Source organism: Nelumbo nucifera, chromosome 1 (assembly GCF_055504915.1).
Source record: "Nelumbo nucifera cultivar China Antique chromosome 1, China Antique-T2T, whole genome shotgun sequence".
Lineage (NCBI taxonomy): Eukaryota > Viridiplantae > Streptophyta > Magnoliopsida > Proteales > Nelumbonaceae > Nelumbo > Nelumbo nucifera.
Window position 1 is genome coordinate 197,032,284 of NC_142649.1, and position 72,089 is coordinate 197,104,372.

General features: G+C 37.7%; 2 protein-coding genes across 2 annotated transcripts; one reads left to right on the forward strand and one right to left on the reverse strand.

The window, feature by feature from the left end:
• The first annotated feature begins 18,085 nt into the window (after nucleotides 1-18,085).
• Nucleotides 18,086-35,260, forward strand: LOC104602301 (adenine phosphoribosyltransferase 4-like). The gene is made up of 6 exons (XM_010265923.3): nucleotides 18,086-18,694; nucleotides 18,928-19,038; nucleotides 21,363-21,455; nucleotides 24,905-25,054; nucleotides 28,729-28,787; nucleotides 34,958-35,260. Exons 1-6 carry the CDS (start codon nucleotides 18,613-18,615, stop codon nucleotides 35,009-35,011), a joined length of 549 nt encoding a protein of 182 aa, XP_010264225.1. The 5' UTR covers nucleotides 18,086-18,612; the 3' UTR covers nucleotides 35,012-35,260.
• Nucleotides 35,261-40,081: 4,821 nt separating this feature from the next.
• Nucleotides 40,082-41,589, reverse strand: LOC104602302 (uncharacterized). The gene has a single exon (XM_010265924.3). It carries the CDS (start codon nucleotides 41,422-41,424, stop codon nucleotides 40,543-40,545), a length of 882 nt encoding a protein of 293 aa, XP_010264226.1. The 5' UTR covers nucleotides 41,425-41,589; the 3' UTR covers nucleotides 40,082-40,542.
• Between the last annotated feature and the right edge of the window lie 30,500 nt (nucleotides 41,590-72,089).

Here is a 72,089-nt window from a genome sequence, read left to right on the forward strand (position 1 = left end):
AAGAATCGATCACAATTCAAGGGATACTATACACATTAAAGGTGGGAGTTTGGAATAATATATTCAAAAAACCAAAGAGAATCTGAAGAGGAACAAATCCTAAATTTTCCTTTATTTTTTTAACTCATCCCTGTGTCAGGGCGTTATTTTTGTTTTTATTTTTATTTTTTGAAGTTTGGTCGCACCCAATCTATCCAGGACCCGACCCAATTGATGGTACCATAATGGAGATCAAATCAACCCCCATAAGATTGTCCCCCACAATGTCGCACAGTGTACATTCCCGCCATGTATTGAGAACATCTCCTTATATTGACATCATTATTTCTTGTATTATGATCGAAAGATGTTCCCAATACATGACAGAAATGTACTGTGAGACCTTGTGGGGGTTGATTTAAACTCACCATATATAATGAGCATGACGCACCAAAGCAACCAAGACTTTTGACACCCATTTCATGTACAAGCAACTGTAGGCTCCCTCCAAAAACAAATTTTAGCTGTCTGTATGACCTTTTAAGTGGGGCAAGAGGGTGAGTTATCCTTTATCCCCCTCCACTGCAATTGTGCAAAATTCTGTGGGCTCAACATTTCTGTAGCAATAACCTACGATCTAAAGCTAATAATTATTACACACGTCACAAGAATTAGCAGTTTGGCACCTTTACGGTCCAAATTCCAAAATAATCCAACAGAAGCAAAAATTTTAATACTTGACCAACTTCCCCTTCAAAATCCCATAAATAAATGGGGCTTTATTGGAAAGTCCATTTCCAGCATATATAATTGAATTGATCACTCTCTCTTTTTCTATCTATCTATCTAGATATATATGAAGTAGTGGTTTTGGGAAGAGGAGCACGCAAGGGTCTATTTGATGTGCTATTCCCATTTGTAAATGAATTAAGGGCCCCTTTCGTTTATGGGAATAGAAGTCTGGAGTAAGAATCAGAGTGCTAATTGTTTGGGGGAAAATCTATGATGTGGAAACGATGTTGTATTGAAAGAGTTTTGACCAATCAAAATCCACCCATGAATTTTGAGAAATAAGACCTTATTGACTATCATGTTTATGATTCTAGTTGATTGATCAGTCATTTTTCAGATATCATATCTTTTCCATATCATAGTCGAACCCGTTGTTTAATTGGGCGGATCATTCTAATTCCAATTCCAACTGTGAACCAAACAAACCCTAAGAACCATAAAGAAAACCTAATTCAGTGATCTCTACATATATAAATTGTTTGTTGGATCATACATAGTTAACTTTTTTATTTTATATAACTTATTTTGTTATATATTTAACTTGAGAATAGTGATTTTTTTAAAGATAATACTGTAGATGTAGATACAAAAATGCCAATCCACGTAAGTTTTGTAATCATTTCATTGCTTACATTTTTATTAGTTTTTCCCTAACAACACCAATTATAAAAAAAAAATGGTTTGCCGCTACTGTCAAGAGGAAGGGTTGAATGCACAATGTCGAACAGTGTATTCCAGTGAATCTGAGAAGATGAAGAAGAAAGAAAGAAAGAAAAAAAAAAGAATACAGAGGAAAGAAGAAGGAAGAGATCAGAATGATAGGAAGGTCGGAGATGGGGGTTTGCAGCGGCAGTTCTCTCTCTCACTCCCCTGTGTTCCCACCACTGCCACTGTTGCTGCAACTTGCAGATGTGGTGGTTGGGTGAGTAATAATATTAAAATAATTATAATTATAATTATAATTATAATTATAATTGTAATTATTATTAATTATAAATTATTTTACTAATTATTAATTATTTTAGTATTTTTATTAAACATTAATTATTTTTTTAATATTAATTATTAATTTATTATTTTTATTTGTATTTTTTAATATTATTTTGTGATTGAAAAATATTTTTATGAGATAATGTAAATTTAACTCGACATTTCCAAATAGTATGTTCTAGGGGTAAAATAGTAAAGTCAATAAATTTCAGATGGTAAAAGGTTGATCCAATACAAACAAACTTATGAATTCAGAGCCTCTAAAAAGTAAAAAAACACCTTGCTTCTTTTAAAATTTCAGATAAAAAATACCTTTTTAACTTTTCAGATCTGAAATTTTAGATTTATCAAACGCCACCTTAATTAAATTTGAAAGAGTAAACATTATTTATGAAATCTCTTTTTATTTAAGAGAATGTTATTGAATCAAATCATGACAAAGACATTGTTGAAAAAGAGATATATTTTCTCAGATGAAATGAAACATTTGATGTATGTAATATATGAGAAGGATTTCTCATTCCTTAGGAAAAAAAAATGTGTAACCATGAAATATAGATTAGTAATTAAAAACAATTGACCTATTGTTAGAATCTTTTCATATGGAAAAAGTGTTTGATTGTCTAAATTCAACAACTTGGGATTATTAATAGGGTTTTCTTCACATGACACATTATTTTACACAAACTCCCTGTAAAGTTGTAATCATATCGGTGGTGGATATATATTGATAGGTGAATTAATATGTTGCACAGGGAAAACCTTATTGGCATCCTAGGCTAGGCTATGGAACATGCATAACCAAAATTATCTCTTTTAGTTCTTCTGATGAAGCTTTGGTCCCCACTGGGGTTTAGGTGTAATACATCAGATCTAATCAGAGACGAGTTATTGATAGGGTGCATGCATGTGGGTTGTAGGGGCTGATGATCAATAACATAAAATCTGTCTATGCATGTATTTGATGTCACGATCGACCTCATGCCAAAACCCATCAGACTTAAGTATGAACAATCATAGGCCTATTCAGACCTTGTGATAAAATTTAATTAATTACAATGGAACATAAGGATCGAACACTAAACCACTTGAGAAATAGACTCTAATACTAATGTCAAAAGAAAAACCATACAACCTAAAAGTTTAAGCTCTTAAGTGAAGTCCCTGAATGTGGTTTTTATTCTCTAACATTTGAACCCGCTCTTCCTCTGGATGAAGGGTACCAATGGACCATAACTCAGGTATGTAATCTAAAAGATCCTAGAAGAAGTTATCAAGTTACCAATAAATTAAATTTGTTTATTAGCATTCTTTATGCTTCCATGATGATGAATGATAATAAAAATGATACCAGTGAGACAAAGATGAGAAAAAGGAAAAGAGAGTAAAGCCCCATTTGGCATCCATCCAGAGAATCATTTTAGAATCGGTCCGTTTCTTGATAGAACCTCATCCAAAATGAGTGATTCTGCGCAGGAAAATTTTTCACTTCTTAAGTGCCCTTTATTTTATGAACATGTATGCCCATGTTCCATGTTAGAACATGGTCATTCACATCATTTCGCTGAAACGATACCAAGTTAACAAAAAGCCCTAATCGAGCATTTTGGGCTCTTCTTTTCCAATGTCTCTAGTATTCCAAGTTCAAGCACACCACCGATCAATCGTTCATTGAGGCAATGTGATTATTCCATTTTTTAACAAATTTCTTATACTTTTCACTTCTTTATCATTTTCTATAATTTCTTCTTCCTTTGTTGGATATTCCATTTATTGTTTTATTTTACAAGTCTAGGCTCTGGTATTCCATTTCTTTTACAAGAACTAAATTGAACTCGATGATCTATAACTGAACTTTAGTATTCCATTTCATTTGAAAACGATAAATGGAAGCATATATAGATTTTGGTTTTCATTTGAAAACTGAAAAATAGAATGGGTTTTTGTCAAAAGTTTTTTCAAGCAAATATATAACTTTTACTATTGTTCCATGTTATTTTCTCTCTCTCACTGTTTTATGTTCAATAGGGAAATTTTCACTCTAGTACCCTAAACTTTGGGGGTAGTGTCAAGTTAGTACTCAAACTTTCAAACGTGTCACTTCAGTACCTAAACTTTCAAAATGTGTCAATTTTGTCCCTATCGTTAACCGACCATCAGTTATTTGTTGAAAGTACCAAAACTGCCCTTCAAAAGAAGACATTGTTCATTGTCTTCTACCTTGAGACTGAACCGGTTGAGGTGTTTGAGATTCTGCTGGACTGGGTACAACTCATGAGATTAACCTTGAAAGGAAACCTCGATTTCTTGTCATCTGAATCCAACATAACTTCTCATCTGAGGAAGAACCCACTATCTTCCTCAAAAGCAACTTTAGCAAGAACAATGATACAACCTATCAAAACTATACTTCTAATAGGTTTTGTACTCACTTGAGTCTAGCAAACTCTAACTTGTTGCCCTTGGCCAAGAGATCATCAAGCTCAATCTCAAATGTAATAAATCCAAAACCACAAGAACGACTAGTAGCATGGTCTCACATGATTTGATGCTCCTTGACCTCTCTAAACTTTGCAAAGAAATCTTTGAACTCATCTGTCCCATTAATCAAAATGAAAATAAGATTTATGCTTGGATCATAAACAAGACAGTCAACAAGCCCACATAGATTGGCTAATCATTACAAGTGCCTAGTGTATTTTGTCGAGTTAAGTACTCTGCAACCCAATGCAGAATTCTGAATGACAGCCCCCCATAGTCTACTAGTAGCCCCCCCTATAAACCACATCCTGCCCGTGAAATTGGCATCAATTCACAATTAGGATTCATCCCCCTGTATGGTGGGGCTACAAAATTCTGACCTGGACTGATCAGTCATTCTCCCTATTTTGTCACCTGCTAGATGCCAAACCTAAATTGAGCTTCCAAACTTGTATTAGATAGATATTATATTTTATATATTTATGCTACTACATGCATATAAGCAATATTATAATCCAACTACAGCTTTTAACAAACTATAACTTGTAACAAAACCAGGGCAAGAAATTTAGGCCCTTTGGCACAAAATCCTTACCGTTTGGCTACTTGGGACCTTAGTTGTGGGACAAGTACTTTTACAATCTACAAATTGAGAAAATCTTTGTTTCGTTGAACACCATAGTAGTAAGAGAGAGGCCTAGGGTTATCGGACCAATTGAAACATTCGACAATTTCTTTAATCTCAAAACACTTTAAAGAACAGGAAAAAAGCAATAAATCGGGATTTCCTTTCAAGGTTAATCTCATGAGTTGTACCCGGTCCAAAATCTCAAACACCTTAATCAGTTCAGTCTCAAGGTAGAAGATAATGAACAATGTCTTCTTCTGAAGGGTAGTTTTGACATTTTCAATAGATAACTGGCGGTCAGTTAATAGTAGGGACCAACTTGACACTTTGAAAACACGCTTGAAAATTCTAGTACTAGCTTGACACGACCCCTAAGTTCAGGATACTAAAGTGGAATTTTCCCTTCAATATATAACTTTTTTCCAACCATCGATGCTTCCTTTTAGGTGAAATAGTTGTAGGATTGTTATTATTTTGGTTATTTTTATATCGATAGATTCATTTCCTTAGCTCTTCTTCTACTCAAATTATTCTCCCCTCTTTTTAGACAAACAACCTACTGGAACGACATCTCCATTCTTGCAATGTCCTACCATGCTACCAAAATCAGGTAAAGATTTGTTCTCAGAATGGTAACATGCGTGCATGCTTTTGAGAGGCCAACTTGGTAGTCGATTGGCTAGCGAGCTTCAGCCACAATAATTGTATAAAGAAACAAGAACTGAGAAAAATATAAGGAAATAAGGAAACAGGGACTGAGAGAATATAAGGAACTGATACCTTGTGATTCGGCCTTGGTATCTATTTATATACAATGACTATGAATCAGGATTATAGTGAACTAAAAGAAGATAGACTTTGATTACAACAAGGAGATTAATTGAACGAGATAAGTTGATAAGCTTTGTCATGGATGAACTCCAACACATCATGGACTCTACATGTTATCTTATCACGCTCCCTAGCGAACTGTCTGCCAGAACATGAAGCTTAAGTTTGGACCACTGAAAACTCGTCCCTCTTAAAGGTTTAGTAAACACATATGCTACTTGATCTCCCGAGGATACAAACTACACTTGAATCTTCTTATTGAGTACCAAATCCTGTAGGAAATGGAAGTCCACTTCTACATGTCGTGTTCTAGCATGAAAAATGGGATTAGATGCCAAAACTGTTGCTCCAATGTTGTCACACCAAATTATTGGTGCTTGAGATAATCAAATTCCAAAATCATCGAGAAGTGCTCTTAACCATAGGATTTCAATGGTTGTGTTGGCACATGCTCAAAATTCTGATTCAGTACTTGAGAGTGCAACAGTGGCTTATTTCTTGGAGCTCCAAGCTATTAGATTGTGGCCTAGGAATATTGCATATCCCCCTGTGGATCTTCTATCATCTGGACACCCGGCCCAATCAACATCTGAGAATGCTTGTATGGATAGTGAACCTGAGTTGGAGGAAAAGTGCAGCCCATGATTGATAGTACCTTCCAAGTAGCACAATATGCGCTTTACTACAGCCCAATGTTTGGTTGTTGGAGTGTGAAGGAATTGACACACCCTATTGACTGTGAAGGCTATGTCAGGCCTAGTGATGGTCATGTATTGTAGAGCCCCAACAATACTATGATACTTAGTAGGATCCTTTAAAGTCGTGCCACAAACTTTAGAAAGCTTGTTGTTCACTGCCATCAAAGAGGAGATAGGCTTGGCATGAATCATGTGAGCCCTTTGTAGCAGATTTAGTACATAATTTCTTTGTGAGAGGAGTAGCCCAGATTTCTGCTAAATAAATTTCATGCCTAAGAATTAACGAGCTGGTCCCAAGCCCTTCAATGAGAAAGCAGTAGCAAGATTGGAGACAACTCTATTAATGGCTTGAGGCACATTTCCAGTTATGAGTATGTCATCTACATATATGAGTATGTAGATCCAAATCCCAACCTTAGAGTAGACAAACAACGAGGGATCTGATTTCAAGCTTTGAAAACCAATGGTAAGCAAGTGGGAAGTAAGGCGAGTATACCAGGCTCGTAGTGCTTGTCGAAGCCCATACAATGCTTTGTCAAGTTTGCACACATGAGAGGGGTATCGGGAGTGTTCAAAGCCCTTGGGCTGCTGAACATATATTTCCTCTTCAATGTACCCATTTAAAAATTCATTATCAAAGTCTAATTGGCAAATACATCAATGTTGAGAGATGGCAAGTGCAAGCAATGTGCAAATGGTCACTTGTTTTGCGATCGGGCTGAATGTATCACAAAAGTTCACTCCTGGAACTTGAGAAAAACCTTGGGCCACCAAACGGGCCTTATAGCGCTCCACTGACCCATCAGATTTATTCTTTATTTTAAAGACCCATTTTGTTCCTATAATGTTCATGTTGGGCTTTCTGGGCACTAAGGTCCATGTGTTATTCTTTACTAGAGCCATGTACTCTTTTTCCAATGCTTCACGCCAATGAGAGTATTTTGAGGCTTCCAAAAAAGTAGTGGGCTCAATAGAATTAGAATTCAACTATGTAACTAGAGCATTTGATAATAGGTACCTGACTTCAGTGCTGGCCCATCTTGGTAATGTACCGTCCATCGACCTTGTCACCATATGATGTGAGTGGTTGTGGCTGGGTGGTGGAACAGGTTTAGTTGTATCTAGTAAATCCTGTACAAGCCGTGTGCGCCGAGGTGGTGTAGGTGATTCAGTAGGTGTGCAATGAGATACATGTGATGTAGATGATTCAATGGAGGTGCCATTTACACCAATGGGCCCATCATTGTCTACATTATTGCTTGTACTAGTCATACTACGATTGTTGGTGCTGAATAATTCATTAGTATGATGCAAAGGTTGCAGATCTGGAACAACTTCAGCGGTATGACCCAAGCGTGAGTGAGAGATGCGCAAAGGTCCTTGAATAAAGGTACACCGCGTTCATTGGAGGAGGTGGATAGGGCATTATTAGTAATACTAGGAAATGTTGCTTCATTAAACCCGACATGTCTACAGATGTATTCATGCCCTATGAAAGAATGATAGCATCTATAGCCCTTGTGTTTGTCACTATACCCCAAGAAAATGCACCTCACAGAATGGTAGCTGAACTTATTTACATTATGTGGTTGAAGAAAAGGATAACAAGCACACCCAAAGATCTTCAACATTCTATAATCTAAAATCATGCCGAAAAGTTTCTCATACGGTGATTTTCCATCAAGCACTAGACTTGGAAGTCTGTTAATCAAGAATGTAGCTGTGACAACTGCATCAGCCCAAAAACTAAAGGGAAGAGATGAGGTGGACAGTAGAGACAATGTGGACTCTATAATATATCGATGCTTCCTTTCGACGGTGCCATTTTGCTCATGGGTGTGAGGGCAAGCAAGTTTATGATTAATTCCACACTTGTCAAGCAGTTTAGAAAGTCTTCTATATTCTCCTCCACAATCTAACTGAAAGTTTTTAATTTTTGCATCAAACATGACTTCAACATGTCTTTTGAAATTGACAAAAGTATCATAAACTTCTGATTTATTGTGCATGGGAAAAATCCAAGAAAATCTACTAAAATCATCAACAAACACTACATAATATTTGAAACCCTTTTGAGACTCAATTGGAGTCGACCCCCAAACATCTGAGAAAACCAACTCCAAAGGTCTTTTGGACTTAGAATTAGCTAGAGACAATGACAACCTGTGACTTTTTCCTAGCTAACAGGACTCACATACTGCTTGATGCCTAAACTGACCAACATAAGGTAAACCTGAAGGGATGGGAGATCCATCATATGGATGGCCGAACCCTACAGGAAAGTTGGGCAAAATTTCAAAAATGTCTTTCTCTCCCATCAAGGAATCTTATTCCCTAATTTAGAAAATTGTATTTTCAAGGTTCGTTCTTGAATCAAAACCGGACCAGATCTGAAACCAAAAGGGAAGTAAGGGATATACCTGATACGAAGTAACAGTAACTCCCAACGTAAGTGCTCACGCCCATGGAGAAGACCAAAACCCGTCCCCACTAAACATGACAGTGTATGGTGAAACAAGATCAGTAGGATGGTTTTTCAGCAAGAATCGAGCAAGGGCTGGTGAGCACGACTTTACATTGTTTCTTCTAGCAAGAAACAATATCAAGAACCTTTCTTGATCAATTCCACAGGTGAAAATCGAACTGCGTAGGTGCGGCAAAAATAAGGGAGAATTCTACAAGTTGCTGAGTGTCTATAACTGAAGAATTCACCCCTATTTATAGCCTTCTTTGGATCAGCCTCCTAATCCAATTAGGAGAAAGTTTCTTTATCCAAATTTGATATTTGGATCTGGACTCTAAATGGATAAGACTTATCTTATCCTTCAGCTAATCCTAATCAGGTTATAAATCAGATATCCCCCATTTTTAATTAACTAACTTAAGCCTAGTTTGAAATGGGCTTTAGGCCCATTAAGTCATATTACTCACTTACCCTTTAATATGCTGGCTAACTTGGCTCTCTTTGTATGGCGTGGGACCTTAACATCGACCTACACATCAGCCACATGGGTTTAGCCTAGCCTCTGTTACAAGGCCTGACCGAATTCATTATAGAACACAATGAACCCCTGATTCCGTCACCATGGACTCTTAATGGGCCCAGCATTTACACTAAATGGTCCTTGGGTCCAATCACCTTATGAAAACCCAAGGATTGTGGGCAGATGCAAAATTAGCACATCAGGTATTACCCTCAATGATTTTACACTTAACCTCTCAACCCTTAATGATCAAACACTGCCCGACAAGAGAGGGCATCTCCTCGGATACAGGGTACAATGTTGCACTCTCTACTCACATGGATCCCGGGAACTAAAACCTTTTGCAAACAATTTGAAACCATAATATATATATATATATATATATATATATATATATATATAATATATATATATATATATATATTGCAAAAACAAATTTCCAATCATATTTGAAATCCATTGTCGACAATTTAGGTTTCCGTCAGAGAGAGTGTATTCCCTGATCATTCACTTTGTCTAACAAATGGGTTGATCCTGTCACTATGATCACCCACTCAAGTGAATTCTCGAACTGTCCCAACATACCCAGGTTTTAACCCCCCCCCCCCCCTCTAAGGATCTCATTGATTGGTATATCAAAAACAACCCAATCCAACACCTAGTGTAGTACCATAATCGAGTCTAGGGGTCAGGTGTAACATTTCAGTTTTTCCCATCTATCTCCAAAGTCTAAGGCAATCATAGAATTTGGTTAGGTTCAAGGTTTCAAGAAAACCCACACTGCATATACCTCAAGTCTCACCCTAGTAGTTGAGACAATGCACCCCAACCAACTTGACGGCACATCAGTGTCAGCCTTGGCAGGATAAATCTCCCCAGATCTATCCAACGATTGTGAAAATTCTAAACTAACACGAATCTCATAAGTATTTATTTTAAATGTATTACACAAAAACACACCAAACCACATGAATCAATTATGCACTTTATTCGTTTACAATAAATGACATAATGTACATCAATTTGATTGGAGCTAAGGGCATACACTGACTAACAAAACCATACTTAGATAAGACTTGCCTCACCACCTGAAGAGTTGGATGTCTAAGTCGTCAATGCCAGTCATCAACTGAAACTTTTTCACCAACCAACGCTATAGGAGACTTATTTGGAGTAGAACTTGGGAAGCAATATAAATCATCTCTATTGGGTCATCGTAGAACTGTTCTCCCCTTGTAGTCCTTCAAAAGAAAGTAATTTCGTTGAAACTCAAAGAACAAATCATTGTCTTTTGTGAATTTGCTCACAGACAACAGACTTTTGGTAATAGCTGGAACATGAAGCATATCATTTAAATGAAAATGAGAATTAGAAGTAGATAGTGTAGATGTTCCAATATGAGCCGTTTGCAAACCTAACCCATTATCAACTCTGACTTGATCATTGCCGCTGTACTCTGACCGATTCTAGATGTTGTCAGCATTTGGGGTCATGTGATGAATTGCACCAGTATCCAGGTACCACATTGGGTCAAAGGTAGATGATATTCCACTCTAAAATGCAACAGGATCATATTCATCATTGTTGTAGGAATAGTCAAACCTACGTCTGCACTTAGCAACGATGTGGCCAGGTTTGTTGCACAACTGACAGACTATATTGAACGTCCCTCTTCCATGGCCACAATTGTTGAAAGACTGATTGAAACCCCGTCCTTTTCCACGGCTTCGTCCATTTCCGAAGTTGTTAGCATAATTGCAGTTCCGTTGAGAGCCTTGACTTTTGCCTTTGCAACTTGCTACATTGGTTGTAGGTGGAGTGGGATATGTGGTATTACTGCCAAATTGTTCAAGAAATGTTTCATGGTTCAATAAGATTCCAAGTATTGGAAGTTGTGGCAGCCCACTGGAATTATCAACCGTTGAACTTCTCTGATTTGACGCAAGAGAAGAATCTCCGGATGAGGCCATGAGGACGCAGGCTCTAATACCAAGATAAAAAAAGAACTAAGGAAATAGGGACTGCGAGAATATAAGGAACCGATACTTTGTGATTCGGCCCTGATATCTATTTATATACAATGACTTATGAGTTATGAATCAGGATTAGAACTACAAGAAGATAGACTTTGATTACAACAAGGAGATTAACTGGATGAGATAAGCCGATAAGCTCTGTCAAGGATGAATTCCAACACGTCATGGACTCTACGTGTTATCTTATCATACCCTTCCCTTGAATCCCAATTTTTTATTTTTCTCTCCTTTGCGGATATATGGGGTGTCTCTACCCCTTGTGGTCTGTAACTTTTCCCCTCCCTATCAAAAGCAAAAAGATTTGTTTTACTCCAATTTCTTCTTTCAATTATTATAATTTTTTGTCTAAAATGACTTATTATATAAACAGAGATAATGATTAGTTACAATAGAGAGAATGATTCATTCTAAAAACAGAGGATGCTTATTCTTTCTTGTCTGAAATGGTTTGTTCTAAAAATAGAGAGAATGGTTATTCTTCTTTCATTTTAAAATCGTTATTATTGTCTGAAATGGTTTATTCATCTTTCAATCCGTGGTAGCGGGTCATTATTGGCAATTTCGAATAGTTGTATTTCAATTATATTGTGTACTTGCAAAACAACAGTGGATTGAAATTGGATCACTCTTAATTGGATGAAATTGGAGTTCAAATTCAGAAAAATAGATAGAGCTTATAGTCCTAGCTATCTGGAGTGTTGCTAAGAATTAAATGGAGAGAATGCCAAAGCATCTTTCTCTGGTAAAAGTTGCAGAAGTGAAAACAATATTTCAGATATAAAATTCATTTAAAGAATTGATTTAAGGAAATAAGGTGATGCTAAACATGATTCTGATTCTAAGTTATAAGGATCAAAATTTCGTCATGTATCAGCCGATACATATCATATCGGAGCCTTTTTGATATGCCCCTATAGGAGGGTGTTTGAGGTCAGCAAATGGTTCAAGGTGTAAACCAGCCTTAAATTGACCCTTCTTAACCAGTTTCAAAAAAAAAAAAGAAGAAAACATGAAAAAACAGTACCAATACAGGCCAATATTTTGAACATTTTCTAAGAAATAAGAATCGAATGGTTGTACCAAATACATATCTAGATTTTCTAGATGAGAATTTTCATAGTCCATCCTTTTCTAGATGAATTTCGAAAATACTCAAAATTAATGCCAAACGGAGATAAAAGAATATTTGGGACGGAATAGTCTAGCATTCAAATCACTATACAAATTACAAATTTATAATCAGAAATCCATATCTTTAACTCACAAGCCCCAACAAAAATCTTGATGAAATCCAGAAATATCTCGTGTCAAAATCTTATATTGAATTTATCATTACTTTGTGTTTAAATGTTAGGCGGGTGCCGTGTTGCATTAATTAATTAATTAATGTTCCCTAAACAAGTAATATGAGAAACCCTCAATGCCACCCCTTCACATGGGGAGGTGGTCTTTCTGTCGTTAAAATTACATCACAATATGCTTAAACACTCAAATTAATGACCACCTCGTTTTGTTTGTTATGCCATCAGTTGCAATGTGCATTGAAAATGGTGAACCCGAAAAAGACTGAAGACAGAATTGAGTCATAGAGAAAGGAAGATTCATTGAGGGAAAGAGGAGGACCTTTTGAGGATGCCCACAAAATATTTTCTCAAGAGATTCGAAAGCAACTTACCTTCTTCGAGATGGAGATGGGTACTATTTATTGTGAATACCACTGATCTCTAAATCTAAAATTAGTTAAAGAAAATGTCACTTTTATTATAAAGCTACTCATGAAATCGACCTGCTTGCTTTGTACTCACATTGAGTGTGGGTTCCCCCAATTGATGATGGGTAGATAGAGGAATTAAACTTTAAAGGGAAATTGTCCAAAACCCACCATCTTATGAATTCTCTTAAATTCACCAGGAAATCCCATATCAGTGAGTTTTATTTTTCAAAACTCACCTTCCATTAGTGCACTGTTAATATTTCTTAACATAAATGGCCATGTCAGCATAAATAACACTTTTTATGATCAAATTACCCTTGAATGGCGAGTTAGGGGTAGGGTTAGATTGAAATTCTCTCTCTCTCTCTCTCTCTCTCTCTCTCTCTCTCAGATCTTGAAGGTAATCACTGCATCACCCTCTCTCTTGCTCAGATCTTGCTGTCACCATAGCACCTTCTCTCTCGTTCTTGAAGGTAGCCGCAACGCCCTCTTCAAATCTTGTTGCTGCCGTTGCACCTTCTCTCTTGCTTAGATCTTGAAGATAGCCACTGCACCACCCTCTCTCTATCTCTTGTTTGAAGGCCGCTACCACACATCTATTGTTTGAAGATTTGAAAGAATACGATCATAAATTTTAAAGATTTTTGATGTTTTGAAACATTTGCAATGTATTCTTTTGAATCTAGAATATAAATCCCCATTGAGAGTTCTACAAATTAATGCAAAAAATATTTTTGTAATTATTTATCTGATTGTCTGAAGGATTTTTTGAAAATTTGTTGCAACAATCTTTAGATTCCATGTCTAATTTTTGTTTATTTTTTGAAAAAAATTATCATTTTATTAGTTTGTTGGTAGTTTTTTATTTTTTCTAAAATATATAATTAAAAAATCGTTTTCTTTTAATTTTTGCTTTTTTAGTTGATATTTTTAAATTCTGATCATTTTATGTATTTTTGTGTAGGCTTTTATTATCATTTTGAAAATTTTATCACTTTCTTGTATTTTTTTACAATTTTCACTTTTTTTTCTGTAATATATAATTTTTGAATTTTTATCATTTTATGTATATTTGCAATTTCTGTTTTTATCCAATCTTTATATTTTTTGAGTTTCTTTTGTCTTTTTCAGTTTTCAATTTTCTTGTTTTTTTTGCATTTTTAGTGTTTTGTTATAATTTTCAATGTTTTCTTTGTCTAATTTCTGTTTTTTACATTTTTTTTATTTTCTACAATCGATAAATTTTTCTGTATTTTTTGTTATTTATTTTCAATCTCTGTGTTTTTCTATAATTTTAGGTGTTTTTCTACAATTTTTATTTTCTGCTTTGTTTTCAATTTCTATATATTTTTTTGTAATTTCTGTATTTTTATGTATTTTATATTTGAAAATAATTTTTGAACATTTTCCTTTTTTTCATGTTTTTGTAGTTAAAATATTAAAATATATAAGTATATATTTTCTATTTTTCTATGAAGGGTAAAATGATAAGATGATGAATTTAAGAGAATTCATAAAAAGTGTGGTGAATTTAAGAGACCACTGCTGACAACCACCTTAAATGCTTAAAACCCATTTGCTCATCCTTACCAAGTTTTGTAATTATCCCCATAAAATGAAAATCAGAGATGACTCAGAGAAATTACTAAATTCCAAAAGTCATACCAATTTGTGAATTTTTTAAACGAATATAACCTCCAAGTTGGGTTTTGCAATATTATGGCGTATCCACATTTCATTCACGGTTTGGATATATATAGTTTTTTGTAATTGAGCAATTATTAATTATTATAAAGAAAAGAAGAAAGATTTTTTTTTCTTTTTTACGCATGAATAAAAGAAAGGTTAGTAGTTTCAAATGAAAATCGAGTTCATGTCCCACAAGGGAAAAAACGGCACCCTACCGACGCTGTTCCTTGTGTCCATGAAATAATTCCTTTGTGGAATTATTCGACCTAAATGCCTCTAGGCTGTGCCTTTGTTGAGATTAAGCAAATAACAAAGAGCTTACATCTCACGTTAAAAGAAAAAGAAAAAAAAAAAAAGGTTGATCAAATTATTGTATTTGTTCTTACTGTGTATGATGCTGTGGGAAACCCTAAAAAAGGGTCACCCCATCAGAAATGAGGAAAAGAAAAATTTCAATGACGCAAGACTTCCTTTTTGAATGAATTGCACAAATTAGTTGGTGTATTTGAAAAACCAAAAGGAATTCCTTTGATATTCAGTTTTAGTGGTCATAGTTTCCCTAAGGCTGAACCTAGCCAGGTAGCTAGCTGTCCACCCTTTTGTGAGTGGCAACCTAAGGCCCTCCTGTGTTTGCCACTGCAAATTATAAATCCTTTGTGTCATAACATGATTTCTACAGGGAGCTTCACTTGTTTTGTCCCTCTCCCCACCTTCCCTTTAGCCTTTACAAGCCACAAGATCTTCAACCAGCTCGATTTTGGCACCCATCCAGACATGATTGATGGTCATTTGTTTTTAGATGTCTGGACAAAGATAGCATCATATTGCACATGTACAAGGCGATAAAAGACACAGTAGGATCCACATTTTACATGGTTACCTCCGAGTCCGATTAGGGGTGTTAATGGACTTCTTTTTGGGCTTGGCACTGTTCAAATCAAAATCGATTTAGATAGATTGGATGGACCAGATATATTGAATTTGACCGGTGCAGACTTAATTGGTCCAAAGTATTTATTAGATTGGATTGGACCTGGTCTTATATTGGGTTAAGTTGGATTCAACCAATATCTAGTCCATCAAAAGAAGATAAGAATACAAGTGTCAATGGCCCAGGTTTGGATTGGAACCAATCTAAATTAAAACAAATTTGAACAGATTGAGTGGTCCAGACATTGAATTGGATTGATCCAAAATGGTCCAGAATATTCATCGGACTATATTGAACCTGGTCCATTTGCAATGGATCCATATTGGATCCGATTGGATTGAATCATATCTGGTCCAACTGACACCCCTACCTCATAGTGTCTTCAAATGGTTTTTGAGCTCCAACCATTTGCAGTTATCACTTTTTAAAAGCCTTCTTGCTATTAAGATGAAGATCTAAGAGACATGAAAAAAGATAAATCTCTTTGATATTTTTTGTTGGATCCCCATATTTTCGGACTTAAATTGATTTATATTTCTAATGATTTAGGCAATGTTTGGAAGTGTGTTTATCTCGAGGATGGATTGTTCCGGTCCACGCCATGGGGTGAACATGTTGTTCTTTGGGTGTGGATGGGATCGGTCCACGCTATATCGTGGACTGGCCCTTTTCACACCCCAGAATATCAGCAATACTAATTTATCGTGGAAGGGGTCGGTCCACAATCAATTTTTTAATATTGTGCATCATATGCATCCTCCCAAACCCCTACAACATTTTATTGTTGAACATTACCTAGCATTCTCCATCGTCGAAGCTCTCCTCTGCCGTTGTACTCCGCCACAAAAAGAAGTTTCCTCCACCAAAGCTCTTCTTTGGGCATTCTCCACAACTAGTACAAGAACCAATGGATTATTAATTTTCATAAATAATTTGATGTTATGCTTATCTTGCAATAATTTGTTATTTCATTTGTTTAAATATTATTTTTCTATTTTTATCAATAAATAATAATTTTTAAAATTATTTTATTACCATTTTGTTGAAATTAATAGTTTTTTAGTTAATATTCAATTGCCAAAACTTTTTTTTTTCAATTTGTTTATCATATAAATTATAAAAAATAAATGACTATGCAAATTATTTCATAAACTATATATGAGATACATGGAATAAAAAACTATGGTGTGGACTAATCAACACCTGGCCTATAGAACATCATTATGGGTGTTTGTCAATAGATATATATTGCGATATGATATAAATTGGTCCTTACTACAGAGTATGGTGTGAATTAATCCATATCCACCAATTTTTCATTCACACTATAAAATACACCCTTAATATATAAGATAAGATGGCCTTTCAGTGTGGGCTTTCATTGATAAGGTCAGTTACTCTTGACTTACCACTCCTTTGATGGATACTATAATATGTAATACTTAAAAAAATATTTATGTTTTTATTCCAAAGTTTCAAAAACAAGAAAAAAAAACTACAAGGCTTTTAATTATCTCACTCTCACTCATTGGCTGGAACGAGAGCGCTATCACCAAGTAGTATTGCATGGCACGAGCAGACTGGCATGTTTATGACTCATGGCTGCTCCATTGCTACGAGGTAAAAGAAGTCTTCCCAAGAATACTAATATGAGTTCTCAAATTTTCTGTGGTGATACTGCTAGTGATAGATAATTAATTGATAAACCCTTGATCATGATGAGTTCATGACCCCCACTATCGTGGTCGTGGCCCCCCTAAGCTGCGATCCTACGAACCGAGCCAGGAGTCACCAACCAGTTGATACTTGATAGTGTACTAAGCTGCGATCCCAGCCCAGGGGCCAGGTCTCCCCCGAGACCGACCCTGGTGTACTAGCGTTTAGGGTTACTTGGTCCATGAGAGCGCTCCTATGATGGCCGGCCTAAACCAAGCGCGGGAGCCAGGAGTGCATGTTTGGGCTTGGGCCGGTGAATGTGAGTGAGTACTCAGTCATGTAGCGCGCCAAAACCGTAAACTCCAAAAGTTGGGTAATACGAGAAGACGACAAACGAACAAACAAACAAGTATGGAGATTGGAGGATGATTAAAAGGTAAGATTAATTAAATTTAAAACCCCATAATACCTCAAAAATAAAAACATTAAAAATCCCATTTAATAAATAAATATGCTTTGAGTTGAGAATTGAGATAATCTCTTTGGTTCTTGTTGGGTCTTTTTAAAGAATAAAATCCACATTGGATTGTACACCAAATCAAAACCACCCTGGCCCCGCCCATGTCCTTATTTTATTTATGGAGTTTATTATAGGCCCTTGGATTTAGAGATCCGATGGTGCTGAGTCTTATCGTCCACCACTTGTTACACTGCATTTGTAACGGCCCAACCCTGCTCTCTCTCTCTCTCTCTCTCTCAAAACAAATACAGCACCACAAACAAAACACCATTTTTACAGAGGAGAGAGAGAGAGAGAGAGAGAGTGAGTGAGAGAGAGTGAGACAGAGAGAGAGAGAGAGAAAGAGAGCAGAGCAGAGCAGAGCAGAGCACCTCTGTGAATTCGTCTCTTTGGATCCTCTACTTCTCGAGACGATTTTTTCTGTGTCTTTCTGTCTCTCTACATCTTTCTTCTCTCTTTCTCTCTCTCGTGCAGCGAGCCCTTACCAAACACTTCTTATAAATACCCCTTACTTTCTCTCTACTTCTCCTCCTTCCTACGTTTTTTGTTCTAATCTCTCTCTCTCTCTCTTGCTTTGGTCTCGGAGATATTCTGTTGTTCGGTATCTTTTTAACTGAGACACAAGAGAGAGTGTGTGAGAGAGAAGGAAGGAGCTCTTGCTGCTTTTCTCTGTTGCATCTACAATGTCGGCTTGCAAGGACGAAGATCCACGTATTAGTAACATCAAAACTAGAATTCGAGTCGTTCCCAATTTCCCCAAATCAGGTTTCCCACACTTTTTTCATTTCGTTTTCCTTCTGATGATCATCCATGAATTTCAATCGGAGACTTCATCAGATTTCTCTTCGTTCCGATTTTGCTCTTCGCCTTCTTCCTTCTTATTACTTTCTTGCTTGTTTCTTTTATTCAGAGTGAATGGTGGAACGAAGACTTTGTCTTTCTCTTACCAGCTATTTCATGTGTTCTATTTCTTGTTCATTAATGGCAGTAAATGGCAGGGATTATGTTTCAAGACATTACGACTTTGCTACTTGATCCTAAGGCGTTCAAAGACACGGTCGATTTGTTCGTTGAGCGATACAAAGGGAAAAATATTTCGGTAGTAGCAGGTAAAAAGATCGTCTTGTTTTTCCCTTCTCTCTGAATTTTTTAAGTGTATAATTATATACATTGGGTAGTTGGATTTGATCAGTGAATGCTTGGTGGTTTTGCTTTAACGCTTAAAAGTTGTTCCTTTTTTTTTTCTTTGATTAATGTTTTCAAAGGTTGGTGGGTCCGTGTATCGGAGGAAGTATGTCGAGAAACAGAAAATGCTTTCTTTTTTAATCACCGCGATTGCAGAAGTTTCTGCTTGTCTTTTAGAGTGCTTTTTGTGGTTTCTTTTCAATAACTTTTGGGCAGTGAGTATAGCATTGAGTGGTCGTGTTTGATTATCAGTTCTGTTAGTGGGCAGTGTTATCGAGTATTTCTGATGCCTCATAATACTCTCTGTGGAACTGTTTTCCTATATTGTTTCCATGTTTGATGGTCGGTGGTGGATGTCCACCACAAATTTAGTGGACCCACTAGATGTAAATTTCCAAGGGAATTTTTTTTTATTATTTTTGTCTCCACTCAGTTTGGATTTGTCACTGTGCACCGTTGGATGACTTGGTTCACAGATTCATTTCTTTTATTTCTTTGTTGTCCTTTCTTTTAGATCGCTATTTTGATTCTACTGCTGCTTGCAGTGAAGATTTGTTTCTAATATTATCAATTTATCATTCAAGGTTTCAAAGATCTATACTGTAATTGAATACAATAGGGTGCTTTCTATAATCAATTATGTGATAGACTTGATTGGATCAACCTACTGAACATTAGATGTTATAGAATAAACAAACTCTGAAAGAACTTTTAATCACAATGCATGGCTACTTGATGGAAGAGTGCTTTTGCAACTTTTTACAATTATTAAAATCCCCTTGCCCGTTTGGGTGATGATGGTAAAATTGTTTGCTCAATTGATAGTGAAGAACATGGTTCTGCAGTGAAAAAAAGATAGAGAAGACCACGGTTTTGCTTTAATAATGACTAAAAATGTTAAGCATTAAATTCATTAATAACTGAAATACTGAAGGAGATATCACATGTCTAGGAATGTTTGGGCAAATGGAATTGATGAAGACTAAAGTGCAGTAATTGGTGCGCCCATGCAAGAATAAAACTATAAAGCTACATTTTAAGAAAAAAATGTTGTATGTTGGTGATAATCTTTACCCTGTTATAGGTCCTTTATGATGGAGTTTCCTTTTTTTTTTCTTTTTTTTTTCTACTCTGAAATTTTTCATCAACTGGAAATCTCTATCAATGAAGTTACACTATGTCCTGAGATTGTTTCTCACAGAGTGGAAGCATTATGATTCTGTACCAATAAAAAAATCAACATGATTTTGGCAAATCTTTTGTATGTACGGAATAAGATATCTGGTTCATTGGGGTATGCATCTAGTTGGCTAGTTATTTGGAGTTTTTGTATTTTGTTGTGACATTCATGAATGGTTGCAATGTCAGCCTTGATTGCATTAGCATTTTCTAGTTTGATGGGGAAGAGTGCTGTTTTTACATATTTCTTTTATTTATGAAAAACATAATTATGTAAATCACTTTTATTTATTTGGGAAAGAAAAGGAGATAGTGGCTCATTGTTGCATTTTTTTTTTTCTGAAGCGTATGCTGATCTTAAGTTTTTCTTACAATTTGCTTGTTGTTTTCTAATATTATTGTTGGTCTTCTCACTGTAGTTCTGCAGTGCCACCAAGCATGAAGCTGCTTGTTGTTTTACCATTCACTACTTTCATTTTTTTGTTGGAAACGGTAACATTCATTAATGAAACATTTAAAGGAGTACACTGTCACCACCCAAACAAGGGTGTTGACCCGAAGAGATTTATTTCAAGACTACAAAACAGCCGAAAACAAATTGTCCCTGCAGGTTCCTTGCTTTGCCAAAGTATCAGTTAATCCATTTTCTGATCTCCTTGTCCATCTAATTACCACTTTCGTTTTTTGACCCTATTATTGATTAAAAGTGATGTCAAACAATTTCTCTTTTCTTTTCCCACTACTCCCAAGACCACAGATGATTGGGACAAACATTGAATAAGGGTATTTTCCCACTACCCTCACTATTTTGGTTTGTTAATTCATTTTTGAGTTTTTAATTTCTTTAATGCTTAATGGATTCATAAAGCGGTCAAATGTCTAATCTATATGCTTTATGCATTTCTCTTATGCTGGTCTGTTGCCTACTTGACATTAGTTGTGTTGTTGTATTATGGAGTGTGTTTTCATTTTTCCTGGATCATTATCAATATTATATGTTTAAAGTTGATTTCTGACTTTGTGAAGAATTTCATATTCTTAAGTTATGAGTCTTCTTTTGTTTTTCCAGGGATTGAAGCTCGGGGGTTTATATTTGGTCCTCCCATTGCATTGGCAATTGGGGCAAAGTTTGTTCCCTTGAGAAAACCAAGAAAGTTACCTGGTAGGCTTCATTCTTCATTTGCAATTCTAATTTGTTTATATCTGTGTGTCTATTGCATGCATGCATTTGCCTGTGCAATTTTGTTATCCTACCATTACAAGGCTATATTTTTCAAAGATAAAGTTGATCTTTCTAAGCCATATGGGGTTCTTCTTTAGTCAGGGCACCCTTGTCTAGTTAAGTGGAGGGGTTTAGTTGCGAAATGGTTTGATGAACTTGGAAATATGCCCAGAGAGGTACTACATGCTTCATTGCAGATGCTATGTGGAGGTTCCACTCCAGTATCTATCTTGAATCTTGATTGGTTCAGTTCATGCATCTATGTGACTTCACTTCATCAACCCACCTATTGTGCTATTCCCTTCATCAGCTATGCACCTTCATTGTGTTAGATGTTGCTTTTTGAATGAAGTGTTAAAGGTTTTAATATGTGGACTGTTGAGCTGTATTGCAAAGAGTTGTTGGGCAAACTTAAGCTATTTAGCAAAGAGATGGAGATGCACCTCTATCCAAGCTTCTTTTTGTAGATTTCTGTTCCAAGGGAACTGCTTTGCACAAGGAAAGATAAATTTCACGTATTCCATTCATAATATTTCTTTCTTTTGTATAGCTTTCTGATGGTAGTGTCGTGAGGATTTGTTTTTCTTTATTTCATACTGTTTGTCATTTATTTTTGTTGTGAGTGTCCTTTTTTTCTTTTAAATTCATTTGTTTTGTAAATTAAGGGGTTACATACTAATATCATTTAATAGCCATGGATGGTTTATAACCAAGGTCCAAAGTATCAAGATGCACGATACAAAAAAATACACGTTTTCAGGCATTGATACTCACCCCTATATTTATTATTTTTTGACCATTTGAAAATAAGTGTAATATGACAGTTACCATACAAATAATGAAACATACATACCTTATGTATTTGGAGTATTGGCGGGTTAAAAAACCAATACATATTGGTTGATATGCACTGACACATTGTGATATTTTGAACCTTGCTTATAACCAGTGTTGCATGGATTTTCATTTTCCTAAATGGATGATGTGTCTGCTGGACGTGCGACAGGTTCCAATACTCAGGATTCTTGAGGGGAACTTATATGTAATATTTTCTTTTTATATATTTGCTTATTGACATAAATGAATGATTAATGTATAAGATGAATGCCATTTTTCATATTAAATGCTACACAGTATGAAAGACAACATTTTAGACCCTAGTTTTGTAGGTATATAATGTTAGAATTCAAAGCATATCAACTATTCTAATTGTATATACTTTTCAGACATATCCATGAGTCTATTCTTTCTTGTTGCCGAGTCAGACACTCAGACTCAATGGACATTTATTGGACTCTGATTCCCATGTATGCATCCATGATCCATGCAACACTGTTCATATATCTATCTTTGACTAAAACATCTGGTTTGCTATACTCTTTGTTGATGTTGTTTATTTAGACAACCATGTAGAGGATAACCTCTAAATATATTCTGTTTATATGCATTATTACTTTTTGTTCCTAACATATATCCTATGGTATCCTTATTAGACTCTGCTCAAGGCCGACTTTTTCTTTGTTAGAATGTTGAATTAATCCACTCCTTTTCTTTCCTTTTCTGGATGTGATGGCATTGGTTGTAGTAGCACCAAATAACTGATGCCTGCTATTCTTCAATTACCAAAAATTGCTGTAGAGCAAAACTGGAAATTCATTTTTAATATGCCATTTTTTGGTTGAAAGGTCACACACCTAACCTTGAAACAATAAATAGTACATCTGCAAACAATGAGGAAAAACTATGTAAATCAATACAAACATCACAGTTTGCATCTCTTGTGATTGCATACCTTTTCTGGATTCTAGACATTGAATTTACTTTATTGCTAGGTTCTTTCTGTTTTATTTCCTTTTCTTTCTTTCTTTCTTTTTTCTATTGTTAACTGTTTGAAATAGGAGGAAAGGAGCTATAAAGGAAAACTACGAAGTGTATCTAATGTACAGTCAGAAGCTATACAAAGAGAAAAAACCTCTCAAAAAGCAAATGGAAATTGCCATGGCTCCTCAGTCATCTTCTCTCAAAGTATCTCCTGAGTCCTGATCAATATGCTTGGTCAGGAATGTCTCTAAAAGATTTTTCGACAACCAACAAATTAATTACCAATTAGCCCTTAAAAATCTTCAACTTGGTGGATGATTTTCCTATAAATATTCTTGTGTTTTTCTCCCTCAATATTGTCCAAATTTTTACTAATGATGGTAGTACCAGAAAGCCTGCCTCTCTTGGATAAACCCTTCACTTTTTACCCAGTCAACATTTTTTTTTGATAATTCTACCCAGTCAACATTTCAACCATCTATTTGGGACAGCTCCAATTGTAGCTTGTAAGTTTACAAATATATGCAAAAAGGTCTGACTTCTGAGCAAAGGGACAGTTGAAAAACATATTGTTAGCTGTCTCCATCTAACAAGTACAAAATATGCATGTTGTTGATGGAATATCCATGCATTTCTTGGTTAATTTATCTCTTGTGAGGTGAGGTACATATGGATGGATGCAGTCCAGACCATGAAAGATGGTCTTGAGGAAAAGAACACACTTTCACTGCACCTGGACAACAAATCAGCCAGAAAATTGATCTATCCCATGCAGATGAATCTTGGAAAAGAATTGAACCTTGTGATAATGAAGGTTAGGCTCAAAATGCCTTCTCCCAATCAAATCTCTTTGCTGTCAGTAATAGCAGCAGGCAGCCGACCATTTCCAAGACTGATAAAAAGGAAAAATAAGGTGGGTGGTAAAATATGATGAGGAAAATTTTTCCCCAAAACCAATAATGTTCCAATAATTTGAGCCAGACCAGATTCCTTTGAACAGAAAATATATCATGGATCAAATGCACAATTTCTTGTAAAGTTAGTCTGGAGAGGAATCTATGGTCAAGTAACATTTTAACTGATTTTCTAATTTCTACTAATTTTCCAGAATAAAACCCAGAAAATATTCACATTCATTTGATAAGTAAGAAACTTGTATGAAAAATCTCCATATATGAAGTAGATTTCTTTGGATTCAAAGGTGGGTGCCTGGTATTACTGATATCACTGGCAGTGACGAAGAAACTCCTTAAGGTTTCAGACTGATATTCTGGCACTCAGTTGATTTATTGGTAGTCATTTCCTAATTTGTTTGTGTATAGTCTGAGGAGAGGAGAATGTTTCTTGATTGAGACTACAACCCCCATAATGGCCCTGTACAAGACATAACTGAATTTTTTTTATATTTGTTACACAAAAACCCAGTTATACACCGATAACTTGATAAAATCTAAAACTTGGTACAAGTTGGAAAAAGTTTGCCTTGACTTGGTTCCATTCTTTCAGAATTATTGCAATGTGTAGTTGCTTATGCTCTCGTTGAATCCACAAGTTGTGTATATGTGTAGGTGAGGTTATTTCGGAAGAGTATGTCTTGGAATATGGAACAGATTGTCTTGAAATGCACATCGGAGCAGTTGAACCTGGTGACTGTGCTTTGGTAGTTGATGATTTGATAGCAACTGGAGGTACACTTTGTGCGGCAATGAAGTTACTTGGTAAGCTGTTATCAATAAAATTTTGTCAGCAGCTTTTTTTTTGAAAGGAATGCGGAATTTTGTGGTGTTACTATTAGCTCGTATACATATTTTTGTTGATAAAGCAAACTTATCTAGGGCCGGTTGATAAAAGGCAAGGTTGTTGGATAGCCTTGCTTCAACATCCAGCAAAGTATGCTCTGTATATGGGTAAAATCCAAATAGCAGTCGCTATTTTTCTTCTAGTAGCAATGAACTACCAGAAAATAACAAAGAGAAAGGAAATCATATGTTTCTCCAACATTGATTCCAAGAGGAGAAAAAAGGAGCAGGTATACAGAATAAAAATAATTTGTTCCTTCTTTTTTTTTCTGTAAAGATTTACGTGTTTATATTAGACCTCAAAGCTTTAACTAAAATATGTAAAAAAGCTTTGACTAGAATAGAAATTTGGCAATTACTAAAACTGCACCTGACTCCTAAATCTTAATTAGAATCCCTTAAACTCATAAGAATAGAAACCCAGAAAATAGAAATTCAACAAATTAGTAGTTGACTCAAAAAGAAAATCGTTTTACTACTAACTATAGACCTAAAAAATATAAAACTCCCTAAAGAAAATAACATTTGATAACCAATCAGAAAAAAAACCTAACATATGGTTTTAAAACATACATCTAGAGACTACCAATTTAGAAGCTTTCAGCATCCAGAGCCATTCAATCTTTTTTTTTTGATGAATAAGAGCCATTCAATCTTCCTTTTATAAATTTTAATAACTTTTGGGATACTGTAATATCTCCAGAAATTGTTGTCCTCTATCATAGTTTTCAAAGTGTCTAGGTGAATTTAGACATGGCCCATGACACAGTTCCACAGGCTGAGCCTTGGGCCAGGCCAAGCCATGAGAGGTATATTTTAAAAAAATGAAAATTTTAAAATAAATTAACAAAAAAGATAAAATTTTGAAATTAAAAAATGAAATTGTTTCTTCTTTTATATGCAGAATAAAAGAACTTGTATATATGAGCTAGGTTGGGCTGTTCAGCAGGCTGTGCTGTGCTATGTCATGGACCCGTGCCAGCACTGCCTGCGTTGTCATGCCAGCCCGTTGGCATGAAAACCCAAGCCTGGCACGACCCATTACCTCTGTGTCATGCCTGGCACGGCCCGTGTGCTGTCATGCTGGGCCCTGGGTGGGTGGCACAACCCGATTTACAGCTCTATAGGCGATTTTGGGCAATACTGGGGCACCTAGTAGCTTAGTTGCCTAGGTGATAAGAATTTTATAATATAAAGAACCAACTTTTTGCTAATTCCCTAGTTTTATATACCAATCAGCATGTATGTTAATTGAAAAACTAGCAATTCTCTTTATTAAGAACATTAAATTTCCTCTAAAATTGTGGCAAATCATCACAACTAAAAGATCAAAATCTTTTACATATATTAATTTCATTATTTTAAAAAATAATACTGCTATAATAAGTATTTAATAGAGTAATTTCATATTAATTAGTATCTAAAGAAAGTTATTAACTTCATATGATAAATATTCAAAATGGAAAGTATAATAGAAGAAAAAACAACGATGGAATTTCTGTTTTATTTAATTATAGAGAGAACAGCAAAAAAAAACCTCTTTATGCTTCTATTCTTTCTTTCTTTCTCTCTCCTCAAAACCCTTTTTGATCTTTTAAATTTCAATAGCAAAACATTAAAACAAAGTATAACATACATATTAATAAGATACAGCAATATACATGATATTATACAAGTCACTATGCCTAGTCATTTTTGTGACCTAGGCGGGTGCTTAGTAGCCTAAGCGGGCACCTAGTAGCCTAGAAGGGCGCCTAGTTGCTAGCGTTTGGGCAAGGTGCCCAACCAAGGGCGCCTGGTCGCCTAGATGATGCCTTCACAACTGTGTCCTCTATTATTGCTTTAGAAGGCTGAACTACATCTTTTTATGGGGCCCATGTTGTCTGTGAGGCAAAGAAATCCAAGAGTTGCATGAATTGTCTTCTAGTATTCCTTGCTGCATAATTATAACTGTTCTTTGCACTTATAAATAAAACTATTCTTTACACTTTCAATAATGAGTAGTTAAAACTAATTATTAATATATTGATAAAAAACTTAACTTTAATATTTTATTTGATATAATTGGTGAAATATGAAATTGAGCTTGAAATCTAAGTTCATATTGGTCAACATAACAATGTATTGTTAGATTAGTACTACGGAAGAAGCATGGTTCAAAGTATATGTTAGAGAATAAAAAACCTATTCAGGGACCTCACCTAAATGCCTAATAACTTAAGCTTGTAGATTGAATGATTCCTTGACATGGTATAGAGCTTGTTTGGCAAAGTGATCTATTGTTCGATCTTTGCAGCTCCGTTATAATTTATTAAATTTTAGCACAAGGTATGGGTGGGTTTGTGCTTGTCAACGCTTGAAGCCCAATAGACTTTCACATGAGGGGGTGTGTTAGAGAATAAAAACCAATTCAGGGACTTCATCTAACAGCTTAAACTTTTAGGTTGAACGGTTCATGGTAGGTTTTTTGTTCTATAACAGTATCAATGCATTTGATATGCAAAAATTGCATATTGGGTGTTTTGAAATGAAAAATATACCTGGATCAAAAATTAATGTGGGTCCAAGTATTGAATCAGGACATCTCTAGGAGGGGTATTAACCTTTAAAAGTGGTCAGATGTCCTCCTGATTCCCTGTGTTTAGTATCAGAGACCAAAAGATAACAGTACAATATGCTCAATAGAGGGCGTATTGTACCGATATTTGGAACTTTGAAAAGCTTAATTCATTACTCCAATTTCTTTTTTTCTTTGATTTCTAGGTTCCAAACTTCTATAATGGATGGTGATTATTAAGTGCGTAGTGATTTTTTTATCAACAACAGAACTTTCATTAATGGAATAAGGTCAAATTACAAAGGAAACAGTGGGGAGAAAAAATCTCTTAACTCTCCCCAAGAAAAAAACAAGAACACAAATTACAACATAGCCCAGAACATTTGTTCCCTTCCCACCCCTTGTTTTGCTGGAGTATCCATAAAGACATTTGCACTAAGTGTGTAGTGATTGGAGGATACTATACTTTGTATCCCCATATGGAATCCCCAATCTATATCTAATCTAAGCTAACTGAAGTTCCTACCTAGTCATTTACTCTAGTCATCTCATCATGTACAATGCCTGAATCCATATGATCCAAGAGATGCACATATTGTGACAAGTCTTTTTCTACCTCGTCCTCACAACTAGAAGTGCAAACTACAAATGGTGGTGGTGGTTGTGGTGGTGCTGCTGCTGCTGTAGCATTCCTGAAAGAATTCCAAACCCTGCAAAGTTTCTATTGAAATTTGCAAATATTATGTTCTTAGACAGCCTATGTTTTACTTGGATTATGATCTTCTTTGTATTCATTGTGTAATTTTTTTCATAATTTTGATTTTTGAGATGTTTTTCTCATTTGTTTATTTTTTACAATTGTTTGCCTGAACCTAATTATCAAAAATAAAAAAATGTTTGGCTGAATCATCAATTTGGTCAAGCATACTCTCCCTGCTATTGCCTTTATGTTCTGCCTCTTTTCTGTGATTGATTTATCTATTCTATTGTGCTATAACTGGAAGCTAATACTTTGTTGAAATTTACTGTTTTGCAGAACGTGTTGGGGCTGAAGTGGTTGAATGTGCATGTGTAATTGAATTACCAGATCTTAAGGTCATTACATCATGTACTTTTTCTTTTTCTCATTGCATTCTCATGTTCATTTCATTCTATATATAGGATCTATTCATACATTTGCATTCTTGAGGATATTATAAAGATACCTAGTACAATGCATTCTTACTTTTAGTGTGGCAGAAATGCATATGCATAGACGAGAGGAAAAACTAGAAAGGTTAGGGTCAAAAATAAAATGAGAGATAGTAGACTAAGATGGTTTGGCCCAAGGTTTTAAAAACTAGACCGGACATGGAACCGTTTTGGCCACCAGTTCCCAGGTCAAATGGGTCCGACCATCCAGTCTGAATGGATGGCCCGTTCTGATTTAAAAAATAAATATGTAAAATAAAAATGGCCAAAAACCGTTGTCTGGATCAATGGATCAATGGTTTGACCGCCTGGGTCAGCAGGTTGCTAACCAAGTCAACGGCTTTTGGCCCAGGAATAGTTTTCTGGTGAAACGGAACCAGTTGCCTTAGCTGTTCCTAGGTCACCGGTCTGGTTTTCAAAACCATGGTTTGGCCATGTGCATGGACAACTACCTACAACACCTGTGAGAAGAAGCAACCTGTTACAAGTTGACAACGGATATGCTTATAAAAAAAGAAAAAATATTACCAGTGGACATGGCATTAAACAGAATGGAATGGTGAAACAAGATTCATGTAGCCAACTCTATATAGTTGGAACAAGGATTAGATGATGATGTCCCTTGGCCAGAGAACCAATCATGGACTAGCTGCTCTAACTTTGCATATTGGAAAAGGGGGGGGGGATATGCCAAATATCAGCATGATCAGAGAATTTCTGTGTTCCACTGAAAGTTTTCTTGAACATCTAGATAAGTATAATTTTATGATTATATTTTAAGTTCATTGTTGTTCTAGTTAATCTCTATGATGGGTCTAGTCCTAGGCAGAGGTCGACCACGAGTATGAGGAAATTTAATCACTTTGTGGATGCTTACGAACTTAAAGAGATCCCATTTGTCACATACTTGTTTTACTTGGTCCAATCTCCAAGTGAATCCGATTTGCTCTAAGTTGGACAAATTCTTATTTTCAAATGACTGGGAAGAACATTGAAGGAATTTGAATTCTAGAGCACTTCCAAGGTTGATATCCAACCATTGGCCTATTATAATTTGTAAGGAGGAGGTGAGAAATGTAGGTTCTGCTTCTTTTAGATTTGAAAACATGTGGTTAGGACACCCAGGATTCATTAAGAAAGTCAAAGAATGGTGGTTAGAGAGCAATCCAATAGTGGAATGGAGTGGAATGCGGTTTCACAAAAAGCTCCAATATCTGAAAGTTAGAATCAAGGATTGGAATATCTTAGAGTTTGGGAGATTGGAGGAAAGGAAGTAAATTGTGACTGCACAAATTGAGGTCCTGAATAGCAAGGGAGGGGTTGTCTTACAGAAGAGGATAAGGCGCAAAGATGGAAATTGGGAAAACAATTAGAGGACTATCTTCTTTAGGAGGAAATAAGTTAGAGACAAAAGTCAAGGTGTAAGTGGCTGAAAGAGGGGGGTAGGAATACCAAGTTTCTACTTACTGTGGCAAGTGGAAGAAGGAGAAGGAATTATATATCAAGTTTGGAGATTGAAGGGGCAACAATTTCCAATCAAAGAGAAATTGCAGGGGCCTTTGTGGATCATTTTAGGTCTAATTTTAGAAGACCCCTTGAGGGGTTGGAATGGCCAACATTGCAACTAGAGGATAGGGAATGGTTGGAAAGGAAATTCGACTTAGAAGAGATAAAGGAGGTAGTGTTCTCTATGGATAGATCAAAGGCACCAGGCCCATATGGTTTTACGATGGTTTTTTATCAAAGATTATTGGGAGATATTAAAAGATGACCTAAGGCTGGTTTTTTATGAATTCCATTCTAGAGGAGTGATTAACCCTTGGCTAAATTCCACATTCATTGCCTTGGTTCCCAAGAAAAGAAATGCAAATCACCCAAGGGACTGTAGGCTGATCAGCCTAGTTAACAACCTTTATAAGATCATCACCAAGGTGCTGTCCATTAGAATTAGGAAGGTGCTCCTAATAATCATAGCAAACAATCAAGGAGTTTTGTGAAGGGGGAGGTAGATAATAGATCAGATACTTATAGCAACTGAGAGTTAGGAGGATTTCAAGAGATCCAAGAAAAAAGGGGTGGTTTGCAAATTGGATTTGGAAAAAGCTTATGACTTGGTTTATTGGTTTTTCCTACTGGAGGTGATGACCAACTTTGGGTTTGGAGATAATTGGTGCAAGTGGGTGATGGGTTGCATCAGGAACTACCATTACTCCATATTGGTGAACGAGACAGTGGTAGACTTCTTTCCAACTTAGAGAGGGATTAGACAAGGAGATCCCCTTTCCCCTTTCTTATTTACTTTGGTTGCAGAAGTTTTGGGGAGATTAATTTCTAGAGCAGATTCTAGGGATTTAATAAGAGGTTGGAGAGTTGGAAGGGAAAATGTACCACTGACACTTGCAATTTGCAAATGACACTTGTGAAGGAGGGGATCTCAATAGGATCAGAAACCTGAAGCTCACTATACAACTCTTTGAGCAAATGTCAAACCTTAAAACTGAATTTTGAAAAGAGTTGTATAGTTGGAGTTAATATGGGGGAGGGGGAGGTGTCTGAGTGTGCAATATCTAATTGGCCCTTAAACTACCTTGGTTTGCCATTGGAAGATAATCCTCAGAAATTTGAGTTTTGGGTTTCGGTTGTGGAGAGGTTTGAAAAGAGACTTGCGACTTGGAAGAAGAATTATTTGTCTTGGGGGCAGAATCACTTTAATTAGGTCTACATTAGCGAGCCTTCATGTCTACTTTTTGTAAGTCTTTAAGATTCCGGTTAGGGTGGCTAGCATATTGGAAAAACTAATGAGAGACTTTCTCTGGGAGCCAGGGGAGGAGAAGGACCATAGAGTTAGGTGGGAGATGGTGTGTAGGAGCAAGAGGGAAGGAGGTTTAGGTATTGGGAACATAAGGAATAAGAACTTGGCACTACTAGGGAAATGGATGTGGATATTCTCATTGGAGAAAGAAAAGCTTTGGGTGAAGATAATGGGTATTAGTCATGGGGTTGCAAACAATGGATGGGATTCTGGGATTTTGGCAAGGATTGCAAGAGCATCTCCCTAGAAAGCTATTCAAGCTATTTTGCCCTTGTTCTCTCCATGGATCAGGTATGACTTGCACTCAGACAACCTCATTAATTTTTGGGAACATGTTTGGGTTGGAGATTCTTTAAAAGACCAATTCCCGAGTCTTTTTGCTCTCTCCTTACTTAAAAATGAACTGGTTTCTTCCTTCCTTGTACCTTCTAACTCAGCTTCTGGGTTCGGATGGAACTTGGGTTTGAGAAGAGAAATCAAGGACACAGAGTTAGACTGTATTTTATCCTTGTTATCCATTCTTGAAGGGGTCTTCCTAGAGCCAACAAAGGTAGATAATATAATTTGGACACTCACTCTCTCGAGTCTTTCACTTGTGCTTTTTTCTTTAAAGCCCTAATACAACCTTCTTCTATTGGATTGTCCTTCCCTGTTAAAGAGGTGCGGTGTCATCCTATTACCTCCAAAGGTTGGGAGTTTCTGTTGGGAAGCCTTTCTGGAAAGAGTTAATTCAGGAAATTTACTTCAAAGAAAAAGACCCAATAGTTGTTTGTCTCCCCACTAGTGTGCCCTCTGTAAAGCTGATGGTGAGTTCGGATATCATTTACTAATTTCCTGTCAGTTTATTAAAGTCATTTGGAATGGTTTACTTCTTTGCTTGGGTGTAGGTGGACCCCCCCCCCTGAATGGGCAAAGCTTATTCACTTCCATGCCCAACTCAGTGATTTAAAGGGAATATTTTAGGGTAGGCACCTCACCCAGGTCCTAGGCACACTCCTAGTGCGCCTAGGCGTGCACCTTTTGAAAATTTGATGCCTTTTTCCTTTTTTGAGTCTAGCGGCTGGGCCCCGGACCCCCATGCCACGCCCCTCGAGGCTAACCCAAACAAGTCTATGTTAGGGTCTTAAATTCTTAGTTTTCACACAAAAAATAATGATTTTATAGTTTTAATTGCTTTTAAGAAGATATTTTATTAGGATGAATGAATGGACAACATTACGAAATAGGGGCTTCTCGAAGCTTCGATTAGGCTTGCCTCGAGGGGCGTGGCACAAAGGCAGCTCATAGTATTGTGGGTTTTATATGCTTGAAAATGTTTTATATGTTTGATTTCATTTTAAAATTCTCATTTGAATATGCTTTACATATTATGTTTATGTATTTTAATTTTAAATAATAGGTTTTTTAAAACATAAGTTTATATTTTTATTAATATTATGTTTTATAATTTTTTGATTTTTTTTTGCATTTTTTGAATTTTTTTGGCATTTATTTTGAAAATTTTGACATTTTTTTTGATTTTTTAGCTTTTCTTTTTTTTTTTAAATTGTGCATCTTGCCTCAAAAGCCTCAGGTGCAAAATGGCCCTTGCGCCTTTCGCTTTTAAAACATTGGCCCAACTGGCCAATAAAAGGGGCTAAAGATTATGTGGAGATGTATTAGGGCTGCAGTTTGTTGGACTGTTTGGGAAATATTCACGGTTTTTTTCAGAAAAGGATAGGAGCTTGGAAGTAATTTTGGAGGGGCCAATAAAAAGGACTAAGATTATGTGGAGATGTATTAGGCTGCAGTTTGTTGGACTGTTTGGGAAATATTCACGGTTTTTTTCAGAAAAGGATGGGAGCTTGGAAGTAATTTTGGAGGGGCCAATAAAAAGGACTAAGATTATGTGGAGATGTATTAGGGCTGCAGTTTGTTGGACTGTGGGAAATATTCACGGTTTTTTTCAGAAAAGGAGAGGAGCTTGGAAGTAATTTTGGAGGGGCCAATAAAAAGGACTAAGATTATGTGGAGATGTATTAGGGCTGCAGTTTGTTGGACTGTTTGGGAGGAGAGAAATTCACAGATTTTTTCAGAAAAGGAGAGAAGCTTGGAAGTAATTTTGGAAGTCATCCATATTAGGGTGATACATTGGTTGAAAACTTTGGCCCTGTTTGCAGAATTCCCAGTTGATGAGTTGCTAAGAAACTGGAAGGAGATTGCAAGATTAGAAGGAGATTCTAAAGTTGTGGTGAACTGGCTAAAAGAGGATAACTCTAGGCCCTGGAATTACAACAACGAAAAGAGGAAATTTAAGTGGCTGACTAAGGACATTGAAATTAAATGAATGGGTAAAAAGAAGTGCAAACTCATTGGCAGATGGTCTAGCTAGGCAATGGGTGAACAGAAACTCTATTTTTTGGACTGTGTTGTAATTGCTTTACTTTTGGTGTTCACTGGTTGTATTCGGGAGTTAAAATTGTTTAGCTCCCTTGCTTTGTAATTTTCATAATCTTAATACAATTCACTGTTATCGATAAAAAAAAAATCTCTATGATGGGTCTCAATCATCCAGATCTGTGTTGGGTTGCACGTTTTTCTGTGCAAAATAAATGCTGGCCCAGTGGCCCTCTGTCCGAAGATAAACTTTCTTGCTTCAAACTAATATTCCTTTCATTTATCAAAAAAAAAAAAAAATTCCTTTCACAAGGGAGGTCTGCTGTTAGTATGACTGGTTCTTTTGGTCCAATTTAGTTTGTCCACAGTCAATGGTGGGTCCTTGTTATGATCTGCAACTCGTGACAGAGAAATCTCTCTGTTGATCCAGCATGCTGCAAATATCTGAATCTGATAATTCTTGTTATTTGTTGATAAATGATGCGATTAATTATTGTTCATTAGAAAGTAAATTTATTGTCAGTGCACCATGCATTTTGGTGGTTCCAAGTTCAACTAAAGGTGATGAATCATGGCGTCTTGGGATAATTGGACCCAGAAATGCCATGGCTTCAGTTAGAAAATTTATGCCGACTGAATTTTGTTTTTTTCCCCTCTGAATTATTAATGTTTTGGTTGACAATTGCTAAAACAACTGTTACTCTGAAGTGTTTGTCACTGATCTCAGGAAACATAGCCAAGGTTAATTTTGACAAAAACATCCCCTAGTTGACCATCATAAGATGGGTGATGGGTCTACCACTATTATCTCTTGATATGTTTGCATGTTATCTGGTAAAAGCATAAATGCTTCTAATCATGAATGTTGGGTTTTATGCTTGTGCAGGGTCGTGAGCGCTTGAACGGTAAGCCATTATACATACTAGTGGAATCCCACTAATGGAGGCAATATCATTTGCTTCTCTGTTGCAGCTGCGGTGTTGGTGATGTGTACATTAGAGTGGTATTCTTGGTGGTTCCGTTGTATGGAATCCATTACTAGCTGTAGTTTTGATTGTGATTTTTCATGTAGCTCCTCTTTCTCCTTTTGGATCTTTTTATCGTCTTCTTCAATTTTCATTATTGAGAAACGGTGGACAAATAGGAGCATTCACAATTCGCTATGGGAAGTGCAGTATCAATTGCGCAATCAGCTTTGCTGTGGGTTTGACTCAAGGTTGTACTTGTCAAATTACCTTACCTTATCAGTTGGTTGTTGCCAAATGCCAAGCAAGCTCCATCATCATATGAATTTTCGCCTGTGGTTGGGCTCTTGACCTGTTTATGCATTTTCATGTTCTCCTTACTGTTTCGTTATGGTGAGAGCATGCAGTGGCAATTGGGGTCGAGCAAATCGATGAGAATATCCATTTATAATTTGATAAAATCATAAAATAACTGCTCTGCTGGCTTCCTGTGTGGAGTAACGAAATCGTTGGATTTGTATGGCGGGTCTGAATTCAGAGTTCCCACTTCCCACTTCCCACTACTGTGAGTGGGACTAGGTGCTGCTTTCTTGTTGTAACTAACGGTTGGTCAGGTGGGCCCAACTCAAAACCTTACAAAAAGTTATGGAGTGACGTAAATCTTAACCAGGTTATTCGATCGATAAGACTCTAGAATCCTAGGTGATGACTGATGACTGAGAGCCAGCAGCACTTGGTGGGTTCCACATAAATGGCTCTTTGGTCGAATTTAACAAAGTTTTCACGAGCTTTGACAGGCTGAAGATCATTGAGTTTGAGGCTGCAGGCTGGGCTAGAGTCAGTCCTGGCATGGGCAATCATCATGATATGGACAAAAGACCAAATGGAGGCCCAGCGCCCAAGAGGAGTTGGAACATCTCGAATGAGTGCTGATCAGAATTGCTTCAACTACATCGAGAAACCTGGTCTGAGTGTCATCATGGTGGCAGAGCTTCAAGATCCTTTTGAAAGCGATATCATGGTGTCCGAACTCCAAGCACGACATGGGTCCTCGTTAAATCCGATGCATTGCCGCTGAGGAGAGAGAGCCCCAGTTGTTTGGTTGTTCCTACTGGGATGTTGTCTTTTTATGAAAACGATTTGAGTTTCTTCGTGCAGTTCTACATACAACCAAGAGCAGAATGAACTAAAGACAGCCTGAATTTTAGGGGAAAAATAGGAAGAAAATAATGCTCATCCATTCATTTAAAGGGAAAAACTTGGCGGAACATTTAGTAAGAAAATTTCCATTAGCACAAGGAAAATTGGTCAAATATTTTCTCTGGTTAAATAGAGTCAAATAATAGCTTGGTCTTTAAAGCAGGCCACCTTATTAAATTAAAAAGAAAAGTTTAAATGCGGCGGTTTACTCAGAAAAGGAAAAGATAATAATATCCCTACACCTTAGATCAGTGTCCACAAGGTGAGGACCAATATTTCATGGGTTCCAAAGTGAAAAAAAAAAAAAAATCCCAAAGGCAGCCTCTAAGTCTGAGATGCAATATAGGTGCAGGTTCTATTTCAAATCGTTCAGATTGCCTACTTTATAAAATATATGCAAGTAAATTTGAAAAAAAAAAGTATGACATGAAGAATACAGCTGTTTTTTTTTTTCTCTGGTTTGATGATCAACAAAAACTGCCGATATAAATAAATAACGCCTTCTTAGTTTCTTCTGAGAACAAGGAAATTCTCCAGATCACACCTCTCATCTTCCCCAGTGAAAATAATTATGAAAATTAAGCAGAAAGGTAAGCTTTCCTTTCCCCATAAATTAAGAGATACTATATTGTAGTCATTCCTTTTCTCAAATCTTGAAAACAAGTTTTCTTTCCCATCTCTAGCTACAATAAGGTATTGGAATTGGACTCACTATTCTCATTCCTTGGACTGAAGGTAACTATCTCATCATCACTGTGGACTCTCTTTCTCTCTCTCATGCCATACAAAATCATTGTCATGTTCAAGCCTTCTGAGCATCTCACTAACAACATCCATGTCTTCTTGATTCCTTTTTATACACAAAGGCATGGAGACAATTTGGAGCATACTTTTAAAGTTTGAACTTCAAATTGGTCTCTGATCTGGCCTTGGATCTACCAGGATTTATCTTGGCTCGAGTGACAGTATACAAGACTGGGGATTTGACCAAACCATGAATGGTTTCTGCTTTTATTCTTCCTTGTTTTCTTTTTTCTGTAAATAGAAATTCTCTTTTCCCTTTTTGGGTGGTGGACGGCAAAAATAGATTGGTCTGGAAACAATATAAAATGGTTCTCGTTGGTGGGAATGGCAACAGGGAGGGGATCATATTCCCCATCCCTAATCCCTGTCAGGAATAAAAGTTGTCCTCCATCTCCGATTTCCAATGGGGACGGGTTTCCTGTGGGGACCCAAATCTCCAGTTTTTTTTAGATAATAGTATTTTTTAAAGAATAAATTTATCTAAAATAAATAAAAATTTTAAAATATAAATAATGCTTTAAATATATTTTATATATAAATAATATCATATATATACATATAATTGAGGTTGAGGTAGGGTAGGGACCTCATTCCCCATCCCTGACCTCGACCCCAATAGGGGATTCTTATTAATCTCCGTACTCATCCCACTCTGTCAAAACAATCTCCATTCTTGACCCTATCATGTCGAAGAAACTGGAAATGGAGAAAATTGCATGAGTAATGGCCATTATTGAAGTTTGTGTGATAAAACAAGTAGTAGGAGTAGCTACAGTAAAATGATGGAGCCCCTTTTGGGGGCCTTCTCCTTCCTTCTGGAGTCTAGTCTAATTATCACAGTGTCTCCCCATTTACTTTCAGTGTCTTCAATGCAGTTATAGATGGATGGATGGATGGCTTTGTGCAATATCCAGGGGACTGATGGAAAACTCCAACGTGGACAATATAGAATATATTTTGTCTTTGACTTGTTTGTTATCGTACGCAAGTCAAAATGTATGGAAAAGTCCTATGCATCTTCATGCCAAAGATTACATACCGGATTGGTGTCTCAGAGGGTTCATGATGATACAAATTACAAAGTACAATTATTTGTACAAAGTTGATCTTTAATTTGAATTTTGAATACAATCGACCCCTTGCTATTGCTATTGGGTTCATCTCATCTCTCTCTCTCTAATAGACACAAGGTATTGAAATGCTTCACATTTGTTCCCTCTGACCTACAGCATTTTCATGGCTTACCAACACATTCATTCATCATGATCCTTGAATTGGTCTCCTTTATTAGGGCTATATATGGTCACTCTCAATTAATCCAACGGTTGTAATGAAGTGATAGGTGGGCCAGCGAGTATCATAATACTAGTCCATTTCATAAAACCAGACCCAAATGTACAAGTGGCAATTAATGAGAGAATGCCCTAGTCCCTAATCACATTCAATTACACACCCAAACTAGTCTTTAGTCCTTGCGTGAATCATGGCATACGGTAGTACCTTCCTCACATCTCCGCCCCACAAATACACGCGAAATCCGAATTGATATGACACTAGTTGAAAGCCGAAAGTAGAAAAGTAAAAATGTTGAAACACCCGTTGCTGTTATCACCTTTGCACCTCATTATTAATTGGTTTTTTATCAGATCGATCATCGATCGCTTTCTTTAATTTTCTTCACTTCCTTGTACTGTTGTACAGGGTGCGGGGGACCTACACGCTACAGCTTCTCCCACTCCCAAAATCATAGGTGTCAGAGTAGGAAAGGTTTGGTAATAAGAAGGGAACAGAGCTTCTGATATCAACCAGAGTTCCCACTTCCCACCAGTGAGTGGGCTGTTGGGCAGCACCTGCAATGCAATGGTGAAAGTTGAAAGGCGGCCTCCCACCAACACCATGATGAATATGAACTAATCGAATCGTGGTGAGGATTTAGGAGACAGTTGGTTGCTGCAATGAGAGACCATTGATATCTTTCATTCTTTCTCTATTCATCAAATAACACTATTGTGTTGTGATAGAAGTCTAGAAGACCATATTAATAAAACATTGGGCAAATTTTTTAAAACTATATCCCTTATAAAATGTCTTAAAGTATTTTCACGGTTTTTAATAATTGATTAAATCAGTCAATTTCCTAAACCTAAGGGGTGATTTAATATATCATTTCATGGAAGGATCAAAATATCCATACATCCCCGTACCCAAAATGGTTAATTGGTACATATGTCAAATGCATTGAGGGAGGCAGGCAATCATGCACATGCCTCTTTTTCTTATCACTGTAGTTGAGCTACGTACACAGCAATTAGCACTAACGTTGTTGCCCAACTAGCTGCCTGCGTGACTGGCAAGCTGATCTGAAGGTGCTTAGGTGTGGTTTGTAGCAGAACTCCAGTTGTGCAATGAAATTCAAATGATGGTGAAGACCTCTGAAAAGCCTATTTGGTATTAAGATGGGGGTTTGGTAGCCCCTTGATTGATTTAATTTAATCCTGAACTTACTAGCAGGGGTGCCTACTGATCATATCAGCCACTGAGTCATCCACAAATCAAACATATGACATGGATTCTTGGCTTTTGGATGGACCAAAAGAATCATCAATCATCTGACCAAAAATATGAAACCCATGTTGGGTGGGATAAAACTCATTATTAAGCAAGGCACCAAGTTGTAACAATAGTAGGTGACACACCCAATTCTGTTTTCCCAAGTTGTGTGTGTCCACTGCAATTATAATGACCATTGACCATTCTTTCTCCCAACAAGGGAAATTTAAGTCATGACCTGTATCTGTATGGTGCTTTTTCCCAAGAGTGTGGGACCTCTAAAAATAACGACTAATTTGTCACTTCGTTTTCTCCTCCCAAATGCTCCAAACATGTTTCACTTTTCAAAAGCAAATAGGAACCGTATATGGTAACAACATCTTTCCCACTTCCCTTTTTGTTTAACCACTCTTCTTACTTTATTGCTAGCGGTTGGCAGCAGGTTGCAGGGTAGACCGTAAACTGAGTTCAAGGAAAATATGAAGAAGAGATGGCAACAAATTCAGCCATTTACTTACTGATAAATAAAAAAAAACATAACCATTTACCTTACTTCTCACCAAACTTAAAATAAAAGAGGAACTAAAAATATGTAATTTGAAGTTGAAGGAGACAGAGAGTAGTGGCCCCACCCCAGTGGGCAGGAAATCCGCTTTGGATAGAGATATACATGGATATCATGTATTCATGGTTCTGGCTTTGATAAACTACAGGCCTTAAGACACTATTCAAAGGCCAAACATAACAAACAAAACGGAAAACCAGATGTCCAGATATACACACAGAGAGAGAGAGAGAGAGATACAAAGTAAAATAGTGAAGTACCAAATGTTGAATGTTGAAGCATTTATCAACTCAATCTTCTTACAATCCAACGATTAAAACAAAGAGAGAGAGAAAGAAAGATAGAGTTAAGAAATGCAAGAACATTTTTCTTGTATTTTTTTGTCTTTTAAAGTTTATAGATGATCAGAAAACAAGGCAATACCGCCCTGGAATCAAATACGAGCAGCTCACCATTTTCCCCACTTACCGAGTCAAATCCAACTCGGCCTTCCAACAACGACTCAAGTCCAAGTCGCTTGCATACTCTACCCGCAATGACTCGGCATACCAACATAGCTCTCCTGCCCTTCCCTCCACCGGCGCACTCGTGCGCCCCACCGCTGCCGGAAAACGTACAAATTGCCGTTTCTTTCCCGGAAAACAGGCACATACCACTGGCGTCATAGAGTCCACCGGAGGTAGGGCCCAAGCAGTAAAATCTCATCATTTCGTTACCGTCTGCGATGCATCTCACATCCTCCTCCATGCTATTGCCGCTGCTGTTGCTGCCCGCGCTACGGGAACTAGCACGAGCTTTCACAACCTCTCTGTAATCTTCAAACCTTGAAAGAGTCTTGGGCAGGTTTTGAACCTTGAAGATCATCTCGATTCGACCCGAAAATGCCTTAGGTGACCAACTCGTGTGGAAGATTATCTCTACAATGTTGCGGGATGGGTGTTCTTCGGTCAGCTCTGTCAGGGAAGGAAAGAAAGGGTCCGGTGTTCGTGCATATCGGGATGAGGTAGAGCGTCGGACTCGGTTCGTTGTGTACGAACCGTTGTCATTTTTTGCTGGTCGCGTTTGTTTCGAACTGGGTTGTACAGGCGACGGTGGATTTGTTTTTCTGTGCTTCTTCTTGGTGGTTTCGACTACGTCTTTGAGGTTTTGGACGCTCTTTCTGCAACTGGAACCGGGGAGAAGGTGGTTAAGGTTTTTGGGGTTTGGGTGGTAGACATCTTCGAAAGCTTTTGATTTGCATTGCAATGATTTGACCCAACCAGTCGCCATTAACGACGACGAGTAGAGTCTGTGTCTGTATTCACCTGAAGAAACTTTCTCAGGCGGTATTTAGGCAAGTTTTTCAATCATTTACATACATGGGTGGTGAAAGTTGAAAAGAAGAGAGAATAGCCGATGCCCCATGGTTTAAGCAAATAAGCATGTTGGAGTTGGACCAGACTTCTCTACTTAATAGTTTGGAATGACCAAATTGCCCTTAATGGTATAAAATGAGCCACGTAGATTTTGGCCCCCTTCTCATCAGTCATCAGAGAGAGAGAGAGAGAGAACTAGAGAAGCATCCATACTGGAAAAACAACAAAGTTCATTTTAACACAAGACAAAATCCATTGATAACTAATAAATAAGTGAGAAGACTTTGATAGCATACATGAATGTTCTTCTAAGCATTTGTAATCACCCACTTGATAGGTTCATCGAAAAAGAAGAAACCCCAAATTTAGTTGGCGTAGATGTGCCAAATTCTGACCGTTGGATGTGGTGAAAGCGTTTTCAGTCCATCCTTGATCAACATGAACTCACCCACCAAAAGATATATATAGTTATTACATATGCTTTAATTATAGTTACTTGGTAATATTAATTGCTTGATTATATTGGGCAGTGGCACAAGGTAAGGTGCTAATTAGAGCAAAAAAAAAAAAAAAGTTTCTGTAATACTAAATAGTTAAGAATACTATCATGATGAGCGAGGAGGCTCCATCGTTCTCTCCCATCCAAATTGGCTGTTTTTGAATTAGTAGATCTGTAAGGTGGGGAGCAATCGGATGACTGGTCCCCATCTGATGCATGTGAAGCAGCACCAGCATTTATATTGTGTTTATGGCGGGTCATGCTTGTCTTCTGTATTATAGTAATGGAGTAGTAATAATAATAAAAAAAAATGGAATTGATTCAGAGGGATGACTGATGAGCTGTTTCATTTGTATTTTAATTTGGGTTTTGGATGAATCATTAAATTCAACAGGAGAGAGAGAGAGAGAGGAATAGAGGAATTAATAGAAGAATAGAAGGAGAATGGAAACTGTCAAATGAACAAACAAATTAAGCACTGAAATTGAAACCAGAAACGACAACATTTATTTAATTTGTATTGTTTTCAGCCAACCAGCAACAAGGTAGATGAAGAAGAAGAAGAAGACTTGTTAATGTTACACACATGGGGGGGAGTAGATGAAGACAACATTGAGATATGAAATAAGAAAAAAGAATGAAAGAAAAGACCACAACATGGAAGTTGGGAAGGAGATAACTAAAAGAAATGTAAAATAAGATGGAAATGGAATTTGAAATGTACAAAGGGTTGGCAAAATTACATATTACGATGGTGGGGATGGGGGAGAGTGATTTGCCAGCCTTTGACCCCACGCCTGTAGAATCTCTTGAGCCCCGGGAACCGAGCGTTATAATGGGCGTGCTTGTGCCTCTTAAATGTCACTGCCAAATTTCAACTTTTCTTCTTTATTTGATGACTGATGAGGTCTCAAGTTCAACACCGATGCGTTAGAACATATTGAACTGAGCGAGCCACTGCCCACCGGCACTGGGGCAGTGGGGAAAGCGGAAAGCCGTTGGTTGCTGCCGCTACCGCTGTGCTTTGTAGTTGATGCGTTTTGAATTGCATCAAAGGAAAGTGTGTTTCAATTTCGGGCTTCCGAGTGGCTAGTTTTTAGTGATTGCTGATTTGCCTTTTTTTCTCAAAATATTTGACTTGATAATTTAAAAATAACTATAATGGTGCTGCAAATTAATACATCAGATATGCATACATCCAAATTCATATCTGAATTTAATAAATTGATCAAAATGACTGAAACTTATTTAACTTCTATACAAAGCTGGAGAGAGATAGAGAGAGATTTCACTCACTTGTATAAAGTCTTGTGACTTGACTGGTTATTAATTTGTTATTGGGAGAATGACTGATCAGTTCATGTTAGAATTTTTTAACCCCACAGTACAGGGGATGAATTTTAACTTTCAATTGATGTCAAATTCATCCATAGGATGCGGTTTATATGGGGGGCTGTCATTCAGAATTCTGCGTTGGATTTGCAGTGTACTTAACCCTTTGTTATTTGTAATAAAAGGTCAAAAAAATGATAATCAAAAATGTCAAAAAAAAAACAGAGATAACAGAAAGTTTTCCTCGTATATTGATTGAGTGATTTATAGTAAATTTATAGATTACATTGAATACCTGTACGAAAAGATTAGGAAACACCGAGAACTTTCATGAATGGTGAGAGTCATGCAAGACGATATGTATTGGTTTTGTCTTGCCTTTCCATAACAGTTTCCTCAATAGCCCCCCTCAAGTGAGTCGTAAAGGGACAAACGGTGAGCTTGTCATGAAGAAAATGAAACCTAGGACCAAGGAGAGGTTTGGTAAAACTATTGATCAGATCATGGGTAGAGAGAAACCTCACTCGAAGTGAATTATTAGCCACTTTTTCATAAACAAATAGGATATTGAGTTCTATGTGTTTAGTTCATGCATGGAAACTAGATTCGTCAAAAGATATGCAACTCCTAGGTTATCACAACAAAGTGTTGGTGGTGATAAAGAGGACAAGCTCAACACAGTGAGAAGCATTTGTACCCATGAAAATTCAACAACAATTGTGGCGATACTCCTGTATTATGATTCTGTACTGGACCGTGAAACAGTTTGTTGTTTACAGAAGCTCCAAGAAACTAAGTTCAAACCAAGATAGATACAAAACCCACCATGTGATCGGCGATCTTCAATGTAGCTAACCCAATCAGCATCAGAGAAGGCTTCAAGAGAGAATGACTTCTTGACTGACCGAATGAAAAGGCCATGGTCAATAGTGGCTTTGAGGTCGTGTGAAGGTCACATATTGTAAGGCCCCAACAATGCTTCTATATTCAGTTATGTTGGGAATAGGAGTACAGAAAAAGAAGTGGGTTTGGTAGAGGTTGCCATTGGAGTATTAGTGGGCTTGCATTCATGCATTTTTGTATGAAGGAACAAATTTCATATGTACTTGGGTTGAGACGAGTGTAAGTCATTCTTCATGTGATGCATTTCAATGCCTAAGAAATAGTGGGGCTTCCCAAGGTCTTTGAGAGAAAAATGAGTAGTGAGGTCAATGATGACATGCTGAATTATGGAAGGCTTAGAGCCCGTGATCAAGATATCAACCATGTAGACAAGAAAGAATGTTGTGTCAGATGATGTACATCTAAAAAATAAGGAGGAATCATCCTTTGAGTCTTGAAATCCAATAGTGAGAAGATAGTCGCGAAGATGCTTGAACCAAGCTCTTGGAACTTGTTTAAGCCCATATAAGGATTGGTGGAGTTTACAAACATAGGTGGGATGTTTTGGATCCACAAAGCCAATGGGTTGTCTCATGTAAATCTCTTCTTTCTAAATGGTCATAGAGAAAGGCATTGGAAACATCAAGTTGACGAGTTTCCCAACCAAGTGAGACAGTAATAGAAAGAACAACTCTAATGGTGGTGGGTTTAACCACTACACTGAATGTTTCATCGTAATTAAGCCTGGCCTCTTGATTGTAGCCTTTAGCTACCAAACGGGCTTTGAACCTATCAATCATACCATCAGCCTTATGTTTGATCTTGAACACTCATTTGTTGCCAACTATATCACGTTCATGGGGGTGGAACTAGGGTCCATGTACCATTTCTTATAAGAGCTTGATATTCCTCGGCCATAGCAAGCATCCATGGCAGGTCCTTGTGAGCATGAAAGTAGCATGTAGGTTTGGTTTCTTCAAGTGAGCTGGTAAGCATGGCATACTTAGGGTCAGGTTTAACTATTCCACATTTGGATCTACTAAGCATGGTATGTGTGGGCTCAACTTGTGGATTAAAGGAAAGGGTAGAAACAAGTTGGTCACAGGAGTTGTCATGGGCCTGAATGTGGGCTGATGGTAGGGGCAACAAAGGTGATGTAGAAGGAGAAGTAGGTGGGGTGGAAGAGGATGTTCAATGTAGGAGTTGGAATGAGATTAATCAAGTAAACAACAACATCAAAGGATTCAACCCAATAGGATTTGGGTATTGATGAGTTGGCAAGAAGAGTTAAGCCGGTTTCAACTATGTGGCAGTGGCGATGCTATGAAACTCCATTTTTTTCTAGAGTGTGAGGACATGTGAGGCGATGAATGATGCCGACCTATTGAAGAAATGATGCTAAGGGCTTGTATTCAATGTGAAGGCTCTTGATTTTGTAATTTAATTTATTTTCAATATTGGCTTTGAATTGTAGAAAAACATGGGGAACTTCAGACTTGGAATATAAAGGAAAAATCCAAGAGTACTTGCTATAACCATCAACAAATTACAAGTAATACCGATGACCAGAAGAAGAATGACGGGGAGAAAGACCCCAAACATCTGAGTAAATAATCTCTAATGGTATTGATACAATAGATGAAGTGGATGTGAATGGTAGCCAGTGACACTTTCCAAGCTTACACGAGTTACAGAAATGCAACTTCTTATTGGAGATGGGAAGATGAAACTTAGAAATAATATGATTTGTTATTTTTGGACTCGGATGGCCGAGTCTATGATGCCAAATTGTAGCAGTAGTACGTTCACCAATGAGAGCACAACCTCCATTATTGATGCGGGTACTAGGTGATGGTTGTAGTTGATAGAGCCCGTTACTGAGTGGTCCTTGAAATAGTGTTCTCCACATAAGATCCTTAACACGAAAACCATGGGCATTAAATTCAAAAGAGGCATTACTCTCACGACAAAATTGGCTTACAGAAATCAAGTTCTTTGTAATATGGGGAACGTGAAGAATGTGACATAATGGAAAAGAACTAGTAGAAGTGTTTAAAACAGAAGAGCCAACGTGAGAGATTTGCAAATCTTCCCCATTACCAACTGTAATCTAATTGTTGCCTTGATATTCATCATATATAGATAGATTCTAGAGATCATGTGTGATATGGTTTGCTACCCCAAAGTTGGGGTGCCAATTTTGACCAAGATATGTAGAAGAGGAGGAAACCATAAGGGGAAAAACCAACAAGAGCAAGCTACCATTGACAAGTTGCCATAATGTGACCCGTGTAACCACAAAGTTGGCAAGTGACATGTGATTTTCGGGAGTTAGTGTTGTTGTAGGGTTGACGACCATTGTTATTGTTGGAGAATGTCTATTGCTTGGAACGATGAGTGAAATTAGATTGCTGCAAAGAAGACTGTTGTAGAGGACGACGAAAAGTGTTCTGTGAAGGGGAGTTGTGGTCACTTGTTTTAGTACGGTTGGCTACATTCATAGAGGGAGAAACACCACTAAGTGCATGCCATTCAAGTCTCTTCTCATATGTAAGAAGAAGGCTCTAAACATCGCTGGTTGTGAGATCATCAACTTTGGTAGTAACAGTGAGAACAAAAGGATCGTAGTTAGGAGGTAGGCCTCCAAGAAGATAATGTGCAAAACAAAACTAATGCATAACGTCTTGCATGATCCTCGCCATTCATGGCTGAAGAAAAAAATAGGGATGTTGGTATCAAGGGCTCTAATACCATAAAAGGTCAGAAAAATAGAAATAACAGAAAGCTTTCCTCGTATATTTATTTAGTGACTTACAGTAAATTTATAGATTACATTGAACACCTATACAAAAAGAATTTGAATTTGAATGGAAACATGCACACCAAGAACCTCTCATGAATGGTAAGAATCATCTTATTGGTTTTGTCTTGCCTTTCCATTATAGTTTCCTTAATAGTTTGCCCTAGCCTACAAATTAACGATATGGAAATGGCAGAAAAAAATTATAAAAGATATGGAAATGGTAGAATTTGCATCAGGTGTGACCACCATATACACCCTTAGGTGATCTCCTTTTTGTTGGATTGCTACCTATTTAGATAGTAATGATGCGTGTTTTGGCAGCTCCCGACTGGCAGGTGACTCGGATGCCTAGATGAACAATCCTTACCTGGAATGTGGCTCGAATACAATAGCTGAACAATCCCTATCTGGAATATGGCTTGGATGCCTAGCTGAATAGTCCTTACCTGGAATGTGGCTTGGATGCCTAGCTGAATGGTTCCTATCTGGAAGGTGGCTCGGACGCCTAGCTAAATGGTGACGAGCTATATAGCTTATCGGGGTGACCTGCAAGGAAACAGTGTTAGAGTGCTCGGGATTCTTTACCCGGGGTGGGCACTCCGATGCTTAAGTCAACGATTTGGAGATTTTTTTGGGAGAGCTAAAAGCAAGATAGAGAGCTGCAAGAGCTAAATTGTGCCTCTACCTTCTGAGGTTGGAGGTAAGGCCTTTATATAGGCATTGTTTGGCGTGGGCTTCACGCACCGCGTCCGAGATCTCTAGGAAGACATGCCTAACTAATCTGGAGTTCTCGGAGATAGTTGTGCGCGTGGACCAGTCTTTGCACCTTATTCAGTTTCCTCCGGAACATTCGGTGTGAGAGTTGACTTCCGAGAGACCCGGGAGTGACGGGGAGCATGCAGAGTTGGTCGGAGAGCACGTCTCACAGGTCGCCACTTGGACCTCAATCAGATCGGCAAGCCCTCGAGGGAGGTCGCTCCTCACGTCGAAGTCACTTCGATCGGTACTGACGAGGTACCACAGGTTGGCCCTGGACGAGGTGCTACTAGTCATGCACGTCAAGGTGCCTAAGTTGTAGACGAGGTCGCTAGGTCGGCGGCAAAGGCAGGTCACCAAGTTGGCGGAGGCAAGTCACTAGGTCAGCAGCGGAGGCAGGTCGCCAGGTCAGTAGTAGAGGCAGTTCACCAGGTCGACGGCAAAGGCAGGTCGCTAGGTCGGCAGAGGCAGGTCTCTAAGTCGGCAACAGAGGCAAGTAGGTTGTCAGCTGGGATTCCATCATTTTGGCTAAGGCAAGTCAGCGCCTAGGTGATGCCGGGGTGTCATCCTGCTGTTCTGAAATGCCATGTGCCATGATGTTAGTGGAGGGCTAAATCTTCCCTCATCAATTTCCCTGCACTCTTGAGCTGAGGTCAGCTCAGCGAAGGGAGTAGCTTTGTGTTTTTTTTGTAGGTCTTTTGGCCTATTACCAACATATTTTGATGTCAGCTTACATGCGTCACTGTTGGAATTTAAATAGCGGGTCGATGCCACGGCTGCACTGTGTCAATCCTCGGAGGTGCTGGTCGTCTACTCCTACGATAAGCTACAATGAGCTCAACCTACGGGGGTTGCTCTACTAACTGCAGATTGCCAACTCGCATGGGAACCTTAAAAGGCTCGACCCGCAAGGGCAACCACAGTCCATTGGCCTCCGACTCTTGTGGGAGCCGCGAAGGGCTCGACCTATAGGGCGACCTCATGAAAAAGGATGACAAGGTTCGTCTGAGCTGATTATGTGTGTCGCCAAGTCGATGGAAGCAGGTCACCAGGTCAGTGGAGGTAGGTCGCTAGGTCAGCGGAATCAGGTCGCCAGGTCAACGGAAGCAGGTCACCAGGTCGGCAGAAGCAGGTCACCAGGTCGGCAGAAGCAGGTCGCCAGGTCGGTGGAGGTAGGTCACCAGGTCGAGGGAATTTTGATAGTCCAGTTTTGCTCTCAACACCTTGGCCTACAGACACCTCATCATCTCAGCAGGACTGTCCCGTGAGGGCGGCTCCATAACCTACTGGCTATCAACTCCCATGAGAACCACGAAGGGCTCGACCTGCGGGGGTGGCCTCACATTCTGTTGGCTGTCAACTCTCACAGAGAGCATGTAGGGCTTGACCTATGGGGGTGGCCTCACAATTAGGGAGATTCTATCCAGGCAAGACTGTGAAAACTTGTCTGGGCTAATCATTTTGATTCTACCCCCCCTAGGGGGTTTCTTCAATCCAAGCGCTGTTGTTGTTGCTTGAGGATGCCATTACTTGAGGCTCAGAGAACTAGGTGAGAACTTAGCTTTTTTGTAGCGTTTCCCACAAACGATGCCAATTGATGGTATGCGATCTGGATGCTCCTAGCTGGAGGGCGGCTCGGATGTCGGTTGCTTAGCTAGTTGGTCGAACTGCAAAAGGAGGAAGGCTCAGAGGACCCGGGGTGGCTTACCCGGTGTGGGCACTCCGATGCTTAAGTTAGTACTTTGTAGTGCAAGCTGAAGGTTTGTATGCTAGTATGCTAGTACGCTAGTGAGCAATAAATTGCACGTACCTTGTGTCACTGGGGCAAATGCCCGTATATAGGTGAGTTGCCATAGGTCTCACGAAACACCTCCGAGATTTTTGGCCCATGTTGTTGGGAGTCCATTCCGCACCAGGAGGTGGACTGCATGCTAGCCAATAAGGCTTATCAAGTCCGTTCGATCTGGGTGGGATAAGGATAAGACCTGCAGGCATGCGACGTGATCCCAAAGAGGTCAGAGACAGCTGGCTTGCTTCCAAAATTTAGCTACGTGTCACCTTGGTAGATCGGGTCATCACGAGCTATTCGGACCTCGGTCTTGGTCGAGGTGCCTGAGGTACCCGAAGTGACCTGACTCGCTGAGGTGGTAGAAAATGTCAAGTCAATGCTCAATTAGCATATTGCTTCCACGTATCAGGCCAAATCACCCCTGGTCAGATAGGTCATAGGTGAGAGAGGTAGTCAAGACAAGAGAACTCCACTTCTGAATTGGATTGAAAAGATATCTCAACATCATATCACCTCTTCTTGTTAGGGGTGTAACTTGGGCGGACTCACGAAGTTGGGATTTTGTTAAAATTTGAATGGGCTTAATCCAAGCCCAGCCCAGGCCCAATGCAATGCAATTGTATATCGAGTATCCCACTTACATCAGTACCTCTTTCTCTAAGCTTCTGGACCTGGACGTGTCACGTGTGTGCTCAAGCTCAATTAGCTGAATAGGGACCATTGATAAATAATAAAGGCCTAACTGAATGAATGATTTATTCTTTTATCTTTTATAGATAAAATTATTTAATAATAAATATTTAAAAGTATAATAAACAAACTAATTAACTCCAGCTTCAGCAACTAGCGGGGGTTTCACAAATCACAACCTCCATCATAACTTATTCACTAAAACAAAGCAACGAGCCATTCAATTCAGCCACTTAGAGCTATTATGAGATGGCAACTTAAGTACCCAGATTCTAATAATTAATAAAGCAAGAAATAGATCAATTTGGGATTTTGGTAAAGAAATGGTCGTCTCAATTCCAATCTCAAATGGGTTTCTTTCCCTGAAAGTTTTAACATAGGACTAACCGTCTTTAAATATTGAACTTAACTATATCAATCGTATAAACCTTCCACCATCAAAAAGGTTTTGGAACTCGAATTCCCTACTAATTTTAATCTGTTCTCCTTCCTACTAACTCAATTAAAATATATCACCTGTCATTGTCCATACTGTAAGAGATTTAACTTTTCAACAATCGATCAGACCTTAACCTCCTTAAAATAAATTCTTATTTTTTAGTTACCCCAAAACATTCCTTTTCAAGGACAAGTTTCCAGAAATGCAAATTGTTGCTTTTATTTATTTAGTGATTTTGTGACCCTTCTTCGTTCCTAGTATTGTGGCTTCACAGAATAAAATTGCCATTTGCCAATTAAGGAAAGATTGTTTGGTTTAAAGAGGAATTTATTATTGATTTTCTTAAAAGACTTTCAATTGAACCGAAAGGCGTATATTTACAAGAGGCAACTTGTTCATCTCTGTTTGAATTAAGAACATTGAACATCGTCACTGTTATAGGTTTGAGGAGCCTCAAACTGGAACCTCATAGGACTTAATTTGAACATTGCACTTAGTATCATCCACAAAAACGAGTCATTCTGATCGTTTATCATGTTATGTTATCAAACTTATCTATTTCTGGGTTTTCCTTAGCTGGGCCAAATAGATTTATATATTGCATAGAATTCAATTAGGGATCTATAATAGTTTTTTGTAGAACATTACCAGAAAGTTGGAAAGAATATCAAATGCAATCAACTGGAGTTGGCATCTTCAATATAGTTTTTACTATGAGAATCCAAAACTGAAGAAAAACGTAAAAGTTAATAACAGATCATATTATGTTTAACGGCTAGAAGTTTTAAGAACAAGGATGCTAATTAATTTGGTCTGAAATTTGTCATTTCTGGAAATTCCTACTTAGCGCACGAGAAAGGAGAGTACATATTTATGCATAAAAAATAGATATTTTGTTTTTAAAAAGTAATATGTAACGGAGGTTAAGGTTTAATGGATTGTTGGAAGACTAAATCTCTTGTAACATGGGTCGGGACAGGTGGTGTATTTTAATTGGGTTAGTAGAGAGGAGAGTAGATTAAAGTTAGTAGGAAATCCGAAGATCAAAAGGTGCTCGAACTGCTATATATGGCTTCGCATTGGCATTACATTTCTGATGAGTATTTACAAGATAAAGCTGAACTAGCCCATCAATTGTCTAGACAAGTTTCATGCACATGGAAGAAGCAAGTACAAAGAGCCATTATTCTAAATAGGACTGTAGGAAAGTGGTGTATTTTACTCAAACGGTTCATAAATAGACGAAGATCCAACTGTTCCAATGGCCCATTCATCATCCATCTCTAATTACTACTAATCGGATGGGTCTCTTCTCTCTTGCATTTAAATCCACCATTCTCCATGCGTTCCTGCAGTATTGTTAATACAAACTAAGCTTTTAGTTTCGAGTTTCGATAGTCAGAGGTGGTGTTATAGCGTTTGTAGGTTGAGTAACGAGACCAACCTCCTCCTACCTGTCCTTCTTATCTGATGCCTGATGGTGATGGATGGGTAGATTAATGGAGGGAAGCAGAAGAATAAAGGCTCGACGTCTCACGTTACTTTACTTTGGCGAAGGAACCGAGCCAAGAAATCATTAATGAGTTTCAAGTTCCAAAACTCTGGTAACTTTTTTTTTTTGGGTAATAACAACTCTGTGAGTTCAAACTTCAAACACACTGTATTCTATTTCAACTCTCCAATACTCCAAACTCAAAAGGGTGCATCGTGCATGATGCTCCCCTCTTTTCTTTTCGCTTGTTATAGCGTGGAAAAAGTTGAAGCAGAGGAAGTAAAATCTCATGCTTTCAAAAGGGTTCACGCTCCTCCCAGATTCCAATTAAAGCGTAACAAGTTGCAGTTCCCCATCCAGTAAATACAAATGTTTTATGATCTGCCACTGCCACGGCCAGTTGGGAGAAGCTCTTAGTTATCAGTGAATACCGAGTAGTAGATTCTCAGCATCCGTCCAACCTTTTACCAAATCATGAATCGCTCCACGCTTGCTAATGGAAAATTGTAGAACTGAGTTATCCATTTCCATTTTCTTTTGAGATAATAGATAAACCACTCAAAGAAAATCAACCCAAATTTCCTCTAATACTTGGATTGCCAAATTTATTAGGGCTATAGATATCCCTGGTGATTACATGACTAAACCATCGGATCACTAGTTCCTTTCCTAATAATAAATCATCAACATGGCCTCTTGGACAAGAAACATGTATAGTACTATCTTCCAGTAATAAAACCTTGATATTGCTGGGCTATTAGGAGTTAGGGGATTCCAGTTGTCTTGTTTGAATTTTGCTGAATACATTTGTATTAAATTTATGGATATTATATCCCATTAAACAGCTACAATAGCACATGTACATGCTGTGGATGAAATTGACAACAATATCATGATGAAGAATATTGTCATTGCATGCTTATCAATATGTTCTTTACAAAGAACGAAAGAATGGATTTTTCGATGCCATGAGAGCGGATGGCAACGGGGGCGGGTTGGGGAAGATTTTGTAAATTTTAAATTCTATCTGTCTCCATAAATCTTCCAATCTGTATCCGTCCCAAAATATTCATAGCGGGTTGGATTTTAAGAATCTAAACCCTTTCTACATGAAAGTGAAAAACTCTCTCCGGCCCTATCCTCCCCGCATTCAAGGATTGGGTTTAAAATACATATTTAATTTCCTATTATTTCTTGTTTTATATAAGTAATAAATAAGTAAAATCACAAATAAACATCGAGTTTCTAATTATTTGATTAAGACATATAAGAAAACATATATACTACCAATTATCCTTTACATAAAATTCAAAATATTATTAAATTCAACACCTAGTATATAAAGTTTACATACTTTTCAACAATATACGGGTCAGGAAAAGTCGGGTTTAATCTAATGCCGTACCGTACAAATTCCAATTCCTACATAAGCCATGATGATCCTCCCAGCTTGTATATTGTGTCTATGACCACGGGCAATCTGTATATATGCACCAGTTGCTGCATGCATCCAGTTTGATTCAGTGGCAACTCGGAAATCTGCTTCATCCGTCATGTGGTTTGTCTCTGGGTGAACTGAAAATGTGATGGAGGCCCATCTCATCATATGGGCAACAAATCATGGGAAGAATTCAAGATAAGCCAAAGAACACAAAGAATCCAAGATAATTCAGGAATTCAAAATACATCAAGAATTCAAGAATTCAAGATCCATCAAGAATTCAAGAATTCAAGATAATCAAGAACACAAGAATCCAAGATTAGCAAGATCCAAGAAATTAAGATAGACCAAGACTCATCAAGAATCCAAGACTCATCAAGAATCCAAGACTTATCAAGAATTCAAATAATCCAAGACTCATCAAGAATTCAAGAATTCTAGATAATCCAAGATTCATGCATGGATAAGATCAAGGGAGATCGGACGGGGGAGATCAAGTCAAGAAGAGTTCGATCCTATCTACAAGTTTGAGATGTTTAGATCAAATTTAATTTCTTTTCCTAGTTCTTTTATAATTTCTCAATGTATTATAAATACTGCTATTTTCCATAATTATTAATCAATTTCATACTTCAGATTTCAGAATTTCTTCAAGTTCTCCTCTTCCTATTTTCGCCACCTTTTCTCTCTCCTAGAGAAATCGTGTTATTCGCTAGGTGCTAGCGAATGCCCGGTGCTTGCATAGCCAGCTCCGGTTCTCATTGCTTCCACGCTGCATCAAGTGGTATCAGAGCAGGGAATTCGCCCAGTCATGTCCAACCCAGACAGTAGCAGTTGCAACCCACCCCGTGACGGAGATCAGGGGTTCTCAGCTGTTTGGAGAGCAATCGAAGAGCAGCGTACAGCCACACGTAACATCGAACGGAAGTTGGCAGAGGTGACTGAACAACTGCAAACCTTGTTACGGGAGGTTGTCCCACGAATCCGGGAAAATCCACAGCAGATCGCAGGAGACGACCACGACAGACCACCCGTCGCTACTGCGTCCCGACGCCCAGTTCTTGACGACGACAGTGATGACGATTTCGAATTTGGTGGTGCTCCAGTTCTTCCCGGCAAGGACAGAAACGGTAGAAATTGGCACAATCAAGGTAATTTCAACCCCCCGTAGGAATAATGATGAATTTAAACTCAAGGTAGATATTCCTACTTTTAGTGGAGATCTTGGTATAGAGGGACTTCTGGATTGGATCACAGAAGTCGATAGGTTCTTTGATTACATGGAAATACCAGAGGAACGAAGGGTAAAATTAGTAGCTTTCTGATTAAAGGGAGGCGCATCTGTTTGGTGGGAACGGATGAGAGAAGGAAGGGGTCCTGTTCGAACCTGGAGGCGCATGAAACAATTAATCAGAGGTAGATTTTTACCTCCTGATTATGAACAATATATGTTTGAATCTTATCAGAGGTGTGCGTAGGGTTCTCGTAGTGTTAATGAATATACATCTGAATTTTTGAGATTAGCTGAAAGAAATCAATTATCTGAAAGTGATAACCAGCAGGCAGCCCGTTATCTAAGCGGTTTAAGACCGTCTATCAGAGATAAAATTGGGATACAGATGGTTCTTAGTGTGCAGGAAGTAAGAAACCTAGCCTTGAAAGCATAATTAATGTTCCAGGACAAGGCACGCAGTGATAATTATCGCCGGTACAGTGGGAGCGACAACAGACCGGCAACTATCGACAAGAACAAATCAGTTCCGGTAGTACAACCTTCTCACCTGGCAAGCACAAGTAATGCCAGTAAGGCTACTACAGGAGGACATACTCGAGGGAATCCTTCCAACCCTCCTAAACCCAGTAACCCTTATGCAAGGCCTGCTCCTATTAAATGTTTTAAATGTAATGAGGTTGGACATAGATCCAGTGACTGTCCCAAGAGGAAGGCAGTTAATATGGTAGAAAGGGAGGAGGAAGAAGATATTGAGGAGGAAGTATATTGCGGACCTAATGGGGAGAATGAAGAGGGTCCATATGAACATGAGGAGTATACTTGTGTGGTAAGAAAATTGATGTTGTCCCAGAAAAATAAGGATACTTTTCAAAGGCACAGATTATTTCGTACCAGATGTACTATCAAGGGAAAATTATTTAACTTAATTATTGATAGTGGCAGTCAAGAAAATATTATTTGTAGGGATGTCATACAAAGGTTACAATTACTTCCTGAAAAACATCCAAACCCATATACAATTGGGTGGATCAAAGAAGGAGGCAGCGTACGAGTGGAGGAATGCTGCAAGGTACCTTTTTCAATTGGTAAGTACCATGATGAAGTATATTGTGATATTGTAGATATGGATGCTTGCCATATTTTGTTAGGGAGGCCTTGGCAATTTGATACAGATGCAAGGCATATGGATAGGAAAAATACCTACCAATTTGAAAAAGAGGGTATTCGTTATACTTTGTTACCCATGGCTGAAAAGAATATTACAAAGGCCCCAAAAACAAATGAGAAAAATTTCCTTACTATTACCCATCATCATGCTGAATTTGTAAAAGAATGTAAGGATACCCATGAGGTACATTTGTTGAAGGGAGGAAATATGAATGAAACATTGGAGGAAAATAAAATTCCAGTGGAAGTGCAGAGACTACTTGATGAGTTTCATGATGTAGTTCCAGATGAGTTACCACATGAACTCTCACCCATGCGAGATATACAACATCACATTGATTTTGTTCTTGGTACTAGAATCATAATTCCCCTTGTGAATTCTTCAAAGGTTAAGGTTTGTGGTCGATGTGTAGCTACGCCAGAAGACTTTAGTTTGATGCAAGAAATCGTACTGTGTGTAAGCTTTCACATTCACAGTTCCATTTTCATTGAGGGTGATAAATCTTCATGGAAGTTAGAAGTTCCTTCATATTTCAATTCTACTCTTTGTCCTCTTCTGGCTCTTTTCAAATTGCTGAAAATTAAGCCATATCAGAAGGTAGAAGTTATCCCGAAGGATCTTGACAAGCGAAAACGTTCCTTAACCCTAGAGGGTGATTCAGATGAAACTGCAACACTCTTGCCTCTTTTGAAACGAAGAAAGGGGGGCCAACATCTTGAGCAAAGTAACGATGAACAAGTTATCTCAAAGTCAGCTCTAAATAAGCTTGTCAGTACTGCAGATACATACAATCTGGAGGAAATGGATCCCCCAAAAACACTCATGTGTGGTCTAAGGCCGTATCAGAACCAAGCCCTTTATTGGATGACAGAATCGGGGAAGGGAATTGATGTTGAGCAAGCGGCCAAAACACTTCATCCATGTTGGTCTGCTGACCGTATATGTGATAAGAGAGCGTATGCAATCTATGTTAACAATTTCTTAGGGGAAGCTACTACACAATTTCCCAGTGCTTTAATACTTGCTGACCTTCATCGCTACCTACCAGAGACGACCCTCGCATATCCTAGCCACGACTCGGGGTCGAGTCTTTTCCAAGTGGGGGAGAATGATGGAGGCCCACCTCATCATATGGGCGAAAAATCATGGGAAGAATTCAAGATAATCCAAAGAACACAAAGAATCCAAGATAATTCAGGAATTCAAAATACATCAAGAATTCAAGAATTCAAGATCCATCAAGAATTCAAGATAATCAAGAACTCAAGAATCCAAGATTAGCAAGATCCAAGAAATTAAGATAGACCAAGACTCATCAAGAATTCAAGAATTCTAGATAATCCAAGATTCATGCATGGATAAGATCAAGGGAGATCGGACGGGGGAGATCAAGTCAAGAAGAGTTCGATCCTATCTACAAGTTTGAGATGTTTAGATCAAATCTAATTTCTTTTCCTAGTTCTTTTATAATTTCTCAATGTATTATAAATACTGCTATTTTCCATAATTATTAATCAATTTCATACTTCAGATTTCAGAATTTCTTCAAGTTCTCTTCTTCCTATTTTCGCCACATTTTCTCTCTCCTAGAGAAATCGTGTTATTCGCTAGGTGCTAGCGAACGCCCGGTGCTTGCATAGCCAGCTCCAGTTCTCATTGCTTCCACGCTGCGTCAAAATGGCCTCTGCTAATAATATTTGTTTTCTATTTCTTTAATTTACGAATGCTTGTCAGCTTGTGTAAGGTGTTCCTGTAGCTAGCAATGGAAAAGCAGCGTTTGGTAATATTCCATGGAGAATTTTGACTTGTAATTAAACTTTTCTTTTTTTTTCCTTAGGATAAGAAAATAAAAGTAGAAATTTAATTTAGGGGTTTCAATCGGGCTTATTCATCTAGCTACTTAATAAATAATAACTCACATAGTATATGTTTGGCATCGATACTGCAGTTGCAGCAAATGTGTGGCTTGGAGCACCATTTTCTAAAAAAACGGTGCTTTTATTTTTGTTTGGAATCGTTGCTGTCTGGTAGGATGTTTCCTGGAGAGACAACAATTTTTTCTATTTGGTAACATTGCCTCAAGAAACTTTTTTAGCACTAGTACCCATTATCCAGTGCCACATCATTGCCCTATTAGCAGCAACGAGCTGCAGCTCCAGGAAACGCCAAATTTGGCATTGCTCCAAACTATAACTTCCCGATTTTCATGGCATGGCTTAGAGCACCGTTTTTTCAAAAAACGATTCCAATCAAATGCCCGTTTCCTAAAACACCGGTTTTTCCGATGTGACACTGTTACTCCAGGAAACGACAATGATGCCAAACAGCCCCATAATCAATAATACATCTACTCGTTATTTTGGTTGAATCCTGAATGCCCTATGTCGTTTATTCTAACCAATTTATTGTGTTTTTAAATTCAGCGTCCCAAAAACCAATATCAGATCCATTTCTTAGATCAGCCAACTCCATTATATTATGCATTCCAACCAGTTTTTCAAATGTTTTACCGAAAAAAAGAAAACAGTTTTTCAAATGCTAATGACTGTTAATCTATTACAGAGGAATATAAAAATTAAACTGTAGTAGAGATATTTTTATTGAGTAAATATTAACCATGAATTTAATTGAAATGTAAGAAGATCGGTGGAGGTGCATGTATCCAGTTAATAGGAATGAAACTTGGACCAGGTTCGTCTAAACCTAACCCCAAAAATCGGGTTAAAATTTGGGTTAGAGATGAAAAATATGATGCCGATTTAACTTTGGATTGGATTTTGATCCAGATGGTTAAACTGTTTGGACTGTGACTCGAATATGATTTTGGGTCCAATTCTCTTAAAACACAGAAATTGCTCAAAAATCATCCGACCCGTGTCCAATTCTCTTATGTGCATTTATTTGTCCAACAAATACTGGGCTTAACTAATGCGCTAGAGGTGCCATTCCAATCTGTCCACCAAATAGGAAAGGGTTCAAATTGACAATCTGTTCAATCCTCTGGATTAAATCAATTCCGTATTCCACCTTTTTTTACAGTATTTATATCTGCCCAAGAATTGGACTTTATTTTAAGCACATGCCCATTAATAGAGGATATCAATGGTAATGACTAATGACTTAATGAGCGCCTATCCCATTTGCCAAAATTAAAGATTTGTTGACCGTTCAGCCTTTTTCACTTGACCAGCAAAGAGTAGTTTACGTAGTCTGAATTGACTAAAAAAATACGTACCTAGAGTCAATGATATAAGTTGAAAACAACTCAATTACCCAATGTCTCCACATTAATGGCAATTGCCAACGATATTTGATCTTAAAGTCCTTGCTACAACTAGCAAGAGAATTTATCAAAGCCACCATCAATTGGCTTAGTTGGTGGGAACAAATACATATAAAATATATAGTTATATTTGTATTTGTGCTCCTTCAAATTGAGCCCTAGAGTGCATTTGAAAACAGTGTAAATATGTACTTTAGTTCAGTTTTACTAGTGTTTGACAAGAATATAATAATAGAAAACACAATTTTTAAGATATGTTTACATTGAAAATGAGATGTAAATGTACATCGAAAAAAAGAATTAAACTTGTATTCAAAGTGGTTATTGAGATTTGACTTGTATTCAAACTTGTATTCAAAGAATTAAACTTGTATTCAAAGTGGTTAAAAGTCGTTTGATAAAAAGGTAAATTTGACAATGCAAAACTAACCCAATTTTATATTTGTATGAACTATTTTACATTTTACATATTTGTAATTACACTCTATTTGCATTGTTTTCCTTGTACACGAATACAGTATGACTTAATATCCTGTGTTGAAATCTCCTTTTCCAATATAACGCCAGTGTGTTAGTGAAAAAGAGTGGAGAGTGGAGAGTGGAGAGTGGAGCAAAGAAAGTGGGGACACAAAAGGCAATAAGATAAATTATAATTGCGGTAAGTAGAAACGAAAAGTTTGATACAGGACGGTCGAGAAAGGAGGAGTGGAGGTGGAACACTTCTTTTGTCATAGTTGTACACTGTAAAAGGTGAAGCAAGAGGATGGAACTGAAGAATTTGAGGAATGTAGAGATGGGACAATATTATGAATATAAAAACAGTAAATTGAATATAAATAAAACTTATTATAAATTTAGGATGTAGAATCAATTATTATACTAATTAATATTTAAGTCCGTGTGTAGTCACAATTTGTTATTTCAAAGTTCAAAGACACAAAGCCCCTAAGTCTACCCTTTGTGATCACGTCTTCATGGCATCAATGGCTGCAAGTTCAAGTGGTTCTGTCATGTTGGGCGAATTAAAAGTTAATGTTGATGCTTTAGTCACCTCTACTACAGCAGCTGTTGGGGTTAATTGCACGTGATCACAATGGGTCTTTCCAATTTGCAGATCATCTCGTATTCCTCCCTACTGTTCCTGAGGAGTTAAAATCAGTCCCCCACAATGTTTTACAGCACATCTCCGCAATGTATTGAGAACATCTTTCGATGATGATATCTTTATTTCTAGAATTATCATCGAAAGATATTTTTAATACACGGCGAGAATGTGTTGTGAGATGTTGTAGGGGGCAATCTTGTGGGGGGGGGGGGGGGGGGGGGGGGGGGGGGGGGGGGCTGATTTGATTTCGCTCCTGAGGCTGAAGCAAAAGCTTATCTTGATTGTCTTTCTTTTTGCTGAAGAGCTACACCTTTCACAAGTCACAATTGAAGGTGACGTTCAGTATATTGTTAAGCTTCTGTTAGAATAGAAGATCACACTGATCTGTCATGGCAGCTTCGAACCACTATTGCTGATTGCAGAGCTTACCTTCAACACCTTCCCTCTTTCCCAGTGTCCTATGTCCCTCGGCATGTTCATGTGGCTGCCCATATAATAATAGCTAAGAAAATGCCTATTTGTCTCTAGAACTCATACTTGATCAGTTGTACCAAATTTTCTATTTTCAACCATTGCAAGAGACTCCCCACTAAGTTAAGTTGAATGAGTTAGTTTATTAGGCTATGTTTAATTTGAAGGAAAAGATAGGAAAAGGAAGGAAAAGGTAAGAAAACTTATACAATATTTGTAAAGATTTCCCTATTTTTTCCTTCAAACCAAACACAATGTTATGGGCCTTCTTTCAAAAGAATAAAAAATAGATATGTACATAGACAAAAATCGAAGAAAAATGGGTATAATAGGAGATCACATCTCCGCCTCACAACGCCCCACAGAACATCCCTGCCATGCATTGGGAACATCTCCCGATGCAGACATCATCAAGATTTGTATTATCATCGGGAGATGCTCCCAATACACGGCGGGGATGTTCTGTGGGGCGTTGTGAGGCGGAGATGTGAATTCGTATAATAGTAGAAGTGGGCCGCGATTACATGATGCTGTTTCTACTATTTAGGATTGAATCTGCCCAAGAACTTTAAAAGCCCATTATATGCTGTTTCTAACCTAAAGCTCATTACATGATGGACCGCGATTAGAACAAACGAGGACAATGCCTGGTTTATTGGGCCATCGCAAGAAATTTGTGCAACGGTGTGATCATGGGAAATGTCAGGTTAGCCTGAGCTAATCATGGGCAAATCTTGGCTCATTGATTCCCCTAGGCGTGGTGTTGTGATGGGTGGAGCCATGTCAGTATTAGAGAAATCCGTGTTGAAATTTTTGTTTGGTTGGTCGATTTTGGTGATTTTTAGGAAATTGGCCAAAAATAAATTATTGAAATCAGCCATTTTTCAGATATCACCTTTTTTTTGTGGTTTCTTGATTTCTAACTGATTCCGATTTTTTTGAAATCCAATTTTTCGAATAATAACTTTAATACAAAAATAATCAACCCTTGAGAATCAATACCAAATAGATTTAAAATCGATTTCTACATGACAAAAATGATACCAAATAACAAAATTTATCAATTTTTGGAAAAATTATTGACTTGGTGACTTTTGAAAAATCATAAGGAGGAATTAGCATCAATGCCAAACATCACCTAAGATTGTTGGAGATTGGATCAGCTACCAATACACGGTCCTAACAACGTTCCAAGCAGCCATTGCATTCGTACATCGGGAACATCTCCCCAAGAATGACAAGGGAGATCTTATCAATGTGCTGCTGCAATGGCCTGTTGGGACAGTGTTAGGAGCGTTTTATTTATAGCAAATCCAAAAAGAAAAAGAAATAAATTCTTCCAAATGGCAACTAATACGGAAAATAAAAAATTAAGCTTCCTAAGTTCAAATCTAACATCCCTTCTCATCACATGGTGAAAGAGGACGTCTTTTTATTGGTAAATTGAAGTTGAACGTTGAACAGCTAGTCAGCTATCTACCTTATTCTATCCAGACGGTCTATTATCTAATGGGCGAACTAGATGATTCACAAGGATTTCCAAGTGAATTATATTTCTGTCTTTTCTGTAGAAGGAAAAACCTGGGACCAGTATCTAGTGGGTATTATTCTGAGGTTTTTATGATCCAAAGGGGAAAAACTCTAAGCCAGGATGACAACAAATCATTATATTTGTAATGATATCTGTTTCTTCAATTGAAAATATGGTAAACGTTACTGTATTATGGCATTTTGGAGGAGCAAAATGATGCATGCTTGAATGTACTGCAGGTCTCTGGTCCCAGGGTGATAATTAAATCACTTGAGAGTTTGAAATCCGTGGACAAAATTTCATAATTACATATTATATATTTAGACAACTTGTTTTGGCACTTGGTAGGGTACGTATAAAACTCTGATACAAGGTTGGATAAGGGAAAATGTCGGGGAGTGAACTTTGGCTACATGGTTTTTAAAACCAGATAGGACTGAACGGCCATATTGGGAAAATTGGGAATCCATCAGGTAATTGATTCTGCTTCTCCATAAAATCATTTGTTGGTCAAAAAATCATTGATTTGGTTAATGATTTATTGATTTGGGTGATTGAATCGTCGAACTGTCACCAACAGGAAAAAACAGAAGAATGCATTCAAAGCCGGAAACCTTATCTTTCTTTCAAAGGCAGGAGTGGTCAAACATCTTTGACAGGTTAGGCTGGGACCGGTTATCATATATCTGGGCCGAAGGGACAGGAGTAGAAGCCCATCTGTATCTTTCACTCTCTCCTTCATCGGAGTAGACAGAATCTAGGGGTTAATATAGTGTATAGTGTTCGATTTTTTTTTCTTTTATATCTGTTTATGGATCCGTAACCAGCAAACGGAGGCGCCGCTCAACTCGTGCGCTCAAGAGCAAACGTAGGCTCGAAAGCCGCAAACTTATACAAGGGGCTTTTGAGCCGGAGCTTGCTGGGTGGTAAGACATTGTTTAAAATCGGATCGGACAAGAGCTGTTATGGGACTGGTTCTCGGGTCAAACAGTCCGATCATCCGGTTTGAATGAATGGCCTGTTTTGACTTAAAAAATATATAAAAAAATAGCTAAAACCATTATTCAGATTGACAATTCAATGATTCAACCATCCATTCGAATCAGACAGTTGGACTGTTTGACCCAATAACCAGTCCCATACCATTGGTTTCCTCCGCATGGTAGAAAAAGATGTGGTCATCTGTAGAATTTTTCTTTTCTTGCTGGGCAAAGGAGCTTCCACTTCCCTAATAAGCTTTTAAGCACTTGATGCTTATTTTGCGTTTTAAAATTTAAGGTGCCCTTCCTATATCTACATATTGACATAGATTATCTGTAGGAGTTCATGAATATTAACTTGCAACAAATGTTGTCACACTCAGACTGAAGGAACAACTAGAAATCTCAAAAATCACGGTTTTATCGCTCCACCCATCACATAATTAGATCATTCAACTTGTTAAAACCATCACAACCTGAGAGCACAGAAAGCTCACAAATAGGGGTGCCATTGAGCCGATCCAAACTTTTGTATGTCTTGGTTCGGTTCGACTAAAATACTGTTAAGTTCGAATTTGAATTTGAGTTTAATTCAAATTCTATTTTTTTTTATTTGAGCTCAATTCAATTATATATTCAATGAGGTCAAGTTCGGCTCAAAAGCTAGAAATTGAATATATTTTTATATTTTATAAATATATATTATAATACATTCTTTATATTATATGGAATATAAAAATATATTTTTATAATATATATTTACAAAATATATTTTTATATTTTATAATACATATGTATGTATGTATATATATTTTAATCAAGCCAAATTTGCGAGCTTTTAAGCTCGAATTCAAATAAATAATCAACCTCGTTTTGAATTCAAACTCCATTGCAATCAAACTTGAATCGAGCCTAATTAAACTTGAGCCCAAACAATTCAATTATAGCTTGATAGGATTGTAGGGCCCACTCACTAGGTCACACAGGTTAGATCCAAGTTTGCCGACAGTGCTTGGAGTAGAATCAACATAGGAGTAGGAAAGCTATGGTATTTAAAATTCATCTTTTGCAGGTCGAATCACTCATGGGATGTACATCTTCTTCTTCTTTTTCTTTTAGATGATCGAACAAGGTATGTTCAATGGGCTATAAAAAACCAATATATCAAAAGTAACCACATCTGTACCAGCACAATTTATTTGTTTACTCCTCGCTGGATTTCATACCCAGTAAGGTGGTGTGGGGAATCTCCTTACTTTACCCAACTAAGAAATTAGCCAACCTGATGATGTGGCTGTGGCTTATCCAAATCATAAGTCGAACTGGACCTATAAATTGTCCATATGTTCAATCCTGTTATCCAAGACAACACTATATTTATATGTACATCCCATGTCTTCTTTTTTACCTCAACAGCATTAATTATTCAATGTTTCAAAGTTCTGAAAGGAATGCTACTATACCAGTTATAGGAATCTTCAGATAAATTTCTAAGAGTAAGAGTAGCACGAAATAAACTTGTCTGCCTACATTAAAGAGCTCATTTTGGACAAAGAAAAAAAAAAAAAACACTTTAACAAAGTGCTTGAGTAGAACTTGTGATATCCATCCAAGAGTAATTAAGAGTAGCACAAAACTTGTGTTGTAACATTGATTTCCCAATTGAAAAAGAGCTTCAGTAAAACTTCTGGTCTTCATCCAAATATCTGATATCTGACTTAAAAATTAACATATATAGGGCTGCAGATTATATGGGATTGAGTACTACCCTACAGATTTTAATCCAATCCTATTAATGTTCAGTCTTCTTCAGTACTGTAATCAATCTTATTCATTGTAGGAGTCAAATTAAACTTGGACTGATTCAGATATTAAATTATTAACAAATTTAACTAAAATAGTGAACATATGTTATTTTTTTAAGCCAAAAATATTATATGTTTGTTATTAATAAAAAAAAAACCAGAGTTGGCGTTGATAATATGAACAAAATGACTTAATTCCCTCTTGGTACTATATATATATATATATATATATATATATATATATATATATATATATATATATAAGTTGCTTCAATTTTATACTGATATATGCACAGTATAATATTGTTGAATTCCGATTGAATTGGATCAGGGTGGACCCATACTCCATCGAATAACGGATCTAGTTCGGATCACCTTAATTAGAATGAATTTCCGATTTAAACTCAGAAACATATATTAATACATATAACATTTACAGCCCTATAAAAACACATGTCTTGAATAAGAACAGAGACAAATTTTCAAAATGATGGCTGAATGAATCTTCACAGGCAAGAAGGATTGAAAGGTACGTGGATCCTAATTGTCCTAATAAGATAGATGCATGGCAGGTTACTTGTGTGGGCTCCCATGTTATCTCTGCCCTTCTGATAAGTCCGTAGTAAAATTTTACACCCTCGTCAGAAATCAGAATTGCAATCAGGTACATATAGACCGTAATGATTTTTTTTATCTTCTTAATAGGTGGTACTGCTAATAAGCATGATCACTTGTGACAAATGAGACCCACCGCAGTGGTTGAGACTGAGAGGGTTCCACAACTGACAACTGTGATAAAAAAACCACCTCGTTACATGAAATAACCATCTGTCCTGTAGATAAATTTGCCACTGCAATCCATCTTTCTTCCCTTTTCTTTTTTTTTTTATCCTCGAGGACACGGTTTTCTAAAAGGGTCGTTTACCTTTGGCAACAGATAGATGGTTAAATTAGACATGGAGCTCACTTCCTTCTTTAATGGTGGGTCTCACTCTCACCCTTCATTTACAGTGTACTACCTTTGCACGTACAGCGGCTATTATTCTGTTAACTGTGCTGTCCTGCGGTGTCGCTAAACCCTCTCTCTCCCTCTCTCTGTACAAATTTTGGGATGGTTAGAAGATTAGGATTAGTTGAGTTGATGAAGCTAACCCCCACCTGCACGAGGAATGGGAAGAACACATAACAGCTTTTTCATCTTGAAAGCTTCTCTCGTTACGGACTCTGCCAGAGCGCTAAGGGTTTGTAAATATTCAACGAGAGTAGCCTCACGTGAAGCTGCTTCTGACAAATGTTGGATGGGAACATGGTTATAGTGGCGCGCGGGTTCCTCATTCCAAAATTCCACTTCCAGCCACCAAGTAAAGTTTGCTTGGTAATAAATAACAATTAACAAACTCAGGGGACCATCTACAGTCGGAAAACAAGCTAACGATAACACGTGGGCAAACAGAAATTGCTTTTAACTTTTTTTTTTCTTTAACTGATTGCAAATTCTCATCTTGATCATAATTCGCGACTGCTGTGATTTGAACTTTAAAACTTACACCTCTGCATTTCTGTAGGAGGAGAAGGACGATGAGGAAGGCGAATCTGTAGAGGCAGGACCCGCCTAGCACGACCAGGTTAGATGCATCGAGTACTAAAAGCCACGACCTCCGCTGAGGTGATTTGCTGGTCCATGTCCTCAATAGATTAAGACATTGCAGGAATAGACCTTTCTGGAGATAGGTTTGTCGTGGACTTGATGATGGGATGCAAGTGATGGTTCCTTCTTCTTTCGTGCGCGTTACTGCTATATTGTTTCCATGTTGTCCGTCCTCCAGCATTGTTTATGTGTTAGTGAACTTTTAAATTGAGGAAGATGTCAGGCTGATCACCTCTCGCTCCCAGACGATCGAGAATCCTAATTACAACTTAATTACATACATATATATGGTGCTTTTATTAATTAAGGCTTTTGGTTTGCCGGCCATGAGCTGAAAGCTGAGCCTGCTGCGCGTCCCTCAAGTTCTAAGTTCTACTCTCTCGATGTACGTCTAGTGCTAGACGGTGGTCGCGGTTCAGCCCATAATCCATCACCATTCTTCTGGTTGTTGTTGCAGTTGTTTCATGAGCAAAGTCCAAAGTCCAAACCGACTTTGGTGTCTAATGGGACCAACATCATTGCTAGCCAATTAAGTTTTTTGGCCTCTTCTCTCTCTCTCTCTCTGCTCTTTAATTGTGTTATGCCGATGGGACTGCGTGGTTTCAACTCAACTCGGACTGGCCCAAGCTTTAATTCTTGCAAAAGCCTGAGTTGAGCTGGCCATAACTATCACTGAGTAGTATCATTCTGCGTTTCACACTTGGTAGCTTCCAATTGCAAGCCAGAAATTAGTACAACTTTTGGCAGTGGCTGTACATAATTTGATTGCTGCCACCACTCGGCCATCCGGCCATCAGTACATGACTGATCGAAGGCCATGGACTATGGGCACGAGGCTTTGCTGTACATGCACAGTGTCGTCGGTAGCAATCTAACAAAAACATAGGACCACTTTGGTCAAGGCCATGGATATATTCTAGAATCTAAATCATCTCTCCTACTTAGTAGCTACATAGTGCCTAGTGGCCACCATGCATTAACAGATAAGCCTACTGATGAGAAGCAAAAAGAGGTCAGTTTCAGTATTATTAGATTAGAAAAGCAATGAAAATAAATGAAGGAATTGATAAAATGAAGATCAATTCCAACGTACACGGTACACCATCTTTTGGGTGGTTGTCATTAAAGATTCCATAAATGGGTAAGCTTAACCATAACCAAAAGAGAGGAGGTCATATCATGGGAACAGCCATGGAAATAATTAACTGAAGCCAAAGGGCCAGGCAGTCACCACCCCTCCCGTCAAACCTCTATAGGTGCTCTCTCCCTCTCCCTCTATCGTTATGGATCCCACAAGTTGGCAAGCCTAAAAGTGAGTCATACATTTTCGGAACAGTAATGAAAATAAATGAATGAACGATATAATAAGAACGACATCAATTCCCCCTTTATACGGGTATTTGAAGAAAGACAAGACCTTTTTTTTTTTCTTGAATGCTACACTTAATAGTTTAATAGAATTATATGTTCTGTCTGCAGCTATCACAGGGAGAGTAGGATGGAAGTATATGAATGATCCTGATCCAAATTTGACATAATTAATTTTCTAAATAACTTCAGTTAAAAGCCAGAGGCCTTAAATATATCGGCAGAGCTGTGGGATCAGCTCAGCTACATGAATCCTGCCCTTTCAACATGTAACAGTATCATTTCTTTCTTATCGGCAATCTGGTGAATGGGTCAAATGAGTCAATGAATCGTTGACCATGTGAATGGGTTCAACCAGCCGGGTCAAGAATGGGTTGAAAAACATTGGGGTGTGTGTGTGTTGTCCTATTCAAGTGGCATTATTATACGCAATACTGGACCATTCTTTGTTAGCACTAATAATTGTTTCACCACTATTCACAATTGTCGACTCGCCCTCTTAAGCCCCTTCTTTTTGGTTACTGTTGAGTGGAGTAAGACTGGGTTTTGGGCTTTATGATGAAGTCATCTAGAGGAAACATCAGTACTGAAGTTTGACAAATAATATAGGGTTGGTGTTGCATGTGACGATATGACCCATCATTCCCTATTCAGTTCCTTTCATGGAGTTTTCAAATAGTGATCGAGCACTTAAGCGTTGGATCCCCCTAATGAGTGTATGCCAAGCTGAGTTTAAAATATCTGATAGTCTTAAGCTTTATCCTAACTACTATCAGTTTGGAGCTCTACCGGTGGGAGTAGCAAACACACTTCCAAAGAAAACCCACTTTGGCCTGACTCTATTGGGTTAAAGTCGGATAAACCTTAATCAGGTGTCAGGTTTGATTTGAGGTTTAATATAATAAACATTGAAACATTTGTAAATATAGACCTGGCCAAATGGAAAGGTATCATTTGTTGAACGGATCGGATTCGATATATTTCATTAGTCGGGTTCGGAACCTGGGTCGTTAAGTTAAGACTTAAGATCCCTATTACTAGTCCTTAGGAGTCCCACCAAGCTCTGCAAATAATGATTTTGGATTGCTTCATACTCCCTGTGCCATTGGCATCGGATCTTGTCTTGGGAACGAGAAAAAATAAAAAGTGGCGAAGTTCTTGTGATTGGCCCCAGCTGGAGGATGTGTCAATTTCAATTATTCAAACTGAATAATTGTGTGGGCACAGCAGAATAGGGCCCAACCAGATTTCTTAATTTGATTGACTGAAACTGCTGATTCCCAAAATGCAATTATGAGCCTCCCCAGAATCTCTTGGCCGTTTAAATTATGGATGAACTATTGTCATCTCTTATAGGGCAATAATGTGACTTACATACAAGGGGTGACTTATTTAATATGTACTACCAGTACCAAAGATATCTTCAACATTTTTGGGCCTCCTTTTGTTTCTAGTTGCTTGGACCCTCATAGTGGGGTTCGATTTCAAGAAGTTGAGTTCGGGCCTAGTTTATCCCCGCGGAAGCTCTCACTAGGTGGACCCTGATCCTCTGTATATTGGACATGTGGCGCAGGTCATTTTATGGGCTGGGCCTCGTGAGTTGTTGATCGAACTTTTGCTTTGATGTAAATTGACATATTCCTCTTCCAAAATGGCAAATCCTAGTCCAATTAATCGAACCCATATCCTAAACCAATAATTATGCTTCTTTTTCCTTTCGAAAGCAGAAAAGGGTCCATTTTATCATCACCAAATTCTATCAAAGCTTTTCTTAACCTCGCCCGAATTCTATCAAAGCCCAAAGTTACTTTGGCCTGGTATCCCTTGTTCTGTGGTGAGAGACTCAGAGTGGAGCTGCACACGGCACACCTCTGGTCTAATATAAACAAGGGAGGTTGGTACATATCTTAGAAACGCTGTTACCCTTGGAGAAGACATATGAGGGTCCTTGCCGTTTACAGTTTACTGCATGGGTGAGTTGTCTTCTCACTGGAGGAGCAGGATGGCACTCATGGGTGCGATACTGTGAGTCCTTGCCAGTGAAGCTGCTCATGTTTGGTACTTGAGAAGCATGGATTTGATATCCAACTTGTTTGTACCACTAAAATTGAATCTTATTCCATCGGTTGATGGTTTGGACCGTTTCTCGAGCTACACGTTAAGAGAATTCCAATGTTTCAACACTCAAGCATGCATGTGACCATGGACCATGGGGAGACACCATCCTGCCATACCATAGTTCTGGATTCCTTCTCTTCCTAACAAAAGCAACAGGAACGTTAATGGGTCAAGCCAGAATCGGGTTCAGTAGTTATCCAACCCAAATGAATGTGACATCATCTCAGCTGGTTCTAGATCTTTAAAATGATAAAATCTCCTTCCAAGACCCACATCCACTCTTAAATTGGTCGGGTTGTTATAACAGAAATACAGTCGGGCTTGCGGGTCGGGTCAAAATGACCACATCAGTTCCACCGATCCTCGTTAGGAAAGCATCATACCTTAAATAAAACTGATTATGCTATATGATACACAAATCCCTAACCCTCGTAAGTTATGATTCCGCCTCTTTTGGCTATCAAAGTAAGCAAACTGCAAGTGGTGAATATATGCGATTACTAGTTGTGATCAACGGGAATAATAGTATAATACTGCAAAAGGAGTTCACTGTCGAGCGAGAAAATGTTTGGTTGGCTTCTTTCAATCATTTAGTGCAAAATACCCCTTCTCTCTCTCACATGGGAGCCGTTAACGCATATTCATTAATAGGGGTTAACATCATGGAAACTGCGTGTTTTCTGGGGGCAGCATTGATTTTTTACCTTTGGATGTTGTTCTCACACGAGAACACCTTTTATTTTTCTTGTACCAAATGCATTTTTATTCCGTGAGAACGTCGGGAATGTGCAAAACGTTCTCACGAAACATTGCCAAACAAGGCCTTAATTACCCAGCATATCACTTTAGTGTTTTGTTTTTTCTTTTATTTATTTTTTAAATACCTACAAATTGTACAAAATACCAAGGCATTTTCTTCATAAATGTTCATTCTGCTTTGATAAGATAGCATTTCTCTTTTTCATGTATTCTTAGCAATTCAATTTAATAATAAAAATCTTAGATCCGATCCGGTCCAAAAATATATGATTGGAGATGCATTTTCTAAAAAAGTGAAAATATTTTTGGTTTGTTCCATAAACAATAACCTTATTTTTTGAACCAATTAATAAAATGTTTTCAATGATTTCATTTCCACTAGGTAGGTGTTTGGCATCGGTGTGTACTGGGAACACCACACAGTTTTCTCATAAAATGGTGCTGGGCATGTGTGAGTTATAAGCATGTTTACTTTTTCTTTGGAAGCGGTGCTATCACATAAGCTGTTTTATGGGAAAGCAGTAGTGGTTTTGTTTGGTAACAATATTATAAAACTATTTTCAGCATTGGTCATATTATCCAACGTCCAAAATGATGCCACATCATTGTACAATTGGCAGTAAATAATTGTTTTATGAGAAAATGTCAAATTTATCATTGTTTCTAATCACACTTTTTCGATTTTCAAGGTATGGTCTGAAGTAACATTTTTTATGAAAAATTTGTACCATATAATATACCATTTTTTGAAGTACCGCTTTTTATGATGTGGCCCCTTACATAGCATCGTTTTCTAAAAAACGGCATCAATGCCAAACACCCACTAGGTATATGTATAACACATGTCACATCATTTTGCAAACAGTAGTGTTGTTTTATATCTCATATGGATAGTATCCATTTGATTTGAATCCATTAGAATATCGTGATAAATCAAATCATGTTTTAAAACTATAAATTCAAGAAAGCATCTCGCTTTGCCTAAA

Bases quoted from the DNA above. Each gene is read 5' to 3' on its own strand.
- LOC104602301 (XM_010265923.3), top strand. From the start codon at position 18,613: ATGTCGGCTTGCAAGGACGAAGATCCACGTATTAGTAACATCAAAACT. The intron at 18,695-18,927 runs GTTTCCCACACT...AGTAAATGGCAG, and splicing joins TCCCAATTTCCCCAAATCAG to GGATTATGTTTCAAGACATT. The intron at 21,456-24,904 runs GTAGGCTTCATT...GTATATGTGTAG, and splicing joins AAAACCAAGAAAGTTACCTG to GTGAGGTTATTTCGGAAGAG.
- LOC104602302 (XM_010265924.3), bottom strand. From the start codon at position 41,424: ATGGCGACTGGTTGGGTCAAATCATTGCAATGCAAATCAAAAGCTTTC.